General features: G+C 38.1%; 2 protein-coding genes across 22 annotated transcripts in view; one reads left to right on the top strand and one right to left on the bottom strand.

Moving 5' to 3' along the window:
- The window catches only part of trc (Serine/threonine-protein kinase tricornered), a 148663-nt gene extending 137549 nt beyond the window's left edge, over positions 1-11114 (top strand). For all 21 annotated transcript variants that reach the window (XM_067086949.1, XM_067086948.1, XM_067086946.1 and 18 more), the window contains one exon: positions 7806-11114. In XM_067086949.1, coding sequence (XP_066943050.1) covers positions 7806-7930 — 125 coding nt within the window. In that variant the 3' untranslated portion in view covers positions 7931-11114. The remainder of the gene's footprint in view (positions 1-7805) is intronic.
- Positions 11115-14879: 3765 nt separating this feature from the next.
- On the bottom strand, positions 14880-63134 carry LOC136828744 (multiple inositol polyphosphate phosphatase 1-like). The gene is made up of 12 exons (XM_067086950.1): positions 62820-63134; positions 61812-62007; positions 60668-60802; positions 59803-59981; positions 59346-59468; positions 58293-58437; positions 57997-58097; positions 50986-51095; positions 48584-48653; positions 33727-33869; positions 15449-15615; positions 14880-15199 (listed from the first exon to the last, which is right to left on the bottom strand). The coding sequence occupies exons 2-12, from the start codon at positions 62005-62007 to the stop codon at positions 15117-15119; spliced, it is 1452 nt and encodes a 483-aa protein (XP_066943051.1). The 5' UTR covers positions 62820-63134; the 3' UTR covers positions 14880-15116.
- Positions 63135-72089: the final 8955 nt, after the last annotated feature.

The following is a 72089-nucleotide window of genomic DNA, read 5'->3' as shown; positions in this document are numbered from 1 at the left end:
ACTATAGAATCGGTACTGAAATAATCCAATTTGTAAATTTTCTGGAGTTTCAAAAGTCATGGGAAAACCCATGAAATTTACAATGATCTAACTTACTACTTGAATAAGTCATATTCTTGCTTTCCAAGGCAATGGTTCTCCTTTTTTTTTTATCAAATCATGTAGCTTGTGTGTTCATATTTTGTGTATGCATGTAAATATCTCTTCAGATGAATTTTATCCAAGTACAGGTTGACCATCACTAATCCGGCAATCAGTAGTCCGGAACAATCAGTAATCCGGCACAAATTTCGGCTAGAGTAATTTTTAATGTTTCCGCACTAATTTTCAAATTTCCCGGGTCGCTGCGCTAACTCGCTCGCCGGCCGCTTCGATTTGGTGGCGCTGTGTGCTGCATCGACAAATGGGGGGTGTTTGTAAATGCAGGCATGCTTTTGCTGTTCCATTTTTTACATTTATTGTGTTTTGCCCTACGCTATTGTGTATCGTATAGGCTACATATACGGTAGCCTAGCCTACATTATACTGAACTCAATTAAAATATTAACCCTTTAACGCCGAAGCCCTATTTACAAAAACGTCTCCCGTATGCCGGCGGCGTTCGGTGAGTTAGCGCCGAAGCAGAAAAAAAAGTTTTTTAAAAAAAATCACAGCACGCTTAGTTTTTAAGATTAAGAGTTCATTTTTGGCTCATTTTTTTGTCATTGCCTGAAGTTTAGTATGCAACCATCAGAAATGAAAAAAAATATCATTATATATAAATATTGGAATATATGACAGCGAAAAAAAAAACTCGTATATAATTGTATACAAATCGTGCTGTAAGCAAAATGGTTAAAGCTAATGAGTTAATTTTTTTTAGTTGTATTGTACACTAAATTGCGATGATTTTGGTATATAACAAATTTTAAAACGATCAAAGCAACACAGAGAAAATATTATCACAAAATGATGCATGAATTAACGAATAGCAATGGACGTAAAAAATTTTTTTTTCAAAAATTCACCATAAATCGAAATATTGTGCTAGAGACTTCCCATTTGTTGAAAAATGAAGCTAATTGATTGAATATTACTAGACTGTAAGTGTTTTAGCTTACAATTGCAGTTTTCGACCATTTTGGTCGAGTTAAAGTTGACCGAAAGTCGAATTTTTTCTATTTATCGTGATTTATATGGAAATATTTCAAAACTGATAAAAGCTACAACCATGAGTTATTTTTTGTTGTATTGTACATGAAATTGCGCACATTTTCATATATAAAACTTTATGTAACGACTAATATAAAGCGGTGCAAATATTACGACAACGAGACGAAAGAATTTCTGAGATGTTCGGCAGAGTTACCGCACAGACGTAAGGAAAATGTTTTTTTTTAAATTCACCATAAATCGAATATTGTGCTAGAGACTTCCAATTTATTGCAAAATGAAGTTAAACGACTGAATATTACTAGAATGTAAGAGTTTTAGCTTACAATTGCGTTTTTTTACCATTTCGGTCGAGTTAAAGTTGACCGAAGGTTGAAATTTTGGCAGTTATCGTGATTTATGTGAAATTATTTCAAAACTGATAAAAGCTACAACCATGAGCTATTTTCTGTTGTATTCTACATGAAATTGCGCACATTTTCATATATAAAAGTTTATGTAACGACTAATGTAAAACGATGCAAACATTACGACAACATGACGAAAGAATTTTTGAGATGTTCAGCCGAGTTACAGCGCGCAGACGTAAGGAAAAAAAATTTTTTTTTTTTTTTTTCAGAAATTCACCATAAATCGAAATATTGTGCTAGAGACTTCCAGTTTGTTGCAAAATGAAGGTACATGATTGAATATTACTAGAATGTAAGAGTTTTAGCTTATTATTGCGTTTTTTGACCATTTCGGTCGAGTTAAAGTTGACCGAAGCTTGAAATTTTGGCAGTTATCGTGATTTATATGAAAATATTTCAAAACTGATAAAAGCTACAACCATGAGTTATTTTCTGTTGTATTCTACATGAAATTGCGCACATTTCCATATATAAAACTTTATGTAACGACTAATATAAAACAGTGCAAACATTACGACAACGGGACGAAAGAATTTCTGGCGCGGACGTAAGGAAAAAGTTTTTTTTAAAAATTCACCATAAATCGAAATATTGTGCTAGAGACTTCCAATTTGTTGCAAAATGAAGGTAAATGATTGAATATTACTAGATCGTAAGAGTTTTAGCTTAAAATTGCGTTTTTTGACCATTTCGGTCGAGTCAAAGTTGACCGAAGGTTGAAAATTTGGCAGTTATCGTGGTTTATATGAAAATATTTCCAAACTGATAAAAGCTACAACCATGGGTTGTATTTTGCTGTATTGTACATGAAATTGCACACATGTTCATATATAAGACTTTATGTAACGGCTAATATAGAACAGTGCAAAAATTACGACAAAATGACGAAAGAATTTATGAAATTTTCGGCTGAGTTACCACCCGTGCGTAAGAAAAAAGTTTTTTTCAAAAATTCACCATAAATCGAAATATTGTGCTAGAGACTTCCAATTTGTTGCAAAATGAAGGTACATGATTGAATATTACTAGAATGTAAGAGTTTTAGCTTACAATTGCATTTTTGACCATTTCGTCGAGTCAAAGTTGACGAAGGTTGAAATTTTTGTAGTCGGCGTGATGCGTCCACTCGGCACCCAACAAACAATTTTAGTCGACGCATGATACGTCCAATAGGCGTTTAAGGGTTAACAGTATTATACAAACATCAACATAACAAATGTGCATCTTTTTCATGGATCTTTTAAAAAGTTATGCTTTACTACATTGTATCCAATTGCGTATATTCTCATATTGCTTTTGTATTATAAATTGCGATCAATGTTTTGTTTTCGGAATCGATAACGTGGTGTTTATTTCGCCGCATTTAACTCAGTTCAGTGCACTTTTCTTGCTTCCAGTAAGCGTAAATGAATACAGATACCTTATTTATTTGGGACAAGGATATTTTTCGTTATACGAAGTGTTGTTAAGTCTAAATATAACTTAAATACGTCTCGTTGTGAAATTAATTTAGCTATTTTTTTCGTTAATATATGACGTTCGCAGGAATCGCAGCTGGCCGTTTTGGGGGCATGTTTGTTTTGTGTAAAAAAATCAAGATTCCGTTCGCTATTTTCTCTTGATTTCATCATAATACGGGCTGTACGTATTTATCTTTTATCGGCATGAAAACAGCAGTAATTTGTATCCTTTCATGCCCAGTAGTTTTGATTAAAATACACTCTCCAATTTTATTTACGGTCGAGTTTCATCCATGTTGCCGATGCACGATAGCTACAACTTGCAGCTTAAAGTTTCTCAGCTTCAGCTACAACTTGCAGCTTAAAGTTACTGAAGCAGTATATTTCCTTGCCGATCTTTTCTCCAAAGCGAATAAGGGTATAGTGTAAAAAATATATCAGTACTATTGTACAGCACTTAACGTCATTTGTAACATAACGACAGTAATTTGTTTGACCATACGATGGTTGAAATACAAGCAAAACAGTTGTTATCCGATACGATTAGTAGCAAAACAAGTTTCCCGTTCGGTTGTTTATGGCTGTACGCATTTACGCAAGAGTATAACGTTATTAACAATACTTTTATCATTCTCTTTTACTTTTTTAAGTAGCAGATGGAATAAAGAGATGGAGGAAAGGAAGTTGGTCTATTGTAAGTTGGTCTCTCTCGCTGCCTGCGCGAAATCTAAAAATGTTTCCAAAAAATATTTTCGTATCGATATTAATTGCTAATCCCATCGTAAACTCGAAATATCGTAACTCGAGCACTACCTGTATTTGATAATTGTCTTTTCTTTATTAACCAACTTGTACTGATTTATGGGATATTTTAATTCTAAGATGAGGTGCTTAGCTACTGGGTTACGTGTATTCTAGCCTAATAAATGGCTAATCCGGCACCCTCCAGGTCCCAATGACGCCGGATTAGTGATGGTCAACCTGTATATATATATATATATATACATATATATACATATATATATATATATATATATATATATATATATATATATATATATATATATATATATATATATATATATATATAGATATATATAGAATTCAGCCCACAGATGTATGATTTTTCTTCATGATTTAGAATATTTTGGCATTAAACCATCTGGCCTTAGTTGGAATATTTTGGCATTAAACCATCTGACCTAAGGCTCAATATACCAAACTTCGTGAACGGGACTAATCTTTTTAAATTTATTTCAAATTGCTTTGTTTGTTGTGTAACCCTTTCATATCTGTATAGTTATCACATCAATGAGGGCACATGAGCCCCGATGTGTCTGGGAGCGCTCGACAGTGCGAAAAAATAATTATTTCGAAAATTCAGCAAAAATAGAAATTTTATGCCAACAACGTTCATTTTGCTGTCCTTTTTTTCTAAATGTTTATATTTTATGGTGGAATAGTCAGAATAAGAGTCCCAGCCCTCTAAATACAAAAAAATGTGATTTATTTCACGAAAAAAAAAAAAATCTTTACTTATTTTTATATTTTCGTTCTTAACCCAAAAACTATGAATGTCAGGCGAATGAATTATTTTTTATGAGAAAGCCAACAAAATTCTCTAAATATCGACATAAAAAAGAATGGAAAACAAATAAGTCCAGCTGGTGAAAAAATTGATAGAAAAAAGGGCAAGAAACAGAGCGCTCTGCCCGGCGTATGGTGAGAATTATCGCTAGAAAAAAGTTTTTTTTGAAGAGCCCTATCTTGGTTATTTTTCATAGAAATTACTTTGTAAATATACGAAAATGTAGAGGAAAAGTTGAAGAATAATGTGAGAGTCAAGAAAAATGGCTTTGGTAACGGCAACAGTTTCATTTTGACGTTATAAATTGATTGAAACGAAAAAAAATGTTACCGTTGTCAACATTATCGTTCGTAGCTCAAAAGCTATAACAGTTAGGCGAATGAATAATTTTTTATGAGAAAGCCAATAAAATTCCCTAAATATTGACATATAAAACAATGGAAAACGAATAAGTCCAGTTGGTGAAAAAATTGATAGAAAAGAGGGTGAGAAACAGCGCTCTGCCCGGCCTATGGTGAGAATTATCGCTAGAAAAATATTTTTTTTGAAGAGCCCTATCTCGGTTATTTTTCATAGAAATTACTTTGTAAATATACGAAAAAATAGAGGAAAAGTTGAAGAATAAAGGGAAAATCAAGAAAAATGGCTTTGGTAACGGCACCAGTTTCATTTTGACGTTATAAATTGATCGAAACGAAAAAAAAAGTTCCCGTTGTCAACATAATTGTTTGTAGCTCAAAAACTATAACAGATAGGCGAATGAATTATTTTTTATGAGAGAGCCAAGAAAATTCTCTAAATAACGACATATAAAACAATGAAAAACGAATAAGTCCAGCTGGTGAAAAATTGATAGAAAAGTGGGTAAGAAACAGAGCGCGCCGCCAGGCATACGGTGAGAATTATCGCTAGACATTTTTTTTGAAGAGCCCTACCTCGGATTTTTTCATAGAAATTACTTTGTAAATATACAAAAATGTAGAGGAAAGGTTGAGGAATAAAGTGAGAGTCAAGAAAAATGGCTTTGGTAACAGCAACAGTTTCATTTTGACGTTATAAGCTGTTCAAACGAAAAAAATGTTACCGTTGTCAACATTATCATTCGTAGCTCAAAAGCTATAACAGTTAGGTGAATGAATTATTTTTATGAGAAAGCCAACAAAATTCTCTAAATAACGATATATATGATAATGAAAAATGAGATTCAGAGCCCTGCCTAAAATCCAGACGTCTCTTACGTGATGCACTAACGAATTTCCGCTAGTTTTACCGTAAAAACTTTGCGAAAGCATGTTGGAAACTGTTCTCGATTGGCGCCGCTGTATGTAAACAGTGACACGTGTTTACCCAACCTCAGACGCATGGTCTCTGACAGAAGTGTGGCCTGCCAGGCCTGCGTGGGTGCGATCAGCTGATGTCATTGTGAGAATTTTACTACGCCATGGATTTGCGCATGCACAGTAGAGGAACTAAAAATTTATAGAAAATAGAGGATACCAAACAGAGTGTTTCCAATAATGTAATCCTACATTTTATAAAAAAATTGTAAGATACGAGAGAGAAACGTGGGTAGGATCAGCTGATTTCATTGTGAGAAATTTACTATGCCAGGAATTGCGCATGCGCAGTATAGGCACTGCTTGCCTGGCGATCGATGCCTGAGTTACGGTCCAAGGTATGCTTTAGCCTATGGAAACCACCAACTGTCCGAAAATTAAAAAAATTTACCCCTACCACACGTACGAAAAATGTCGGTAAATTTTACGTAAAATTACGTCAGTCAGAAAAGAAGGGGGGTAGGGGGTTGTTGCGTAATATGACGTCAATTGGGCAGGAAAGGGTTAAGGCTTAATATCCACTCCCATCCCAGGGATTTTCTTCAGGGTTCTGTTTTTTATGTATTAACCTAATCAGGTCGCTTGGCTATCAACCTGCTCTGTTATTGTATGTCAGTAATTTAGCCCTTTGCGGATCCCATAATTTTTTTTTACTACGGGAATACAAACCTCACTTTCATTTATGGAGTCCTCCTCCTGTGCATACATACAAACAGATCCAATAATTTAGGCAAATTCAGTGCCACCTAAACACTTGCTACTATCTTCTGTCCCTTTCAGTTTTTTTTTTTCTTTTTTCATGAAAATGCATTTAAATCTTTTATTTATGAACACTGTTCAGGCTTAAAATTACTAAAGTTTAATTATAAACTGGGTGTTGTTTACATGTAAACTTTTGGTTTCATCCTGCCAGCATTGCACGCTCTATCCACAGATTCCAGTCCTCATCTCTTTTTCTCAGTCAATTTTTATTTCCACAGGGTGGAATCTGTGTCACTTTTTGTAAGTGCTATTTCAGCCACTCTTGCTTAAGCCCAACTAAATCAAGACACTACTTTAGGAAGCTTTATAACAGCCATTAAGGCTCCTCTTATAATGACTAAAAGTCATTGACCCTTGGATTGCATCTTTTGATGTTTAACTTTATATTTTCAGTCAAGCTGTGGACCCTTAATATCATGATTAGCTATGGACTTTTTTTTTACCATTGTGCTCGATCTGTTGTCAGGCCAAGTCAACTGCTTTAAGTGCATACTTCACCTCATTGCTGGTAGGGTAGGGAGTGGGAATTAAATATATCTGCTCACTACCAGTGGGGTGGGGAGTGGGTAAAACAATCGATGGGGATACAGTAGGCCTATGATTCCAAATTAAATGCAGTAGCATATCTGGTTCTACTCTCTTGAGTCACTCTGCAGATGAGTAGATAAAGTGCTCGCCTGGCCAATCACAGGTCAACAGTTCAAATCCCCAAAGAGGTGCTTTGTTTTATTTATTTCCAAGTGAGATTACCTGTTTGTAGTGTAATAATAAAAACAAGTCAGTGAGACAGGGATTTTTGTGTTCATATAAGTAAGGTAGTGCAGTATGTGGTTAATTGGTTTGCATGAAAAAAACCTGTTGTAGTATTACAACAGTGCTATTGTACTTTATTTTTATTATATACTACATAAAGTTTGAGGTTAGTTTCCTTGTATACTGTATCGACTACTCACAAGATCATGCTGCCCACTTCAAAGTTGAATTGCTGTTTTGGGGTCACCAGATCTTAGTTTTGTTTATGTTGAAAATTAGTTAACATAAGTATTTACCCATATATAAATTTAATATCACTCATTGTTGGTGTCTTCTTTTGCAGCTGCATCCCCTCCTGTCAAAGAAGGAGAGGCTGGGTACAAAGACTGGGTCTTTATAAATTACACTTACAAGCGGTTTGAAGGGCTTACCCAGAGGGGCCTTGTACGACCTAGTAAGCAGAAGTAGACCTTGCCAGACTATAATGATAATCTGTATTTCAGAAAGTGACATGTAAGATAAAAAAAGATATTAAAAAGGTTTGTGACTGGGAACTTGAAAATCCTAGAGCCTGTGATATAATGGTGAAGTGTTATCCATAGTTTCCACAGAACTTTTTACAATGGCTCGTAGGATTTGCTAAGTGTGACGACAAAAGGTTTTTGTGGTAAATATTTTAGACCTGATAAGATGTGCTGGATACTTCACTGCAGGAGTGTTGTCCAAGAAATCAACAGTACACAGATCATAATTTATCTTAAATAATCCATCAAGAGCACTAGTGTAGTGTGAAGCAGCCTGTAATCAATCTTTCTTTGTTCATAGGATTTTCTTAACAGAGCTTGAGTAGTCCTGTACGCCAAGCTAAAGCAGAAGTATTACTTTTCTCCCTCCTTTTAAACTGTCTCACATTTAAAGAAGGCTGCAGCAATATTTCGCACTATGTGGGAAGTAGCGAGGTCTTGTATATTTTATTAATATAATTAGTTTTTCCAGATGGGACCCAGTGAAAATAATTTTTTTCATGATTAGACTTGTTTCTAATTGAAACATTGAGTTATGGATCTTATTATTATGGTTTTATTGTGATTTTAAGCCTTACAGCTGAAGACAGACTGTGATAGAATATTGGCAAAACAGTGGTAGGTCTTTTCAAGTATATGCATAAAAACTTACTGAAAACAATTTTTGTTTTTTACTTTTATTTTATCTTGGACAATACAATTTCTGTATAGTTTGGTTTAGCACTGGTTTTGTGCTTGAATTACACACACACACACACACACATTTTTGAAATTTGGAAGACAGATTACATATTTACATGTGTGAATGGGCAAAATGATGGAGAATCAATCCTCTGAACTTTGTGATGTTGCCTTCAGGTGTAGCATTCTTAGCCTTGTCATATTGTCATGCATTATTTTGCCATTCCTTTTCATTTGAAGGCTTTTTATCATATCATCTCATATTTGGTATTTATTTTTCCATACTGAATCATTGTTATTCAAATGATATAGGAGTGGCATTCATAAATTAAGTACAATAAAATACTGCTGTACAGTACTTGGCAATTCATCTTGATGTGCTAGATGCTGTAATACTGCCTCTGCTGTTTGAAAGGTTGTGAACAGTTTTCTTAACTATACTTTCCTCAGATGTTTAGTAAAAAACATTTGTTTACTTGGTAATAATTGTCCATATCAACATAGCATCAGTTAGTTTTGCAGACTAAATCATTTAATTTTCTTTAGTTAACTTATGACAAAAGTAATAACATGCATAATATAAATTCCCAGGTCCATAAAATGTGAAAATGCAATTCACAGCGTCTTTCATGAGTTGAAGTATTGAAAATCTTTCCAAATGTTAGTTTTTCCACCACCATTGGTCATTTTCCATAGACAGTTTGAAGCACACATCAGTTAAGTACAAGTGGGTTGTCAAGCTTGTTTATATTCTTGCTGTGTTTAGTTAGTTTGAGTTGGGTAACCTGTACTTAGGCTATGACCTGTATTATGCACTCTGCAAATGTGTAATTCACTAGCATTGTAATAAATAATGTGATTTTCTATAAGTTACACCTTCTCATGCTGTACCTAAGCGTGCTATGTTAACATGATTTTATGAGCACTACAATAATAGTATCCAAGATACACAACTTTTAGTTTCACTATTAACTTCATTAGTTAGGATCATGATATATCTATTTATTTTAATGGACTGTAAATATTTTTCCTGTTATGGATTATCTGTCGTAGAATGATAAATGTGTTACATGTTATTAAATAAATTTGTAATTCAGTGTAAATGTTTTTAGGAGTTTGCAGTTTAAGTAAGGTTTTGCTTTTATGTTTATGTACTATTCTTGTGTATATATATATACAATTATGCTGTATAGGCATATACACTTACTAATTTACTAAACCTGTTCTGAGGAATATTTTCTCAGATTTTGATCCTTTTTAGATTGGTTTTTTAGTTTCCAGAAAATGTTTGTTCTGTAATTAAAAGATTTTATGTAGGCAGCATTATGAACCTAAAAAAATAAAAGAAAATTAACAGAGATTCTTTCTCCTGAACTGAAGTACAGACAAAACTGTACAGTGTAGGTGTGTGTTCTTTCTGCATTAGTATGTGGTTTTGAAATCCTTCATATGCATAATAGTCTCAGTATTCAAGTGTAACACTTGTGCAAAATATAGCTTATTGCTGTGTTTTGTCTGAGGTACAGTATCAGGAATTTAAAAATTGTTCCATAGCAGAGTGAAAGTAGTTTACAATAGTTCTTTAGAATACTTAGATTTTTTCAATTGTATTAAGGGTAATAACCACATACTTGGTGATCACTAAACCAGTGTGCTAGCCTTTAGATGCATACAAGTTTGAGGTGTATTTATATTAAACTTCAGTAGAAAATTTACTTCTTTTAGTCTTATCTAAATTACACTTACACTGTTTTGCTGCAGGTTCTAATGTCTTAAATATACATTCCTCATCACTTGTAAGTAAAGGTCCTAAAGATATATGCCATATTGTATTGGCACTGTAAAGTAAAATTTCTCTGGTTTTTAAATCTCTTAACTGTATAGCTCTCCTGAGAGTGTGAAAGTACCGTCCGTGGGACATGTATTAAATAAAGGGGTGAAACAGTTACTTTGTTAGAGGAGTTAAATACCCCTCGCATGATCAAAGCATTATAACCTGTTTCCTTATGGTTTATTACTGATCACGGACAGGTTTCCAAGTTTTGTTTCTAAAGTATGTTCAGTCACTTTGTTTTGTATTTAGATAGATGGAATAAAATGGACTAGATGTTTTCTATTTCTCTAGATCTTAATTTGTGATTGAACTCCTGAGTTGTGAGTGGTATAATTATCAGGAAAAATTTCTAAATTTTTTCCTTGCACAACTAAGTTGTAGAGGCATTTATAATGCTCTATAAAATAATTCTGGAATAGTATGTAAGAAAAATTGTGTATTAAAAGTGCCCATTGCGACTGTTGAACCCCGTAGGATCAAAAGGGCTCCTTTTCACTGTTTTAAGAACAGTATGGAAGGGTTCTTAACTGTGGGTTTCCAAGGGAGATCTCGTGTAAATATAAACAGCAGTAGCTCCTTTAACTAGTCACCAATAAAGAATAATATAACATGAGCTTTGTTTTTATTCCTTTATATTTCATTCTTACTACCCAAACCCCAGGGTCTTCAAAAAGCAGCTTTCTAGCCTCCCAATTACTTCCATTTTTCCAGTCTTTTGTTAGACATACAAGCACTGACTTGAACATAAGTATTTCATGGAAGGGAAGAGGCATGAATAATGTCATGGAAGGGAAACATTAAATATTTGCCCTGGTTGTGAAGGAAATTCTGACCAGCAATTAATATCCCCTCATACCCCTGTTCCGGGAGTCACTATGTCTTTAATGTAAAATAAAATTATCTCTATAGAGTTAACAGGCATCTAAGAAACAAAGGCAGTAATTGTTTTTTTTTTTTCCTAAAGCTACTTTGTCGTCCTTAATTGTTGTACTGCAATTATGATTATGTCAATGACACAAAATGTTTGTTAGTTTATGATCTTTAATTGTGTGGTATGCTGTTAACTAAATGTGTTGAAAATCATACTACTGTACTGTAATAAATACTAAATATTTTCACTGTATGAAAATTTTTTACAAATGGTAGGAACAAAAACATGAAGCGTATAAGAACTGTTCGATCTAGGAAGACGGTTGGGTTAGTCCTTCAATCTCGACACACAGAAACTGTTACATTTCGGGTGTCTTTATGGACCGTGGCCATGACAGCCATTGACCATACCAAATCGGAAACATCAATTCTCATTTGGTCAGAGAAGTTTAGCAATGATTGGGTCTGGTCAGCACTTGATATGTGACCTCCTGGGAACATCTAGGAGACATTTTTCGCATCCATGGTTAGAAACAGGCTACTCGGTACAGGTAGTGTCCTACTTACAGTGGGGTTAGGTTCCAAAAACCTGCGTCATTTATTGGAGAAAACATATCCCGAATTTAGCCTAGCCTACAGTATACGTACTCTATACATAAACAGTATAGTAATTATTAATATCAGCTAATTCTGGAGGTTCATGAAGACTGACTTATGATAATTCTATTCAAAGAGAAATTGAATAACACAAACAAGAATTAGTTCAGGTGTTTCGAGGAAAGGGCTGTCACGAGATGTAGAGGATCAAGGTTCAGATGTGGGGGGAAGGGGTGGTGCAAAGCGATGGCACTGGACTTTTCTTAAAAGTAGTAATCCATTGTAGCTTGCATAGGGCCTTTTTTTCGTTCATAAATGACTCGGTTACATGCAAGAGAGTCTTGAAGTGCTCTCTCAACTTTAGAAAACTGTTCCATGTTCCCACCCATTTCACTTAAAAGTTTCAGTCCATGTTCAAATGAGGCAAATACCTCTGCCAAAGCTTTTGTTTACTCGTAAACTTTTGCTCTGGCGGCTCTTCAATTTCTTCTTCCTCTTCTGCTCTTTTTCTCTCTTCTACAAGTGCAATTAAATCTTCTGCCATTACCTGTAAATCTTGCACATCTATAAGTTCTTGGATACCTTCCTCATCAATTTCTAAATCTAAACATCTCCCAAGTGTCAAGATTTTTTAATAATTTCCACAACTTCTTCATCCTTATCAAAACCTTTAAATGAGTTCACATACACTTCTAGCTGATTTTTCCCAAATCTCATTCATACACTCTTTCTTTACCTCCTTCCATGCACTTCCAATGTTCATAGTGGAGTTCAGAACAATGAATTCCTTCCAGAAAGTTCTGAGATCTTTCTCCTCATTATCTGTAGCATGAACAGCCTGAGTATATGTGTTCTGAAGAAATCAGGCCTTGAACATAGCCACAGTGCCCTGATCCATAGGTTGTGTGAGAGAAGTTGTGTTTGGTGGCAGAAACACAACTTTTACATTCTCATTAATATCTTTGATGTGCTAAGGGTGGCCAAGAGCTTTTGAAGGGGATGTTTTCCCTGCAATAATCTTTCACTTCAGGAATAAAGCAATGCACAAACCAGTCTTCAAACAGCATTGCAGTCATCCATATTTTGTTATTTTGACAGTGATGCACAGGAAGCATATGCTTGCCAATTCTTTTTAATGCCCTTAGATTTTCTGAGCGATTATTCGTGAATGGCTCAAGTTTACACCCAGCCAAATTTCCCCCAAGCAGAAGTCAGTTGACCTTTGTATGACATTAAAGATTTGCTCCGGCAAGTACCCTTCACCAACAATGATCTTACCCAAAGCATCCGTAAATTTAGCAGCTCCTTCAGCATCAGTGCTTGCTGCTTCACCACTAATTTTCACACTATGAAAATTATGGTGGTTTTTGAAACAACGAAACCATCCAGTTGCTCAGATTGCAGAGGTCACAGCTAGCCTGCAGAGTCTTGGACCACAAGAACAGCCTGATCTCCAAGTCTGCCTTATGCCAGTCTTCAGACTGAAAGGCATAGATCTTTATGCTCTGGTTGAGCCTGTATGTCTTGCCCTTCCCAGGGACTTTGACCTCTGAGGTGGGATATGACTTTTGTCCTCAATAGCATAACTCAGGTGCAGTACAAGCCCTTGGGGGAAGCTTCAGACTGAGATCTCACTCTCACAGACTGACTTCATGCTAACCGTAGCCCCAGTAAAGCATACTGGTGAGCTGTATAGCATTTGGAGGGTTAGAAATCTCATTCTCATTCATTCCTTAGTTTCTTGAGAAAACTTTGAAGCTGTCAGTTCCTGGTGTGAGTTTTTCTTTCTTGGTTCCCTCTCTCTCTAGGACTTCACTGGTGGTAATCCAGAAGAGATAATTTAATGCCCATTGCAAGCTGTGAGGATGACCCAACCTCTTAGGCCAGAGTGTTAAATCCTCTATGTTAGTACTAGCAGACACAAGTAGGAAGTGTCTAGGAGCACCCTATCTTCCTGGCTTTGTCCTGCAGCCCTCGAGGTTGGGCATGAAGCCATCGTCTACATTTTGGAGTAACTTATCAATAAGCATAGGTAATGAGGGCAGGTGTATGGAGACACCAAACAACCTTCACCTCATTCAACTGATGGACTATAACCCACAGTCCCTGGATGCCTTCTTGGGTCCTGTGGTGGCTGTTCAACAGCTTGTATGGTTACCCAATCTCCTCTTGGACAGAAAAGCACCGAGCATAATGCTGGGGCTAAATAATTGAGTGGCTGGCTCCCCTCTTCCTCTTTTGTTTTCTTCCTCTCTTTGCAAGGCAGTTTTAGACAAATACATGCTGCACTGGGCATAGATTCTAGAGGGCTCAACATTCTAGCATTCTATCTTAGAGGTTAGGCTCATGAGGTGTGACTTTCTCCATTCTCCTTTTTAAAAAGATGTGGAAGGCAGCAGTAGAGCTATAATCTAAACAAATCAATTAATCCTGACCAGATTTTTTTTGTCTTCCAATTTATGGCACCCTTGTAAGGGTCACACTTAGTTCTCCAAGGTTTTCCTATATGAGCCAGAATCCTGACATGCGTCACTCTGGCTCAGGCCACTATCACTCTGGCATCCCTATGACAGACCATTACGAGGTAACGGGAGTCATCACTTCCCTGTTCACTTACTGACTGGGAATGTGACTTTTTGGGTGGAAATTCAACATGCTACTCAGCTGAAAGAGTACCTCCCACCTAAGAAGTGGGTCTCCTACATAAATGGCAATGGTTTGTATTTCTATAGGAACATATAAATTTTTAAAAGTAATCTTTATATTTCCTAGGTATACAAACCAGTCTCCTACCAGAATCCAACCTCAACAACTCCACTCAACCACCTTATTACCAAGTTTCATGACTGATTCTAGCTTGCACTGAGGAATACTACATACAAAGCTCCTGCATACCTTGGAAAAATACAAATTAACATTTTTTTTTTATTTTTCAGTCAAACCACCAGGTTTTCAATGCTGTTATCTGTAATAGGCAAAAATATGAATACATAATTTAAAATTACCTTCATGGAGCCCCAACACAAAATTATGTGGGGCATTCAAATCTATTTCAAAGACATTTCCTTTAAAATCATACAAGCATCATACTGTGTTTATATTGCTGTACTTCTTGTGCTAATGAAATCCAATTATTGTTCACCTGTCATTAATGCCAGATAGAGATGAAATCTTCCCACAGTTCTCTGAGCCTTTTCACTATTAGTTGCCAATTGTAAAACTTCTCACCAGCTGTAAAAAATTACCATGTAGTCATTCACATGCGATTTTGTACTACTTATATTGTATTTCATTATATTTTTTAGCAATTTTGAATAATGCTGGAACAGATATACCAACAAGCAAATCTCACATAAGACTGCCCAACTTATGAGAATCCTAAGTACAATTCTGATTGTACTTAACTGAGCTAAAGAGTCTTGAATAATTTCACTACAAGCACCATTTTAAATATGAGAAAAGTAATATAGTAATACTTACATTCTCGAGGAGAATCCTTTTTGCCATTTTCACAAATTCCATCAAAGTCACAAGCTTCATATTGACCATAGAAATTATAAAAGTCTTGCCAAGAACATCCTTGTTCACTTAAACACCCTGGTAATTGAACTGCCTTCTCACTTGCTAGAGTGCTCACCCACCAACCTCTGTTTAAAAATAAATTGTCTCTAATGATATGTGGTTCAATAATATTTACAGACTATTACTCATTTATTTGTAAAGGAAATTATATATATATATATATATATTATATATATATATATATATATATATATATATATATATATATATATATATATATATATATATATATATATATATATATATAATCACCCATAAAAATGCCAAAATGTGGAAAATAAAGGCTTCATATATATATATATATATATATATATATATATATATATATATATATATATATATATATATATGACCCCATAAAAATGCCAAAATGTGGAAAATAAAGGCTTCATTTTCCACATTTTGGCATTTTTATGGGCTCTTATATTTGATGGAATTCTGTTTTAACAGAAAATATTAAATTTCACAGTCATATAATATATATACAGTATATATATATATATATATATATATATATATATATATATATATATATATATATATATATATATATATATATATATATATATATTATATATATATATATATATATATATATATATATATATATATATATATATATATATATATATATATATATATATATATATATATATATATATATATATATTATATATATATATATATATGAATGTCTTTTCCTGTAATACTACAGTGTAATATGAATATAAGATGGCCCATAAAACACTATTTAAACGCTGAAATAGTGTTTTATGGGCCTTCTTATATTCATATATATATATATATATATATATATATATATATATATATATATATATATAATTATATATATATATATATATATATATATATATATATATATATATATATATATATATATATATATATATAATTATATACAGTATACTATCTATATATATATAATATACATATATACAGTAAACCCCGTATTGAGTTCTCACGATTCGCGGACTCACCTATTCGCAGATTTCCCTAAGGAACATATATATACATTATTCGCGGAAAATTCGCCCATTCGTGGTATTTTTCACTGAGAAATATTCACTAATTACTGTATTTTCATATAATTTTCATGACTAAATGCACTTTTTGTGATAAAACTATTAAAATACTCATGTATAAGCATTTTTAGAGGTTTTTTTTGTGTTTGAACTATCTAAATAGGCAGTTCTAAGTGTTTTTTGAGGGGTTTTAAGTATTCGGGGATTTCCGCTATTCGTTCACGCCAAACAAATTCCACTTCTTTTTGCCCCTAACGTAAACCTAACGAAATACCTTGATACTTTTGAAAATAATTTGAAAACCCTCTTCCACCATATAACTTGTCATGACAGGCTCTAGCCAGTAAAATTATGTAAATATTAAGAGTACATTTTTAGGGAAAAATAACTTAGTGTAATTTTGCATAACATTTATCATATGAAAAAGGTAGAGTAACTTAAATCACACAACGAATACATTCCATTACAAATACACTCTCAGAGAGAGGGGGAGAGATTTTTTTTCATCATAACAAGGGGAATACTAAAATTATTAAATGAGTATTGGAAAATAAACCCACTAATTCATAAAGCCAAGTACAATAATTTTTTTATTTTTTTTTTTATTTTTACCCAAACTTTGATCTTTTACGATCCCCATTCAATTCTTCCTTTAACTCATTCACACACAGTGTACAAATTTATATACGTGCCCATGTCCATTGAAATGTCTCCCATCTCTATTTTCACATTACGTACTTCAGCCCGTGGAGTGAACTCTCATGCATCTCACAGAGCGAACGTACCGCCATTTACTAACAGTCATCAACTGTCATGCACGACTGGGTATCCATTATCCAAGACTTGCACATACCACAAGCACCAAGTTGCATACTGAGTGCAACCCCATAACCTTCCTTTCCTCATGTCAGGGAGCAACAACTAGTTCTTAGGACCAGCCACCCATGAGTGCAAGCCCAAGGGTTTCCCTCCACAGTGTCACTAATCTGAGGCACTGCCAACCAATTAAGTTACTGAAGCACTTACCTTTTACTTTCCCTTTTACTCCTTACTTACATTCTGCCTCAGGCAGAGTGCCATTTTTTTCAGTGCAGTTTGGTTGCACTGCCTTTTAGTGTTGTTCCCAGGAGAACACCGGCACCCTTGTGCCACCAACATAGTGCCCATCCATAAGCCACCGCACCTGTACCTGAGATACAGAGTGCCAACCAGTGTATCCGCCCATAAGGAATATTATACCTTCAGGATCACTCCCATATTCACCAGCGTATCTGCCCATAAGGATCATACTTCCTTCAAGATCGCTCCATCAGTGTGACCCTTGCACGGCACACTCAACCACAGTGCCACCTTATTGAAAAGGTGCCACACCACTGAAGTGCCACCAAACTACAGAACACTTCCCACTGTCACAAACCATTTCCCCTAGTCGTCCTCACAGACAATAACCATGTCTCTAAAACACCGCCAAGCCCTCATGAACATGGGCAAGGATGCAGGTTATACTGGACAGGAACTCACCCAGTGGGTGAAAGATCAGCTGGTAGAACAGAGGAAGTATGCAGACGAACAGAGGCAGCTGGAGGATGAAAGAGAGGAACGGAGAAGACAGCATGAACTAGCTCTCAGAGACAAGGAGCTTGAGCTGGAGAAGGCAAGAAAAGAAAGTGCTGAAGCTATAGCAGTCCAACAAGCCTCCAACCCCACACCTGCTGCACCAAATGCTCCACTCTCAAGCATTAATTCCCTAGTCCCAAGTGGACTGAGGAAGAGCTGGAAGCATGGTTAGAAGAGATAGAGGCGCTCTTTGACAATTACAACACCACCGAGACAGAGAGGGCCTTTGTGCTTACTAAGCATGTGGAAGGAAAAGCCAAGGCAACCCTCTGCTCACTGGAGTAGAGTCAAAGAGAAGACATGATTGAAGTACATAGGGTTATCGCAAAAGCCTAAGAGATAACCCCAGAGAAATGGAGACGACGGTTCCGAGGTCTTGCCAAGGAAGTTGGCTGGTCCAGGACAGAATGGGCCTGTCACAAGACCCAGTCTGGTACTCGCTGGTTCGACTCCCTGTCATGCACTACCTTCAAGGACTTATTCAATCGGACCATGCTGGAGGATCTTTTCCAATGTGTGCCTGGGCCCCTTGCTGTATATCTCAGTGATAAGCAGCCCACCACACTTGTGGAAGCCTGCCGTATGGCTGATTCCTGGGAAACGTTCGACCAGTCTCACAGCACATCTCACCGCTGCATAGTGCCACCTAGGTACCTCTCAGGCTCGACTCGCCCGAAGAACGGCCTGCCTAGCAAGCCTACTTGCACAAACTGTAAAAAGTTTGGCCACGCTGAAGCTGATTGCTGCTACAAGTTGGGGAACAATAGGCAGCCTACTACCAACCACCAGAACTCCTCTCCCTCTATGTCCGCTCAAACTTCTCTACCGACCATCACCATAGAAGATCAGCCCATCCCAAGGGACCCTGCCGAGACTGTGGAACTCCAGGACACTATACTGCTGGATATCCTGGCTGCCCGAAGCATATGTCCTCTACTAAGCACATCAACCTGATTAGTGCCACATCCTCCATGGCTGTGCTACCAACTATGTCTCATCCTGAGCGGGTCTGGACTCAGTCCGTCTCAGTGGCACCCCTGGATGGCTCTAGCTTACCAGTGAACCTGCCAGCTATGGTAGACACTGCCTCAGATATTAGCCTGATTGATTGGGCCCAAGTGCCAGCCAGTGCCCCTGTTGATGAGAAGACCAGGTGGACGATGACTTGGATAGAGGAGCAAACCAAAACCATTCCCAGAGTTGAACTTCAGGTAACCACACTTGGGGCACACAACCTTCCCGTCTTGGCGTGGTGAATAAAATCAGGCACGGAGTGGAGTTCCTGTTGGGATGAGACATCCTCTGGGAATGTTCTCCCCCAATGCCACTCTGCTGCCTAGTTACCTCCACCAGGGAGGCCACTCCAAAACCACCTGACTGGGACACCGACACTGTGAAAGGCATGCCACCATCAGCCCAACCTTCCATTCACCAAGGTATTCAACAGAAAGGACATTCTCCAATCAACTCCAGGTCCAGTCTTCAATCCTCACAAAAGGATGGCCACCAAAAGTCTCCTCCGTCACCACGAAGGGAAATCACCAGGTACCGTTGCAAGACCTGCAACAAAACAGAGCACTCCGCAAATTGGGCAAGGTGCCCTAGCAAGCAAACTGCAATGGATACCACATTCAGAAACATTCCAAGAGGCTCTGCCCTTCACCCAAGACAGGAATCTGTCTCCCACTACCTCAGGTACATCGAGGGGTTTTGCACGCCAGGGTCCCTTGTCAGCCATGCCTGACTCCAATTCTCTGCCAGTGCCACTTGAGAGCCCTGAGCAGTGCCATGCTCCATCTATCTCGGACGTAGCACCTCTACTAACCTTAATCCCTGTGCCTGGCCCCGAGTTAGTGCCAGCGCCGGATCCAAATCATGTTAAGGCTCCTCCTACGGGAGATCCTCCAAACCTCACCGACTTGGTCATCGCCAATTGTGAGCCTCCAACCCCTGACGTTTCTTCTTCCCAATCACTTTCATCTGCCGAGGATGATCCTCTGGCAGACCTTAATTTTACACCTTCTCTGGACGACCAGGAACTGTCTGGCCGGGATGCAGACACTGGTTCTACCCTTACGAGGTTGTCGCAGCAGCCTTAGTAGGAAGCCAGTCCGTAGCTACTAGGGCTACCCCTGATCCTGCTCCTGACGGCACTTCTGGCCTTTCCCCAGAGTCGGTACCCTCATCACCTCCTAGGAATGGCGTAGCCAGACCTTGGAGGCACCCGAAGAAGGGGCGGAAGAGATCCAATTAACCCATAAGAGCCACAAGCTCTCCTTGGCACTCGTGTCCCATTGGCACAGTGCCCCTTTCCATCTCAGAGTGATCCTGGCACCTACCCAGAGAAGGTAGCCTGAGTGATCTCTGCCCAAGTAGACTAACATCTAACACCCTAGACATCTTGTAATACTAACCCCAAACTATCCAATACTCAAGCTGGTACACCCCTGGCCACTTACCAAAATTACTGTAACCCTTCAGGTTGCTCATGTCCAAATTTATTGCGTGTTATTCTGTAAAGCATTGCGTACCCCATAATTAATTGCATTTAGTTAGGTCAGTGTCATTTAATTTAGTGCCAGAACCATAGGATAGTAGGCTGTGTCAAAAGACACATTTACCATGTACCCATTGCCTAAGAGTAGAGTTCCCCTGTCGTCAGAGACAGCCAGTATAAGTCTGTAGATACCGTTGCATAGGTTAAGCTCTGCTGTAGTAAGTTAGTAAAACTAGTACCCCTCTTAGCAGTTAGGTAGGTCCTTTTAGCTATTGCAGTGCAAAAGCACAATTCATTTAGTGAAGGTAACTGACTAGTTGGGATGAATAACTTACTTAGCCAAGGCCTTCGTGCCCGAAAGGGCGTGAATGCCTTTTTAAAGGGGGGGGGGGGAGCTATTAAGTGTTTCCACTTGTCCCTTTCACTCAGTTAGATAGAAATTCAAATTTATGGGTAGCTGGAGGAGACGCCATGAAGGGGTTGAACTTATGTAGGCCTAAACCCCCCAAATCGCCTGATTTTGGGGTAAACAATACTGCTCCTTAGAAACCCCCATCGGATGTTTTGGGGGTCAGGTAGCCGTTAGAAAATAAGGACGAATCCAGGTTGTGGGTAGACTATGATCTTAACACTTAAGTCCTTAACTATAGACCTATTTTCCCCATGACCTTTTGCTGGCTGTGTGACTGCTTTCAGATAGCCAACATCCTGTTTTCCAAGCCCAACCACAAAGCAGCACCCAAGTCCTGAACGCCACCGCACTATGTACCCCGCCACGACTGTGTTGAGTGGCGCTCTTTCATCTTCCTTATACTGGCAAAGATTGCAAGAGTCTGGAGGTCTAGTTCCTTCCATGCTACGAACTCTACGCATAAGGAATAAGAAATCCTACTACTCTACTTCCCAAGCGGTCGGTCCCAACCTTGTGAATCAATTCCACTTATAAGTTACTGCCATTCTGCTACATGCAAGAATTTCCTGATACGCAGTCCCGGAACACTAACCAGTCCCCCTCCCCATTGTGCACAAGCGCCTGAAATTGAAATCATTCAATCATTAGTCACCTTTTCATATTCAGAGATTTGCTACTCAATGTCTAATATTACCCAAAGGCTCTTACCAGGCAAAGCAATCTTTCCTCCTCTTCCGTGCCTAAAATATCCAGACTCTCAATTGTGAAGGAACAAGGCCAAGGATGTGAAGGGTTCTCATTCTTCGCCAAAATGCTTAGTAGGAAGGAACAGACTGCGTCTCCGTTCAAAAAGCCGATCCTTCTGTCAATCGCTTGAATTTCACTTAGTCTCTTCGCAGTGGCCAGCACTACAAGGAAAATAGCCTTCTTAGTTAAATCCCTTAGAGAGGAAGAGCGCATGGATTAGAAGTGGTCACTTGATAACCACTTAAGTACCACATTTAGATTCCAAGTGAAATTCTCCTCCTTTCTAGATCTGGTGGTGCTGAAAGACTTAATTAGGTCTGAAATATCCTGATTAGCAGAAATGTTGAGGCCTCTGTGACAGAAAACAGAGATGAGCATTGCTCTGTAGCATTTTATTGTGGAAGAAGACCTTCCTAGAGAAGTCCGCAAGAAAAAGAAGAAAATCTGCTATTTGCGGGATAGATGTTTGACAAGACGAAACTCCGTTTCTTCTTCACCAGGTCCTAAAAAACTTCCACTTTGACTGGTAGAGCTTGCTGCTGATAGCAAAAAACCTTTCACTCAAACAAGTCTATTGACAGTCTAAAGCCCGTCAGCAGTTGTCTGAGAAGACTTGGAATAGCAGGGAGGAGCCTTGGAAAGTCTACGAGGAGATCCAGAACGTCTGGCAACCATTCCTTCTGTGGCCAAAAGGGGGCTGCCAGAGTCATTCTTGCATTGTTGTGAGAGCAGAATTTCTTGAGAACTTCCCTCATCATTCTGAAGGTTGGAAAAGTGTAAAGGTCCAGATTCGACCAATGTTGCCCATGCGAGAGGGTCCGTAACAGGGGAGCAGAACAGAGGTAGACGGTGATTTCAAGACGTTGCCAATAAGCCCAGGGTCGGTTGTCCTCATAATCTCCAAAGGTTGGAGCGCACCCGTTTGTCTAACGTCCATTCCGTCGCAAGGACCTGATTCTGGCAGCTTAGTTCGTCCACCAGGACATTGCATATGCCTTGGATAAACCTTGTGACTAGATGGTTTTGGTTCTGGTCTTCCCAGCACAACAGATCTCTTGCTATCTCACACAGGGGAATGAGTGCATTCCCCCTTGATGTCTTATGTAGGCGTTGGAGAAGTAGTCTAGGTCGGGGTTCACTGGGAGAAGAGATTTCCGTCAGTCTTTCTTCTGACTTCTACCAATGCAAGTCCTCCTTTATTTCTGCTGTGACAGGAAAGGAGTGGAGATCTTGATGTACCTTCCGATCCCAGCAGGTTCTTGGGTAAAACTGTAGTGGCCTCATGTGCAGACTCCCCAGCCTGGCCTCATGTGCAGACTCCCCAGTCTTACAAACTGCTCCAATGAAGCTAGTGTGCCTAAAAGACTCATCCACAGAGTTGCTGTGCACGAATGAAGGGGGAAAAAAGAGTACACCTCCCTTAAACATTCCTCCACTCTCTTGGGGTACGGCAAAGACTGAAAACTCCAAGAGTCTATCAGAATCCCCAAATAGAGAATTCTCTGAATGGGAATTAGTTGAGATTTCTGTAGGTTCAATAAAACTCCTAAATCTTGAGTCACGCAAATCGGCTTCTGTAAGTCCTCCATGCATTGATCCTTTGTTGGAGAGTTAAGTAGCCACTCGTCTAAATAAAGTATGATCTTTACCCCTGCTAGATTATTAGTATTAAAAAGTTTAACCAGACCACTGAGCTGACTATCAGCTTTCATAGGGTTGGCCTGAAGGATTTGGTTGAAATGACAGGTCTAGGCTAGAAGCCTAGCACTGGGACAAAACATGTCACTTAAATGAAAATTAAAATGAAATTAAAAGCTGCAAAAAGGCATACGCTTTCATACTGAAACACACACACAATAAATACATTTATACTTGTGTTTCCATATATATTCACTAAAAATGTATGTTAAAATTCAGAATAGAGTAAAATCTTAAAATTTACTTGCTTTAAAATTCATTACACTGATTGAGTGAATTTTTATATTTTATCAATTAACTCACAGCTTCTCCCGAACATTAAAATGGGTATTACTGAAAATGTTGAAGATTCCGACAAAATTTCTTTTACTGAACTATTTCCAAAATTTGATAATCGTTGCATGTAATATTTTGGACATTCACACAGTACATGCTTAACTGTTATCAACACTTTGCAATCTGGGTATTTGGGAGGAGGGCCACATGGACTGTTCATTAAGTGTCTATGTGTCAAACGAGTATGGCCTATTCGAAGACGCGTCAGAATTACTTGTGAGTGTCTCTCTCTCTGATATGACGACCTCCATTTTCCATAACTGGATTTTATCTTTTAATTTATTATTATCAGGTTCTTCATTCCATATATTTTGCCATTTACTTGCAATGATTGTTTTTATATGTCTTATATAGTCACTAATAAGGATGTCTACGTTTGCTCGTCATGTGGACTGCTTCTTTAGCTGCTTTAGCAGCCTCTTCATTTCCCCTAATCCCCACATGGGCAGGGATCCAACATATTTCAATATTTTTTCACTTATTATACAATTTATGGAGTGAAAACTTAATTTGTTGTACAATATTATTTTTTTATTACTGCTTTGAATGGCTTCTATAGCACTTCTGGAGTCGCTATAAATCACAAAATTATTAAATGACGCTTCTCTAATTTTTATGGCTGATGCTACTGCATATAATTCAGCTGTAAATACCGAAGCATTATCTGGTAGAGAGAACTGATACATTTTGTTTTGGGATACTGCAGCATATCCCACTCTGTATTGTGACTTAGACCCATCGGTGTATATTGCATAATGTGGACCTTTTCAAATTATATGTTCTACTGTATGTTGTCTATGGTATTCTAGAGTATATGAATGACTTTTTGATAAATATTTCAAGTGTGTACAATTTCTCATTTTATTCATTGTCCAAGGAGGAGGTAATTTTAATATTAAAGGTAATTGTATATTTATATTTAGTGACTCAAACAATTTTCTAGCTCTAATTGGGAAAGGAGGTAGATGGTTGTTTATAAACACATCTCTTAATCCAAATAATTTTTTGGTTGGAGAATCATTTGTCTGAGTTCTCATAGCACTCTTCATTGTTACTAGCTCTCTATGGAGAGAGAGAGGTAGTTCACCACATTCAACTTGTAAAGAAGACGTTGGTGACGATCGAAAAGTTCCTGAACTTATTCTAAGACCTTCATTATGAACTGGGTCTAACGTTCTCAGAGTTGCATCTTACGGCGAGCCGTGTATTTTGCCTCCATTATCAATGATAGACAGCACTGTTGCTTTATACAGTAAGGTAAGTGTATATCTATCGGCTCCCCAAGTAGTGTTCGATGGTCTTTTAATTAGGTTTAATGTTCTTTTACATTTTGATTTCATGTATGTTATGTGGGCTTTCCAGTTTAAGTGTGCATCAAATACTAATCGCAAAAATTTTGCTGTTTGGCCAATTGGCATGGAATGATTTCTGATTTTTTAATCTATTTCTTCACCTTTTTTCCACTCTTTATTTTTATAAAACATTACTGCCTGAGTTTTTTGTACAGAAAATTTAAAGCCTACAGATGAGGCCCATTCATCTATTTTTATTATAGCTTTATTAATGATTCGCTCTGCATGTCTGATGCGAGATGCTGAATAATATATGGCAAAATCATCCATATACAAGTTACTTTTAATTTCGATTGGTAGATTATTACTGATATAATTTATTGCTAAAGTAAACAGTGTGCCACTAAGGACGCTTCCTTGTGGAACACCATTTTCAAGTAGAAATGCACTTGACAATACATCATCAATTCTCACTTGAAAAGTGCAATTTGTCAGAAAGTTTAGGATAAACCTAGGTAAATGTCCACGGATGCTGTTTTTATTTAACGTTTTTAGTATTGCATATTTCCAAGTAGTATCACATGCCTTTTCAATGTCAAAAAAGACGGCTATAGTAATTTGTTTTCGTTCAAATTCTCTTCGTATGTGGTCTTCCAAGTTAGACAGAGAATCCAGTGTAGATCTGTTACACTGTGACCTAAATTGAGTAGGAGTAAAAATTTATTTTCTCGAATGTGCCATGTTAGTCGAGCATTTATCATATTCTCTAGTAATTTGCATAAACAACTTGTTAAAGAAACTGGTCTGTAATTGTTTACATAACTGGGATCTTTTCCAGGTTTGGGGATAGGAATAATTATAGCTTTACACCATTCATCAGGAAATAAATTTTGAAGCCATAAGTGGATATAAAACTCTAATACATATGACTTTGCCAAAGGTGCTAAATGGCAGATCATTTTACAACAAATACTGTCACCTCCAGGGGCAGATTTATTACTGTTCAACAGAGCAATTACTCAAACTTTTCCATATTAAATTTTCTATTATATATCTTCTACTGTTTCAAAATTTATTGTTATTAATTCTATACTATTTTTCTTTGTGCGGAAATGCTCATCTAAATTTTTGTCACTACTTACTTTGCTAAATTTTCCCCTATTACATTACTAATTTCTTTTGGATCTGCCTAGGTGGTTTAACATGGGTGCCATTTATTTTTCTGAATTTTTCCCATATTTTTTATATGGGAGTATTATTAGAGAGATCTGATACATATTTCCCCCATGAAATTATTCTTCCTTGAATTACTTCTCTTTTAAATTTTGCAGATATTTTGTTATATAGAGGTTTTAATGCATCAATTTCTAATAATAATATACAGGCAGTCCCCGGTTTATGACGATTCCGGCTTACAACGTTCCGAGGTTATGACGCTTTTCAAATATATTCATCAGAAACTATTTCCCAGTTTACGATGCATGTTCCAGGGTTACGACGTGTTGTACGCTGATCCAACGGAAGAAATATGGCTCCACAACGGCAGAATAATAAAAATTCGGAGGTTTTTTTGATGAAAAACTCAATAAAAATGCAGTTTACATCGTTTTCAATACACCCAAAGCATTAAAAGTAAGGTTTTCTTAGGATTTTTGACGATTTTCGAAAATTTTTCGGTTTACAACGATTTTCGGTTTACGACGTGGTGTAAAAACAGAACCCCCATCGTAAACCGGGAACTGCCTGTTTTATTTTACTGAATTTTCTATTCAAATTATCTAATCGTCTTCCAATTTATTTTTATTAATTCTGTTAGTTTTTCAGACCACCATGGCACTTTGTGTTTTGCTGGATGAACTTCTGATTTTGGTGTTGCTTTATCAGCAGCATTTTTAATGAAATCAACACGAAATTTATTAGTTTAATTATGGTCTTTTAAATATTCAAATGATGGGATATTTCTAGTGTGGAATTCATACTGCTCCCAATCTGCTTTATAATGTTATATTGAGGGACATGCTTGGTGGGATTATTTTGTAATAAGGAAATTAATACTGGGAAATGATCACTTGTGTGCAAGTTATCAACTGTATTCCAATCCAATCTGTCTACTGTTTGCTGTACACAGAGTCAAGTCGATTGAGAAAAACGTTCCATGTGCTTTAGAAACGTGCTGATTTCATTATCATTCATACAGCACATGTCGTATCAATACATGAATTCTTCTATTTTACTTCTATTTGAGTCTGTACAATTACAGTCCCACATTGGGTTGTGGGCATTAAAATCACCTCCTATTAATGTAGGGTTAAGTAATTCTTTAAGTTTGTCAGTCATAATTTTTATTAGGTTGGTTGTATAAATTATAAATTACATAATTATCGTTTTTTATTCGTATTCTAATAGTCGATATTTGCAAATCAGTAAAGTTTACAGGTACTTTGTCACAACATACTTTGTTATGTACATATATAGCAGTACCTAAATTTCCTTCTTCCTCTCGTGATGCTGATGATAAGGTATATTTACCTACTGCTGATAATGTTTTGTTGACATGTTGTAAACATAATATCATTGGTTCATATTCTTTTAATAACCGTTGTACTTCTTCTAGGTGTAATCTGGTCTGTAGACCATTTACGTTCCAATGTATAATACAGCTATTGAAAATATTTTGTTATAGTGGTCAACTTTTACTCTCTCTTTTGTATTATCAATTTGAATTTTTTCTAATAATTTACTCACGACATTCATTTGTTTTTCTTTATAATATACTAAGTGTTCAATGCACATGCAACATTTTTCATGGGTACTCAAATCTGTGGTTTCTTTTTTCCTATATTTCATAAAATTTCCTATGTTTGTTTGTTAAACCATCTATTGTTATGCTTTTGTTGTTATTGCATAATTCAATGAAACAATCATTACATCCACATGTATTATCATGTACATTTCTTTTTTCATTTGCTCTTGTACCAATTACTGGAGAAGGAGTAATCTCTTCTTTGACATAATCATTGTTATCTATGTTATGATTGTCTTTCACTTCTTCAGAGTTTTTGACATTTGCCTTCATAGGTTTTACTATTATTTTAGGAGATAAAGGTATATTCTTAGCTTGTTTTTGTTTTTGTTCCTTTTTCACCTCCTTTATCTTTGGTTTGACTGATGTTTCTCTAATAGTTGGTTTCTTCGTTTTGGGTGGTGTTCTCTCCAAAGGCCTTTTTTTATCTTTAATTTCCAATCCATCATGACCCTCCTCTGTTACTTCAATAGTAGCATCCTCCTGTGTTCCTATTTGCATTAATATTTCAAATGAATTGGATAAAATATTATCCATCTCATTTGTACCTGTTTCTTTATTCTTTACCATTTTAGTTTGTATTTCTAAATTATTAATTTCTTCTTGAGATTTACTTTTCTCTGCCCTGTTACTTCTTTCTGTTTGCATTTTTGTTTCATTCATTGCTCTAGTTATTGAAGAATATGTATGTTTCTTAGACGGATCTTGAATTCCTCTTACTTTTAATTCCAACTTAGCCTCTTTTATAGACATCCCGTTCGTTCTTGTAGTATCTTCAATTCCATATTGCATATATAATACGTGCATTCCTTGGATCTTGCATGATGATTCTGCCCACAGTTTACACACACAGGTTCGCTGCACTTCCACTGTGTGGTGTGTTCAGTAGATCCACAATAAGTGCATACCAGTTCATTATGACAATTTTTCCCTGTGTGCCCATCCTCTTCCTTTAACGTCCTTTTTTCCCATTTGTATGGGGTAAGCACGATGCCTTCTTTTGAAGGACTTTGATTTGGCTTTGGGGTAGACCACAGTCTCGATTGGCTGCCCTGCCTGTCATCGCTTAGACCCCGGTAGCGTATGTACATGTATTGTACCAGTCACCAGCGCCCTTTCTCCCAGCAGCGAGAAGTTGTTGCCCATACTTACTGTAATTCTGACATTGCAGCGGCTCTGGGACATAGGGTCTTAACTTTCTATTTTGGCCTAAAATTTTTATCTTTTGAGGTAGATCTTCACCCTCAAATTTTATTTTTGCTATTCTTAATATTTGTTTATTGCTGTTTTTACTTGGTACAGCATATACCCCACAATCTTGGACCTTTGGGTATCTTTTTTAGAGAGAGTCTAATAGCATTTTCTTATCGACTGGTTCATTGTTGTTTTCAGGAAGTACAATGGTACCCTGAATGCTGTTCATACTATCGTGCTTTTTACTCTTATGTTAATACTGTACTGTCTATATTTCTCAAAGACAAATGTCTTCTGACTGACTTTTTGTTGTGGCTTCTATAAGCCAAGTTTTTTCCTTTATTTGTCTGAACTACATATCTGTTGTTGGATGTCTATTTAATAAATAATTTTCTAGTTTTAAAGCTGAAATATTTTGGTCAGCTTCCATAGTTAGAAACCTTGACCAACTTCCACTCCCAAAGAGGGGGGTCAAAGTGAGTCAAGGTTGGGTCATGTCAGTATTTACTCTTTTTGGGAGTTTTATAAGGAATTAACATTTTAATACCACCATGATTTTGATTATTTGGATTGTCAAGAGCATTGTTCATTTCCATGCTAGATGATTTGCTCTGTACTGGAGCAGCGGTCGTCAACTGTGCCAGAACAAATACCATCAAAGGGCCCAGGGGTACTCGAATCCTTAGATTGACTAATCATCAAGAGTTGAGAAAAAAAAACCTGAAAACCTTAAAAAGATATCATCAGCCTTTCATGGAGTTTATTCTTCCACCAATGGCACAAGTGAGAACCAACTCCCAAATGTCCACCCCCTACCCTACCCCACAGGGGATGGCACAACATGATTAGAGTGGCCCAAGTGTAAGCCAAAACCTGCTTGCTAGGACTGAGACCCCTGCTAGATGTGGCCAACCTGCTAGGGGAGCGAGCCGTCTCAAAAACAATTGTTGGGCAGTCAAGACGCCGAAACAGAGAGCTGTGAATTGATAAACTTGGTTCCTGAAGACAAACCTGAAGTATTTCCTTGAATCCTTGTGAATAAGGATATGAAAATATGCGTCTTGCATGTCTAGGGAGATCATCCAATCCCCCTGACAGATGGAAGCAAGAACCAATTGTATTGTTTCCATTTTGAATTTTGTCTTCTCAATGAAAGCATTCAAAGCACTCACGTCTAGCACCGGGCTCCATCCCCAGGAAGACTTGGGCACTACGAAGAATCGACTGTAACACCCCCATCGACATGAAGTTCCTGACTAACTCTAAGGCCTTCTTGTTGATGAGAGAGGAAACCTCCTCTGAAAGGGCCAAAAACCTTCTCTGAGAGGGCCAAATAACTCTCCAACCTTCGGAGTAGGCTGTCAATGCAGCAGGAGTGGTGGTCAACGGAGGCCTCTCCCTGAAGGGGATAGAATAACCCTCCTTGAGTACTTTGACTACCCACTGGTCCGCCCCTCCTGAACTTCATCTCTCCCAGAAGAGGAGCCTCGCACCCACTGGGGCATGGAGGACTGAGGTCTCACTTGGGGGTTGAAGATTTAGTTGATGAGGCTCGGGGTGTGAACCTAACTGATCTTCTGGGCCAGATTGAGATCTCTGTCTGCCCCCGCCAAAAGGGTCTAGAAAGCAGAGGAGAGGAAGCCCTGGTGGGTACTGCAGACCAATCTCTGTCGCTTCGTTGACTGTTTCAGGAGATCCTGTGTGGACTTCTTATGAAGGCTAGAAACAGTCTCACTAACAGTTGTCTGTGGGAAAAGATGATGTCTCTCTAGCAGGGAAAATAAAAGTGCTGACTTTTGGGACGAAGTAACACCTTTAGACGTAAAGGAAACCCAAACTTCCATTTTCTTGAGCACGCCCATTGCTTAAAGCAGAGCAATTTCCTGTGAACTGTCCCTGACTGCTTTGTCTGCGCAGGAGAGAAAACCCAGAAGTTCTGACGAGTAATCAGGCGAGAGCAAGGGCTCTTGAACTTTCTTGACGAGAGCGCCTAAACACCAGTCCATGAAACTTAATATTTCAAAAGTCTTAAAAAGACTTTTCAGGAGGTGGTCCATCTCGTGTCAAAAAGAAGACCTTCACTGATTGTAGCGGATCTATGGCCTGCGTCAATGAGATCAGATAAGTTCCCCTGGGAGGAGGCAGCCCTGTTCCCTCTTCTCGGAAAGCCAGTTCTCCACTTCACTAAAGGCCTTTTTGGATGAAGACGAGAGAACCAACTTGGGTAGTCCAGCAGTGTCTGAAAGCTGACTACTCATCATGAAAAATGAAGCTGGGGACGAAGGAGTTGCAGGCAAGAAGAATTCAGTGAAATTCTGGAGTCAAAACTTCAGAAGTGATGCGTAAGGAGTTGTAGGAGAATCTTGATTGAAATCCTCTTCTTCAGACGAAACCGGAGACAAGGGGGCATCCGATGGAGGTCCCTTAGTAATGGATGGTTCGTGAAGAAGTCGCAGAATGTTATCTAACTTGCATTGAAGCGGAGCTAAAGCTGGATCCAAATTTGAAGTGGACTGACATTTCGTTGCCTAACTAGACGAAGCTGGCACTTGAAGCTTAGAAGCCGACATCAAAACACTGGTTGATTCCCCCAAAGCACTGGCGGCAGCAGGCGGAGGAGACGGTGCACTAGAATGAGTTGGAGCCCTAACATGAGCAGCAGCACTTGGGAAAATGGGCGCTACAGGGTGCTTCAGGCAGTTTGGGCACTAAAGACAGTTCAGGCGCTTCAGGAGGCTTAAGCACTACAGGAAGTTTAGCCGAATCAGGGCGATCAATTGAAGGCAGGTGTTCAGGTAACATACGGTGCTCGGCCGCTACTGGGTGCTCACTTGAATCCAGGCACTTAAACGAAGAACTTCGTTGTACATTAAAGCGGGGCACTTGGAATCAGAAAGAAGACGCTTCTTAGATGAAGAGGAGTGACTCAAAGCTCGTTCCTGGCGTCCAAGAGAGAAGAAACGTTCAGGGCTGTCCCACTTACTGCAAGAGGGTCAAGGACTAAGAGGAGGCCCCCTCAACCTTTTGCTGGGAAGTCGAGGAGCTAGATCCTTGGAAGAAGAATGCCCCTTCAAGGGACGAGACTCGTTGGGAAAGCACCACTGATGCCTACAGTACGGTGAAGAATCTCCCGAACTAGAAGAGAGCTGATGCACGTCCGAGAGGCCTTTCCAGCGGCTGTCTCTTGACGCAACCTGGGATGCAACAGGTTAGTCCAAGGGGGCAACTGCTCGTGGGCAGACCCCACTGACCTCCCTTGGGCTAAAGGTATGCCTCCTCCCTGGTTCAGGGGAGCATGGCAGTGACCGATGCCAAGGAGAATCTGCGGGACGAACAGCCACCTCCTCCACTAACACTTAACTTTTCACTTTTCTTGTCAAACTTATCCCTAAGGACATGCATCGATGCCCCTAATTGGGCCACTATACCTACCACCATATTAATTCACTGTTCGAATTTATTTTCCATGCTGGCGAAGCGATCGGGCTCATAAGTGTAAAAATCAGAAGTAGGAGTAGGTGGTCTAGGAGTATTTACTGATACAAGGGAAACAGGAATGACAGGAGGAGATACAGCAGGAATAACTACATCGTTAGATCTAGGAGTCGTCTGACTAGCTAATTTCTCGCCAGCTTCAGCGGCTGCCTTCCTCTTGTGATCTCTTTCTAATTTACTCAAATGAGAAGTCAAAGTCTTCCATTTACATTCGTCCCAATCCCTGCATTCGTCACATGTCAAATCAATGGTACAAACTTGCCCTTTGAAATTTGTGCACAAGGTATGAGAGTCACAGGTAATTTTCATCAACCAGGTATTGCAGACATTGCTGCAATACCAGAAACTGGAAGAGCTAGTGTCTGACAAACTAACTAGCTAAAAAGTCATAATCAGTAACAAACAACCGATCAAGAAAAAACAATGCTGAAAGGCTACCATACAAAGAATACTTCACTGGATGGGAAGAAAAAACAATTGTCAAAACCAAGCTGCATAGTCACACAATGTGTGAATGATACCAGCGGCAGAAACAAATTGGTCTGTTGGCCTAGTTGTTCCTCTCTCTTACCGCGAAAGTGGGAGGGGTCTTGTCACCTACATAAAAACAACAAAAGAATCGCTACCACGAATTTCAAAATTTAAGCTGCCGTTCGAGTAGAGACTCTCAGCTAAGTAATTACTAGGTAAGTTACTTATATAAAATGTCTAAATTAAGAACTAGCTAAGCTAATAATGATTAGCGTGCTACCAAATCGAATGAATACTTCTCCAAAGGTGAAAGATTCAACCATCTGGCAAATTGAAATCAGAGCTGGTCAACCAACCAATGGTCAGTCGCTGACCGGCAGAAACGAATTGAGCTCTCCAGCACTGTTATACCTATTCTTCCCCGAAAATGGGCGGAGTCTAGTTACCTACACCACAACAATAGAGCATTGCCGCAAATTTCAAATTCTGAACTGCTGCGATAGTTGGAAAACTAATAGCTATGTAGTCATTTGGTAAGTTACTTTTATAAAATTGTGGACTTCGTGCTTACCTTTCATCCTCACATCTGGAAAGTGTAAAAGCAAGATTTGTTGCAAACATGCCATTGTGTGAAGTCCGCCAAAGACGATTTGGATCAAAATTATCATGGGTTAAGGGAACACTGTCCTTATAGAGCCCAAGACGAGTCATTACCTGAAAACAGAAAAGAGATAGTACTGTAACTTGAAAAAGAGAATACTTTTAACATCAGCTATTCATAAATGGTGAAACAATTGCTTTGCCTTTCAAGTCCTTGGAGTCTTACCTTTAAGTCTTTATACCTTGAGGCATATTATATTAATAATTTTAATGAAATAAACCACCATGGTTCCAAATAGACAATCTAAAACATTGTCATAAATGAAACCCTTACAACTGGCAATTTTTTGCCTTCTTATATTCAATGATTCACTGAAAAACCACAATTTTTAAAAGTAAATTGTATTTTCCCTAACTATACAAACCTGAGGCCATTAAACTCTTGAGCAAGGTGGTTAGGCAGTAACTACTGTCAGGTAGGTGGGGAATACCTGCCTGCCCGGATGTAAACATTCAAGTTTGCCTTTCGGCCCAGGTTCAGATTGAGGGGTGGCATGAGGCAGGCATAAAAATGCAATGTAAAGGACTTCAGGTTTGTATAGTTAGGAAAAATACAATTTACTTTTAAAAATTGTGATTTGTTTCTACATGATATACAAACCATCGGTCCTTTACATTAGGAAGACTCACTGGTTGGAGGGAGGAATCTGAGTGAGTTTCTTGAACTGACTGGAGTTCTACACACCTGGGCTACTCCTGGTCGAAAGAGCGAGGAGGAGTACTGTGCCTCTGACATATTGACTGGAGTGTGGGTACTGCAAGATCAAATGTCAGATACAGAACCTTTTCGCATGAGTGAGGAAACATAGCTCATACGAAATAGGCTGGGAAGAATCTAAGTGTCAGAGGCAGTAAGGAAAACCCGAGATAGGGTTTTCCTTATTGCCAGTTTCTCCTCCCTCCCCCTGCTAGAGGAAGGAGTGGAATTGCTTCTATGATTCTAGAAGAAAAACAGAACAGGTGCTCGATGTGCAATCTTACTGCATCAGACGCCAGATACAGCAAGTATCAGTTCGAGTCATATTCTCAACCTGCACGAGGAGAAGTAGGAGGACGAGGAAGGAGGAGGAGGAGAGGCCAGTCACTCTCGGTATTCTTCTCACCTCCAGAACCAACACCTTAGGCAAGATGCTACTAGTCCTCTGGAAGGAGCTGGGTTTAGAAAACACTTGTTGAACAGCCACCACAGGAACAAGGAAAAAAGGTTCCAAGGGCCTGCAGGCAAGACCACAGGAAGAAGACAAGAGTGTGGTCTATGGGCCACATCTTGCTTCCAGACCGACAGAAACTTCCGGAATGTGAAGGATGGACCAAGCTATTGACTTCGTGAACTCTCGGGTGGAAAGTAACGGTGTCGTTGTCGCCAGCTGCTGAGTACCTCTTTCGATTGCTTAACGAAGCCAGGGGAAAGATGTGTCCTTAGACACTTCTTCCTTAAGAGAGATACTACTAGCGGAAACGTCGACGACATCCAGGTTAGGAATGACAAGCCTTTTCAGAAAGTACCACAGCTCCCTAATAGGACAAGGTAATGATTGATCTGGATCATCAATACAAAGTCCAAGGAGGAGGGGAACAAGAAGGACTTGAACTCGACAATAGATGCTCAGGGATTCGGAGTCCACTTATGACATTCGAGAATTAGTTGAGGTATTGTTCCCTTCACCTGTTCTTCCATCTTCTACGCCAAGGCCAGAGCGAGATGAGAGATGGTCCTAAGAGGGCACATCTCTGTCCAATGACTCTCGTAAGGGCGTGTTCAGAGCACGGGACAGGAGCCCTAAATGAGAGTCACATGCCACCCAGGGACAGCAAGACCGAAGAAGCTGCTCATCCGTAGCTAAATCTCGACTGAGGGGAAAAAGGCTACTTCAGATAAAAGACTAGGTCGCAAGGGCCTACGTTCTTCACAGCTGAAAGAGAGAGAAGCAACCCTCGGCGGAGAACCCGAAGGTCAGGAAGAGCCAACAAGAGACCCACTGCCTCCTTGAAAGGAGGCAGACCCTAGACATCCAAGGACATCAAGGGGGAAGCAGCAGCCTTCCTCTCCTTCGGCCGATGGAGGTCTATCTGGTTCCTGGGACCCCCTTGAACCTCGGGAGAGGAAGGGAAGAGGCAGCAGAAGACATAATCAGCTACTTCCACGGTGACTTCCTTCACCTTCGCTCCGACATCTTCTACAGGATGGTGTACACGAAACACCATAACCTCCAGGGCAGCTAGGCAGGATCACAACGGAAGTGGCCCAGGACACGACCACCAGGAGAAGCAGCAGGCACGATCAGGACAGCCGATGCAGGAGCATGGAAGCGGTTCGGAAGGCAGGAGCTACAGCAACTGCCAGGAACGTCACTAGCAGCAACAGGAACAATCAGGACGGCTGCAGCTGGAGACCAGGAAGAGCCGCCCAGAGACTGTCGCCTAGTCAACAGGAGCATAACACAGGAAACAGCAGGAGCACACAGACCACAGATATGCCAGAGGCAGTGCCACAGCATAACATGAAGGCCAGCAATGACAGCAATTGATCCACATTGGCGGGAACAGAGTCGGAATGATCCCGATGTGGAACTATGCCATTCCAACCAGGTACTGTGGTCGATCCCGAAGCAACACTATGAATGTCGGGACTCTTTCATGCAAAGATATCCCAACTGAGATACTCAGCCAACTACTGCTGTGCCTACGATGCTCACTGTCAACCTGAAAGAAAAAGCAAAGATGATTAGTAGAGGGAGACTCCTCTTGCTCTGAGAGGAACTTCCCTGAGCAGTTAGAGGAGGCCCCTGAGGAGAGGTGGCCCCACCGTGCTGCCCTTCCCCCACATCTTTGCCAGACGAGTGAGCGAAGAGGGTGAAGGAGAGATCTCTCTCCCAGAGAAGAGATAAGGAAGAACCTACAGGGAGAGAGAAGGAAGGAAAGGAGGCCACCAAGGGCGCCGTGGAAGCGAAACTTACCGAAGCCGTCCGCAACTGTCAATAGCGCAGGCAGCGAAAACAACACTCTGCACAAGTAGAAAGGAAGCAGTCATGCCCTTGTACATGGAGGGCGGGAGCCCAAGAAGGAAAACGAACTTGCTACATCCTGATCAACGTAGCGGAGCGAAGATATTATGTCCCACTCTAATATCTCCGAACGTACAGGGAACGCCTTCAGTGTCTAAATAAAGGGCTACTGGAAGAGAAGCATTACCACTCTGTTACACTCCTCTAAATATGCCCTTGGCCGTCAAACCCACGACACACGCTGGGGAACAACAGCTTATGCAAGGCTATCACAAATCGTGGGTTTGTATATTAATAGATATCAAACACATAATATATACACAAAAATACAGAAAGATCCCACTGGGATAATAGAGCTTCAGAACAGTCAGGCAAAGAGATCCAAAATCACGTCTGCAATGTACGATGGCTGAAAGCAAAACTGGAATGTTTATATCTGGGCAGGTGGGTATTCGCCATCTACCTGATGTAGTTACTTTCACTTTGTTCGGTTTTATGTACAGCCCTCCACAGGGATAATTCCCTCTCTGGCAGGCCCTTGTACGTTTTCAAAATAAGGTGCTTCTTATATTTTATAATTGTCTTTCAGTGTTTTCTCGTCAGTACTGTAGCTCCTGCAGAATAGAAGTCTTTAGTTCCTTTTTAAATTTGCACTCTTCTTGTATGCTCTTCACTTCAGGCAGTATTCTGGTGTATAGTCTTGGTGTTCAGTGTACAAATGCTCTCTCGCCTGACTTACAATTTGTTCTAGGTTCAAATAGCTTATATGCTTCACTTGCATGTCTGATTACAATATTCATTTCGGGTCTAACGAAGCTTAAGCAGTTTCTCAGATATGTTGGTTCATCATATTTTATTGCTTTAAAGACTAAGTAGTGCTGAATTATTTGGTTAACTGAAACATCGTTGCTGTTACGACTGTTTATTGACACTGTTACCAGACACAGGTACAACTGAAATAATAAATGCTACATAGCAGACACAATTTCAATACCATAGCTGTACATTAGAGATATCATACAACACCCCCTCTCAAGCTTATGGACAGCTACAAGACAAGCTTCAAAAGGAATTGTACATAACATTTCAAACAATAGAGTCTCTGCATGAGTAACTAAAGACTGACCAGTGAATATAGTACAGTGCAAAACTAACCAAATATAATAATAAGCAATAGTACAGCATATTGGGCTGCTTGTTTGGTTTGGGTAGTCTAGAAGATTTCCTTACTTCACTGTGACTGTTGTCACTTAGTGCACTGGCATTTTGGTCATTTGAATTAGGTGTAGTTTTGCTGGTTTGCAGACTGTCATTTCTTGGTTGCTCTATTTGAGAGTCTGAGTTTTCCCCAGTGTATATCACAGAACACCTATTTCTCCTTATTGTCGATCCAGTGTCCGTAACTACTTCATACGACCTAGGGCTTGCTAGTCTTTCTTTAATTTCCCCATATTTCTCTTGGTCACATATATACACTTTATCACCTTGTAGAGCGGGAAGGCTTTGTATTCAGTGGTGACTGTTGTAGTTGGCTGAATACTGCTCTCTGTATCTCTCCTCTTTTCTCCACAGTTCTTCTTTATTGATATCCCTTGGATGTAGAACGTCTGGGTGAACAGGTAGTTTCGTATTCATCTTTCTACTCATCAGGAGTTTGCTGGGCGTAAGGCCATTTCTGAGAGGAGATGAGCGATAGGCAGATAGGCCAAGATAAGGATTTGCATTCATCTTAAGAATATTTTTGGCCATCTGTACGGCTCTCTCTGCTTTCCCATTTGCTTGTGGATGAAGAGGCGATGATGTCACGTGAGCAAATCCCCAATCCTTTGCGAATTCTTGAAATTCATGACTGGCGTACTGAGGTCCATTGTCGGAAATGACTGTATCAGGAATTCCAAGTCGAAAATATCTTGGACAAAGCTCTGATAACTGCTCCTGAAGACGTGGTTTTCAATTCTTTGAATTCGAACCATCTGCTGGTGTAGTCTACTGCTATGACATATGACTTTCCTTCAAGTTCAAACAAATTGGTACCAATCCGGCTCCATGGTTGTTTCGTTGGAAAGGACATAGCCATAAGAGGTTCCCTTGGCTCTGGTCTCAACTTAAGAGCATGTATGGCACTTGTTAACCATCACTTCAATTGTTTCGAAATGAGGGGCCACCAAACTGAGTAACTTGCACGTCCTTGACACTTGGTGATACCTAGACGACCTTCATGTAGTGCGTTCAGTACTTCCAACTGAAGAGATCCTGGAATAACTATACAGGTGTTGAACATCAAAAGTCCTTGATTTACCGAAGATGCTGTTTCTTCTCCCAGTATGATTTTAATTGTGGCTGAGAAGGTATAACTGCAGGTCATCCATCACGACAATACATGATTACTTGTTTGCAAATAGCACCGGCCTCTTGAGCTACCCTAATTTCTTCAAGTCGTCGTTCCGTAGCTGGGATACACTTCAGATTTGCTTCTTGATATTCTTCTACTTCTTCAATCAACTGAAGATTTTTCGTTGTTGGGAGACTCGTCAGAGCGCGGGATAAAGCAACGGCTGTATTTTGACGTACTCCTTGGACATAGGTTGCTTCAGGCGAATATCTTGCAAGTTGGAGACGAAAACAGAGTATTCTAGGTGGAAGCTTTGATAGGTCAGTACCCGAGAGTAATGGAACTAACGGTCTGTGGTCCATCTCTAGACCGAAGGTTGTACCTAATACATAGTCTAATCCTTAAACTTCTTGCAGGCCCATGTGGCTGCTAAAGCTTCTTTTTCAATAACTGTGTATCTCTGCTCGGTCTCACTTAGTGCTCTTGAAATGCAGGCAATCGGTCATCAATTACCGGAATCACCAAGTTGTAGAAGAACAGCTCCTAATCCGTCGTGGCAGGCATAGTGCTCCTTTTGTTAAGATCATATTGTGCTAGTACATCCGTAGACATGAACTTGTTTTTTACTACCTGGAAAGCTGCTTCTTGAGGCTGGTCCCAGAACCAGTGTTGACTCTTCTTTAAGAGTTGCCTTAGCGGCTCGTTGATACTGGCTAGGTCTGGTAGGAACTTGGCTAGTTGGTTTACCATACTGTTAAACCGTTGCAATTCGGTAACATCAGTTGGTCTTGGAAATTCTTTGATGGTCTTTGTTTTCTCTGGGTCTGCCTGTATTCCGTTTCCAGAGATAATGTGTCCTAGGAATTTAATCTGCTCCTTAGAGAATTCACACTTGTCGTTTAATGTAACTCCCGCATCCTGCAATCACTGTAGAACCTTTCTGACATGTTTGTCGTGGCTATCTTGTGATGGGCCATGGATGAGAATGTCATCCATGTGACAGACAACTCCTTCCGGTCCCTCTACAATAATTGACATTGTCCTCTGGAAAATTTCAGGTGCTGAGCTAATCCCGAAAGGAATACGGTTGAAACAGTACCGTCCAAATGGGGTTATGAATGTTGTCAAGAGTCTTGACTCTTCATCAAGGGGTATCTGCCAGAATTAGCACCCAATTTTGTAAACACTTTACTTCCTCTTAGCTTGGTGAAGTTTTCGTCGATGCTGGTCATTGGGTGTATTTCCCTTTTAACCACTTTGCTCAATGGCGTAAGATCGACACAAATTCTCACATCCCCACTAGGCTTCACTGCATTACCCATTCCTGAGCACTACTCAGTTGGCTTGGTTATAAGTGTTATGACATTCTGCTGGACCATCATTTGTAGTTTCTCCTTTACTTTTGGGTGTAGCGGATGGGGAACTCTTCTGGTCGTATAAAACAAAAGGGTGTTGCGTCATCACGCAAAGCTATCTTGTACTTTGTTTTCATCATCCCTATGCCTTTGAAAAGTTTTGGAAAATCCTCTCGTAAGTTAGGCGCGTTTCCAACGTTGTAAACTTCGGGTCCAGGTGTTAACAGTCCTAATTTCTCTACTGCCTTCTTGGAGAGAAGATTAGGGGCTGTTTTGACATGACGAATACATCCTCATCAATGGTATTATTTCCTATTCTAAGTATTGCATTTGGAATCTTACCTCTGAATAAGTGAGATAATTTTACACCACCTGGTCCTACAAATTTACACGTCGAGGGTGAAAGCTTGAGTCCTCGAAGCCATGGCGTCTTCTCATCGACGATTGTAGCTTTCAATCCACTGTTGAGTTTAAACGTCGTCTTTTCATTGTTCACTCGAACATTTGCTGACCAGAAGTTTTCCTCATCCATCTTGACTTCTCCCAATGTGTAGCATCCGTCTGTAGATTCACCATAGCCCTCGTCATTGACTTCATGCACCGATCTTCTTGCTCGGCATACTGTTGCATAATGTCCAATTTTACTACAAATTCAGCATCTCACATCTTTGGCGGGACAATCCCTCTTGTAGTGCTCATCCTCTCTGCCGCACCACTAGCACTTTTGTGGACTGGTTGATGTTGGTCTACTTATCCCCAAGTTGCTTCTGTTGCACAGATTCCTGTCTTATCACTTCTGCTTTTCTTGCTGAATGTTTTCTTCCCCGTTGATTGTAGCCTAGTAATACCCTTATGCTTTACTGTATAGATAACTGAGTTAGCTTCAGACTTTCCTGTGACCACCTGTTTGTGTGCCTGAGATATTTCAGCAGCTCGAAGACTTTGCACTACTTTTTCTAAATCTGGAACCGGTCATTCACAAGTAGTCTTTCTTTTCCTGCTTTGTCCAAAGTACCTATGACTACCCTGTCTCTAATAAGAGAAGTCCTGAGGTCGCCGAACTCTCACGAATCACCCAGCTGACCTAAGTTTAGTATATACTCATCATTACTTTCACTACTTTTCTGATCAGCAGAGTTAAAGACAAAGCTTTCGTAAAGCACATTACGTTGGGGTACGAAGTGTAGACGTAATTCTTTCACTATCCTTGCTGGTTTCTTCTTGTCTTCCGAGGTCAAGGTTGGAAGGGAATTCATAACTTTCTTGCATTCATTCCCATAACTGTACATAATGTTGCAGCAACGATTTCCATCCCTTCGCTATCTTCCTCCCCTCCAGCATTTCTCATTTTAGCTCTTAGGTTAGTAGCTGTGAGGTAGTAATCCCAGTTCTCAAATTCTTTCCAGTTTTCAACATCTGCCTTGAGGGTCATGGGTTGGGGGGTGCAGGAATTTGGTAAGTAGCCATCATTACTTTATGAATGTGTATTAGGTGTGGTTTTGATTGAAAAGTCTTAGCCTAGCACTTTAAATTCACTTGCACTCTGACATAAATTCTCGGAACTTTAACTGCAGATTTTATTGGTCTGGAAATATTTGGGTTCTTTCCAGTATTGGCAATATTGCCCCAAGTTGGCATAAATATCACAGGCCCTTGCGGACTTTAGGACCAATGATATACGATAATAAGTTTGATTCAACTTTATATTCACAAATACCTGTGCCAAAATGTTCTGAGAAGTTCACAATCTCCTGTGTGGCATGCAAAGTTCGTGAAACGTTGATATGTGCACAAAATCGTCCAAAGCGATGCCACCATGCTGATTTACTTGGTTAACTGAAACATCGTTGGTGGGACGCCGGCTGCTGCTAGGACTGTTTATTAACACTGTTACCAGACACAAGTACAACTGATGTAATAAATGCTAGATAGCAGACTCCATTTCAATAACATAGCTATACATTAGAGATATCATACAAGTAGTATTTTATATTCCATTCTTGCTATTACTGGGAGCCAATGTAGCTCAATTTGTCACGGGAACGTAGTCCTTTTATTAACCTGACGGCTCCATTTTATACTCCTTGCAATTTTCTTAGTAGGTAGTTAGGAAGACTGTAGTATATAAGGTTGAGTAGTCAAGCATCGAAAGTATTTGGTTGCAAATTGCTGTTTTCAGAGTATCTTCGTTTAGGGTATTTTCTAATAAATGCATTATTTCTAATATGACAGTTAAAGGTTTTTGTAATATGCAATATATGGTTCTTCATCGACAATTTATTATTAATAAATAATCCTAAGTTCCTCACTGCTGCTACAATATTTATTGTTGATGAACCAACAGTTATTCTTTTGAAGTGTTCATAATTTCGTATTGCACTGTCAGATCCAAATAGCATACACTCAGTTTTGTCTTCATTAAGTTTCAATTTCTGCGACGACATCCATTTTTTGATATCTTTCATTACTGCATTAATTTTACTAATGGTGTCTTCTACCGTTTCAACAGGAAAATAGAACTGGGTATCATCGGCATACAGTTTATACTTAACCTTGCGCTTATTTAGAATTCTAGATAATTCAATTGTGTAAATGCCAACTAGCAGTGGACCCAGAACGCTGCTTTGGGGCACTCCTATTGCTAGGCCTTTCTTTTCTGATTTTACATTTGATATAACCACTGTAACCTTCCTATTTTCTAAGTAGCTTTTGTACCATTTATGTACGTCATTTTCGATGCCTACTGCTCTCAGGTCTTCAAGCAGTAGATTGTGGTCAACTGTGGCAAATGCTGCACTTAGGTCAAGCATAACCAGGATGCCACATTTTCCATTTGCTATAATTTCTTCCATATCATTTATAATTGCACACAATGTAGTCTCTCTTGAGTGGCTTTTCCTGTATGCTGACTGATCATCAGGTATAATGTTGAGTTGTTTCAAGTGTTTCCATGTTGGTTTGTGAACTTCCGTTTCTATAGTTTTGATAAGTACGATAGGTTCGATATTGGTGTATAGAAGCTTAGATTTTCTTTATCACCTTTTCCTTTACAGACCGGCTTTATACAAGCAAGCATTTCACTATTTGGGAAAGATGCCTGTGCTAGACTCATGATGACAATATCAAAATATAGCACCCGCAACTGATTAAAGTTTTTGGCCTCTTTTATGTCACTTATGGGAAACGGGTCATTTTCACAATAGGCGTTTTTCACTTTTCTCATAATTTTGTCAGAGTTATTCATGTTCAGTTCTTTAAACTTACTGAATTTGCTATTTCTCACTGCGATCACCGGGAGACCAGAAAGGATCTCCTTATCTAAACTGACAGATTCTTTCAATTTTTTTCTTCAAAGTAGTTCACAAAGTTGCGCTATGACCAAATTCCTGACATTTATAGCATTGATAGGGCATGTGACAGTCGTATACTTTTGCAACGGCTATATAATGTACACAATTTGTCACCTCTATCATAGATAGTTTCGTATTTGTGGTGTGCATTTGATGATAGAGTGTTTCTATTTGTCATCTTTGGCTATCATTTCCTTTATAATTTTTAAGTCATCATTTTCAGAAATGAGGTTACCTATCCATGGATTTTTCTTTACAATGTTATCGACAATGTCATCTTCAACCTTCAGGACATAGACTACTTTTATTTTTGGTTTAAGTTTACCCTTCTCATTTACTTATATATTGCTGATTTTCTGAATCTCCATTTTTGCTTTTTCTAAGTTTTTCCTGTCAGGAAATCTTACAAATGTGTCCATCTCTTGTTGTTTTAACCTGTCAACTGGCGCTGTTATTTTACTCATAATTTGTCTCTTTTCATTTGCTGCGGTGCTCTCTTCATTTGTAGATTTGATCAGAAACAGTTTTTTTTTGTCTTTGGTGATTCAGCATAAGTTTTTTCCATGTTTGTCATGGCCTTTACATCTTTATCAACATTGTCAACTTTGTTTTGGATTTCATATATGTTGATCATTACGTCACTAGTTTTCTGAGCCGAATCCTGAATCAACTTTGTTAATATTTCTGTTTTATTTCTTCAAGTTCATCTTCAATGAGTTTTTGTGTGTTCTTTGTTCAGGCCTCCTGCAATTATTACAGATGTACAATGTGTTATCACTACGAAGTATGGGTGTGTATCTGACCTCGATACCTGAGCATTCATAGTGGAACCATACATCACACATTTCACAGCAAGTTCCTTCATCATCAACTTCTCCAGAGCAATGTCCGCAGGTTGCTGACTCTCTCTCGATTTGGGTTGACTCGTCCTTCTCCAGTATTTTCTTTCGAGTTCCATCTTTACGAGCTGGTTCGATAATTATGAGATGTTCGTATGATAGTTTGATCATCCTTTACTTGATTTAATTTCTACAGTATTTATTTTCTCTTTTTCCTTCCTCTTTTTCGTATTCACTATGAACATCGCAAAAGTTAGGCACTTTTACACAGAGCATTTCACAGAAACGTCCTACCCGCACAATCACTAACTTTTTCCAACCACCTTGTTCAAGAGTTGAACGGCTGTGTCCAGCTTCGCCATAATGTAAAGGACCGATGGTTTGTATATCATGTCGGAACAATTGGAATCTTTATATCCAGGCAGGTGGGACTTCCGCCTCCCGGATGTTAGTTAACTGCCTAACCACCTTGTTCGAAGTTCAATGGCCATTTCCAACTTCGCTGAAAGTATATCGGGTCGGAACAAAGTGGAGTTTCCTTCACAGGGCCTGTGGGGCAGAGTCCCCCGCCTAAGTAACACAGCCTGCTAAGTTAGGTTAGGTTAGGTTTGGGTACGTTAGGTTAGTATAGTTCCTTTTATAATAGGTTTCCTTAGCCAATCCCTTCTTGAACATATGATTCACTAGTGACTTGCACATGCACAGAACCATTCCGTAACAACATCATGACAGTCCGGTCTTTCTCCGATTCCTCCCACCCAAAATCCCATGTTCCCAAAGGGTGCCCAACCACGTAGGATAGAGATATATGGTTATTGACCAACAATAAACAACACCACCGCCTTCATCAGCAACACTAAAAGTATAGGAAAAATCAATTTCCAAGGTAATAGTCCATGCAGAGCTGTTCTATAGTTTTACCCAAATAGTTTTTGGTACAACTATGGGGTTACCCCGCTTCGGGTATTACCTTGGAAATTGACTTTTCCTATGGTATTTTGGTTGCTTATTAACAATTTAACGTTATTTTTTGTCAGTTGACTATAATTAATCTGTAGTTAACATCAGCACTAATATGTTTTTGTGTGCTGGACATCCTTGTATGTTATTGTGCATGCGCAGTGTTATAGGGGAGCTTTTTGTAAAAAATCTAGTTTCCTTCACCAGGGAGTCCGGAAGGCAGAGCTCCCCTGCTAAGTAAGGTTAGGTTAGGGTATGTTAGGTTAGTACAGTTCCTTTTATAATAGGTTTTCCTTAGCCAATCCCTTCTTGAAACATATGGCTCCCTGATGGCTTGCGAATGTGCGGAACCATTCCATAACAACAACATGGCAGTCTGGTCTTTTTCCCAATGATTTACCCCACCCAAAACCCTGTGTTCCCAACAATAAACAACACCACCTCCTTCATCAGCAACACTAAAAGTATAGGAAAAATCAATTTCGGAGGTAATAGCCCGAGCAGAGTTACTCTGTAATTTTACCTGGTTTTTCTGGGCAAAAATTTTTTGGGGGAGTGTAAAATTTCTTGGATCTTGTTATTTTTACTCATTACTGTACCAGTATAAAGTTATCTCAGGGGCTTTTTTTATGTCATTATATATAACAATCACTCAGCTGCAAAATGAATCAAACTGAGCAGTCTACTCGAAAATTGTCAGAGCTACACATCTTTGAAATGCCACCTATCACAGACGTAATTGTTTTGTAAGGGTCATGCGCGAATGAGTTGACAAGGTAGCACCTTACCTAACACACCTAACCTAATGCACCTGGTCCTTCACCTAATGCATGATATTAGTTTTAAAACATTCCATAAAATTACCTTAACCTCACCCAGAACTATCAGTAGGACTGATAGCTTCAGACTAGTCCACATCTTCCCTATGCCTAGATGCTGAAGGCCACTGGGTGTCAGACTGAGGAAGGTTAACCAGTGGTTTACGAACAAAACTGAACTTCATGTGGTGGAAGAGAACCTTCCATAACTTAGAAAAAAGTAACCGAGAAATTAATTTGCCGTTTTTTTCTTCATCTTCATAAATTTCACTGTACCACTACAAAACCATAGCCCAAGTGCCATCTTCCCTATATCTCGTGAAGGAATTGCACTTGGTAGTACAGAATTAGATCACACAAGTTCCCAAAGGTAAACAACAGTCCATCTGAGGAGCATGAAATTCAGCGTGGAATTTAACAACGCTGCCATGATATCTGCGAAGCATGAAAAATACAACTGAACCAAAGGCATTATGACTGTAAATTGAAACCGAAACCAGTTATTTCAAGGAACACATGATTTCCAAAATCCCATGAAATTTATAACATATCAACCACAGCATTTTATCACATAGCCATAGTTCCAACAGATGCTCCCTATATGTAATCGATGGTCACTCACATTGTAACGCTATCACAAAATCCCCACCCATTTCAGAGTAACGGACCCCTTTTTTTAGTGTGATTCAGTACATCTGTTGAAATGGTTCAGGAATAATTGGCTTGGCCAAAAAGATATTAATAAAATAATGATGTTCCTCGGTTCTCCTTTGATGGAAATCATAATTAGAAAATTAAATTCATTATGCACCGTTCAGCTCTGAAAAAACTTTGAAACAAGATGGTTTACTCTTGAAACATTCATATAACTTTCATTAAAAGCGTTATCACCCACCCACCCCTCCACCTTTGAAAAACAAAATGTTCATTTAGTTTTACAAATATTCAGTGAGTATCTCATTCAAGCTTTATTACCTCTTGGAAAAATCACTTGTGTGCCTGTTTATTTAGAGGTTGCAGAATATGTCAAAATTTTTTACATTTGGTGGACAATCTTGAATGTAAAATCCCAATATAAATGTCAAAGGTTAAATAATAAACATGCTGCTCCAATAAGTAATGAAGGTCATAGTACAGAAAAAAATAGCAAAATTAATAATATGAGCTTCTACTAACGTTTTAATGAGTAATTATTGTTCCCAAGAAAATAACTATATTGTAGCCAACAAAACTTGACTAAAAAAATGAAGTTAGAAACTTGAACTACCAAATAATGGCTGTATGTAGAAGGAAATAATTAATTAATTCACTTATAGTAGAATAAACCATCTTTTTTGTGATTTATGTAATTTGACGTTAACACTATTTATGTATAAATATTTTTTAATACAATGATAAACATATTTGTATATCAGTATATACTGTATTATAACTGTAAATACATTGTTTTTGTTCAGTATTTTATATTAATCTCATAACCTGTGTTTCGAGTTTGTATATTTGGTGTACAAACATTAGTGTAGACGAGAAAAATAAGTAAATTAACTTATTACCATAACTGACAACAACAAATGGTCTATTTCAGTGACGTTTTGTGTTCATTTCTTTCGTCTGGCAGCGTAGTCAGTGCTAGCCACTCGGACCACCCTTGTCTACGTCACAGTACATCGAACAGACCTTCCCTTTCGCTGGTTTCGGTAGGGGGCACCCTAATAGTGACTAAAAACAGTTATACACAATTTTCGGAGTCGTAGTAGCATGGATTTGTCCTCGAAACGGCTCCCTTACCGACTCACTAAACAAGGAAAAGGAATACAAAATTTAGCCCAAACGCTGGGACTTATGAGGTTATTCAACGTTGAAAAGGAAATTGAGAGTAAAAAGGTTTTCAAGATGTAACAGGACGAAAACCTCGCAGTTGCACTATGAAACAATTGTTAGGGTGGAAAGTGTGATGGAAGAAAGAGAACACAAACGGAGTGAAAGGGATTGTAGCTTGGGGCCGAAGAGACTCTGCAAAGAAGCTTAAGTAATGACAACAGTGCACCGAGTGAGGTGTACTGACGGCACTATTTTCCTACGGAGGACTCAATAAATATACCACTATACCTTATTGAGAGCACCAGAATGAGTGAAGTAGAATATGCCTCTTGGACCCTGCCCAGTTACCACAAATTTCCTGAAATAAAAATTTCTTGAATTAATACAGAGGTAGTTGACTTTAATATGCGCAGGTAAATAATATTATGTTTTGATATCTAATGCGCCATGCAAAGTACAGCTTATGCAAGACGTCTCCATAATTCGTAACATAAGAAACAAGACACAAAATAAGGGCAACTTTTTAAAATAATGGTAACGTACTTTGTAATCAGAAAAATGTAGACCCAAATACGTAATCAGAAAAATGTAGACCCAAATACGTACAAAAAAAAGTGTTATTAACTTTTACATCTCACATACTGTATGTAACTTCACAAAAACGTGTAGGTTTTTCAAAATATTAAGTGTGTTGGATACAATAAGATAAAGAAAAATGCAATTCTTAATTAGATTCATTGTGAAATGGGTTGTTTCACATTGGAAGGAACAAATGAATCGCGAAAATTGGTTTCGCAGTTTATGCAAATAAATCTCGATTAAACAGTTAATGAATTAAGAGATTTGTGGATTTTATTCCTCTATGATTAAACTTTGCTTTTCAGTCTTATATTCTGGACTTTTTCTTAACGGAAACTTTTTTTCAAACTCTTCATGACTAAAATTGATTACGTTTAAGTCAGACTGCAAGGCTTCTGAGATGGGAAGATTATCTCTCTCTCTCTCTCTCTCTCTCTCTCTCTCTCTCTCTCTCTCTCTCTCTCTCTCTCTCTTCTTACCTAGCACCTAGCGCACTTTACTATAAAAATGTTGTGGAGGTAAGTTGTTCTTTCAGGGGCCAATCAGACTTTGCCTTCAAACTGCTATAATGTAATAAACTCGTCTACTAATCGAGAGTATGAATGCAGAATTGAAATATGTTGAAAACTGTAATATAGCGGAGTTGCAAACACTGCGGAAATTGACAAAATTGCCTTCGGATTTTTCGTGTGCCAACTGGAACTTTCATTCTGACTGGGTATAACGCAGTATATTCGTTTAGTAATCAGACTGTTAATATGAAACTGCAATATATTAAAATTTGCTTACAATTCAATAATGTTACAGGCAATAAAAAATTGCCAAAATAGCGAGGCTATAGCCTCCGGAGTTTCTCAGGGGCCAACTGAACTTTTCCTTCAAACTGTGCATAATGCAGTCAGTGGAACTGCTGATCACGAATATGCTTGCAAAAGTTCAGTGTATTCTTTTTGCCTTTGATTTCAAGAGGGGTGTATAATGGAAACATATTTTGTCTGGAAGAATTTCCTGGAAATAAGTCTTTCTTACATATTTCTAAGTTTTAAAAAATTAATAAATATCAATATTAAAAATGCCAGCGTCACACATTGGCGATTCAAGACCGCGAACTTCGTAATTTGCTCAGGCATGATTCGTAACCGTGTCGCCGAGTTTAACGAAGTCCGCCAAGTGACGGCGGATGTGCAAGGCTGCACAGCACCTACGCGGTCGAGTCACGACGACTGTCAAAAGTCGCCATGTCATGTCGATGGACGCAACTGTGTTGTAATGTCATCACGACTGACGAGACGGCGTCAGCATGTGATTACGACAGACGTAGGCTAACTAGCAATGTCAACATGCGCCATCCAATATGACGTACGCCATGTACATGGCAATATTTTGACCACCTTTTTTTCCTTTTTGTTATTGTTCACTAATAATGCTACTGTAAATTCTTTTTGTACATTTTCAAGGTTATTATGAAAAGGCATTTTCACGACACATGACACTGCCATTGTGTCTGTTGGCACGGGCCGTAACTAAGTTGGGTATAAATCGTCATGCCTTCACGGACGTCGCCGTCCTGTAAAAACCGTTAAATGTGGGCATGGCCCACATTTTGATAACGGCTTCAATGGTTTCCCTGCCTGGTAGTGGCTTTGTAACTTATTAGTAGAGTATTCGGATCCTATAGATAACATTAATGGTAACTGACAAACTTGAGAAGAGAAGAAGCACTTCCTCCCGGGAGATCTCGGGTAGCGTGTGTGACTGCCACCGTTGAGTGGCCTTTCATATACATAACCAAAATTCACTTGAGAAAATGTTCATATTGAGAGTTAAAATCAATTGGTGTATCTCCTTAATATTATAATGAATCTCATCTCGTTCAGAAATCATGTTTTTTCTTCATTCATAAGTTGCTGTTTTCCTAATTCTGGAGAGCAAGCATTGTTTTGGCATAAGAGGATCGTTTTTGGAATAATGCTCCTGCTTTTCACGAAGAACCCATTCCGACTCTGAAGTGAATTTGAAGTTATACACACACACAATATATATATATATATATATATAATGCAAGTATTTTTATTACAAAAAAAAAAAAAAAACGTGAAATCACACCTTACCTGAAATGTTGAACGAGGTCTTGAATTGGAGGACAAGCAGATTCATAGTTAATTGCATGTCCATATCCATCCTCATAATAGTAAAGAAGATCTTCCCAGTATTCCAGAACCTGTATACGTATAGAGCAAGTTGAATTCGGCAGCAATATGCAAATATACACACACACACACACACACACACACACATATATATATATATATATATATATATATATATATATATGTGTGTGTGTGTGTGTGTGTGTATATATTATATAAAAGGAAATTTATAATCCTCTCTTTAACTTCCTAAGTCTCTTGAGAACTTAATTATTTAAATGGAAATGAAACACAATAGGATTTTTTCTTGTCTGTTTTTCTGTCAGTACTGCCAGTTATGCTAGTTTTATATATATATATATATATATATATATATATATATATATATATATATATATATATATATATATATAAACTAGCATAACTGGCAGTACTGACAGAAACAGACAAGAAAAATCCTATTGTGTTTCATTTCCGTTTAAATAATTAAGTTCTCAAGAGACTTAGGAAGTTAAAGAGAGGATTATAAATTTCCCTTTTTATACAAATAATTTGAGCGATTGCTTTGAAACTGAGGAAAACCTGAATGTATGACTGCTCAGATTTTTTTTATGCTTCACATTTTCAAATGAAAATCCATTCATTTCGCTTTTATGAGTAAGGGAATGGCTTTTCGCTATATGCGGGCTATTAGCGAATTATTTTTGCCACCGGGAAAGAGAAAAAAAATCAGCATTTCCTGATATGTATGAAAAACATTGACCAAATCCCGTGACCGAAAATATCCCATTCAGTCCACTCTAAAATAACCAAACCGTGTGACATACTAAAGGTAAATGTTTGCATACGTTATTTTTGTGAAGTTTGAGTGAAATTTTAAGCTATATTTCTACTTGAAAAGCGTAAGCAAGCTGGTCAAAGAGGGTAAACAGCAGTGAATTTAGGCTGAGATGGGATCAAACGTCTGAGTTTCATGTAAATCTTACTCTTTCCCTTTCAACAGACCAGCTGTCAAGGCATATATGGAATGAGAAATACTGAGCAAAATTACTTTTTACCATTTAAATTTACTTTCTTATTTTCTGTATTTACTTTTGTAGCCCAGGAACATTAGGTGAAATGATGGAAAAAAATGTAGAAAGCTGATTTTTTCAGGAATAATACTCCAAAACCTACTGAATTCAAATATGAAAAGACCCCAAAAATCCCCCTTGTGCTAAATGCATGAGGACCAAAAATCCAAGATGGCCGCTGCCTGTCAATTATAATAGGTGAAATGATGGGAAAAAATGTAGAAAGCTGATTTTTTCAGGAATAATACTCCAAAACCTACTGAATTCAAATATGTAAAGACCCCAAAAATCCCCCTTGTGCTAAATGCATGAGGACCAAAAATCCAAGATGGCCGCCACCTGTCAGTTATAATAGTGAATTTTTTTGTATTTCATGCAATGAGACAATAATTTCATCTTTTCTAGAGTGAAAAATGAATAACAAGTTTAACTTTGTTCGTGTTTCCAACTTAATTTATGTTTTTAGGTCTAAGGAAAAAGGCAAGAATCATATTCTATTACTTTTGTTTGTTGCAGGGTGCAGCGACGTTCCACTCTTAGCTGACAAATGATTGACACATACTTCCATGAATTAAATACTACTTGTCCAAATTGAAATTGTCAGTAATGTTTTCTTAGATCTAATATACTATATTTTATTTTCAGATTGAGTGAAGCATAATGGCTGATCAGGAAGTTTGCATTTTTTGCATAGCACCAATTGTTACAGATCGTAGTCTCCTGACAGAGAGAGGACTTGATAGCATTTTGTCAATAAGCTCTGAACTACAAGATGGAATTGACAAAAGAATACTTAAACAAAAAATGCCCATTCCAACACATTCACAGTGTAAGAATAAATACAGGAAACCATCCAATATCAAGAAACGTAAGCAAGAGGCAGCGATAGGCAAGGAAGAAGAAAAGAAGCATGTCTGCAGATCCAAAGTTCCCTCTTTTGACATCAAAACATGTTGTATTTATTGTGCAGAATACATAGACAATGATGGACTATCTAAGTTGCCAAAACATCGTCGTAGTGAAGTACACACTGCAGAAACAACAGAACTACGGTCTTCAATCACAACAAAGGCCATGGAGCGTGGTGATGGTTGGGGAGAAGAAGTACATATTCGGGTACAGAATGTTGGTGACCTTGTTGCCGCTGAAGCTGTATATCACCACAGCTGTCAAATTAGGTTTCATGGTGGTCGTGATTTGGAGAAGCACACCAATAAGGGTCGTCCCTGCGGGTCAGTGGACAATGAAAAGCAGGAAGCCTTTATGAGACTTTGTGAACACATAGACGCTAGTGATATCCATCAATACTCTATTACAGATTTACAAGAACTTATGGCAAAATCTGCTATGGAGGAAGACGTTTACACTAAGAAGCACCTTAAAGCAAAACTTCAAGCTCATTATGGTGATAGCCTCATTGTAAGTACTGACCATGGGAAGGAGACAATATATACATTTTTGGATAAAGGCAATAGGCTTCTCAGGGAAAGCTATAAAGATACTGGATTGACAGCTTGTGAAGTAATTGACATGGCAGCTACTCTAATTGAGGATCAAATGCGGTCTATCATCTATGACAATTCTCATTTCCCTAAATTCTCAGATTTGTTCAGTAGTGACAATATGGTTTCACAACTCTTGTTGCGCCTGTTATCACGTTTAGTAAAAAGCAGCAGGAGTGTTTGCCAGGTGATCAGCTTATCCCATGCTATAACTGCTGCAGCTCGCCCGAGATCATTTGTGTCCCCCATTCTCCTTGCAATATCAGTGTATATTAACTCTAAATTTGAGTCCCGTGAGCTTGTAGATTTACTTCATAGCATGAGTTTTGCGGATGATTATCGAGAAGTACTGAGGCTTTATGATGCACTACTACCAACAGAAGAGAAGCATTATGACTGGGAGGGTTCACTGATTAACTTTGTGTTTCATAATGCTGATTGCAATATTCGCACATTGACAGGTCATGATACTTGGCATGCCCTTGGTGGCATTGCTTGTGTCCCACCTGCAGGAGACTATGTTGAACCTGCACTGGAGCGCTCACCTAGGGTCAGGACTGCTGTAGACACAGGAAAGTTAGGTGAAATACCTCTTCTGCGGTACAATAAACCAGCTGTCCCCGGGCTCAAAAAGATTAAGATTGGTCAGCTACAGCCTCCAAATCCTGAACCCCCAGGTCTCAAGCTAGCAACCATGTTAGATAGCATGTGGTTATCAAGCTATTTTGTGGCTGATCCAACACGCTGTCCTGTGTGGGGTGGCTTTAACCAAACAGTGGTTACACAAGGAAACTTTGATATAAGCAGGATTGACATACTGCCCTTCATCAACCATGATCCAAGCCAACCTGGTACACTTTACTCTGCACTTTCATTTGTACAGCAGCTATCTGTAAGATATAACCTGGGTGTGTCATCTGTCACTTTTGACCAGCCTCTGTACAGCAAAGCAACTGAGATTGTTGAGTCATACCCTGACTTAACTAATGTGTTCATTAGACTAGGTGGGTTTCATCTAATTATGTCCTACATGGGGTCAGTTGGTCACATCATGAATGGAAGTGGTTTGAGAAACCAATGGGAAACTGTATATGCAAAAAACTCTGTGAATCACATGCTTACAGGGCACGCATATGCCCGTGCTTTGCGAGCCCACATGCTCTCAGCAGCTTCTATAATGTCAGAGATGTTGGATACACCACATTGTCTGAGTGGAGTAAACATAAGCAAGATTGAATCCCTGCTGGATATGCTGTTAAAACACACATGTCAACCAGATGACCTGGCTGCAGAACACACAATATCCCAATTGTGCCAGATAATTGAAGATCTTCAAGAGAATATATCCCTAAGCAGTAGAACTGGCAAACTATGGATAGAGTACATGAAAATGATTAGAATCCTACTGTTCTTCATTCGAGCAGAGAGAACCGGAGACTGGGAGCTACACTTGTACTGTATTGTGAAGATGATTCCAATTTTCCATGCTGGAGGTCACACTGCATATGCCAAATCAGCTCGTCTCTACCTTGACCAAATGAAGGAACTTCAGAGCATCATGAGTGAGTCCCAATATAAGAAGTTCACCTCAGAGGGGTACTGGACAATAAGAAGATCAGATAGGTTCTGGTGTGGGGTATTTACAGATCAGACTATAGAACAGATCCTGATGAGAATGCTCAAGGCAAGAGGAGGTATTGCTCATGGACGGGGTATAACAGCGAGCACACAAGCTAAAATGGTCCACATCCTACCCCAAACTGCTCCAATATGCGAATCTCTGGAATCATTCACTGGAACACAATCACTTACCAGTGATCAGCATAAAGACCTTCGTGCAACTACAACTGCAAGAGATGGTGCACATTTCAACAAGTTCAAGGCTTACTTATCACAGCATGCACCATTCTCATACAGTGGGGAAAACAAGGATAAGTTAGTCTGTATTGCTACTGGCGTAGTGGCCCCAGAAACTGCCAATGCTGATCTAGCCATAAAAGTTGGGGAGGAAGCTGCGAGCAGACTAACTGGAATCAGTTATACTGATGCGAAGCTCAAGAGAAATGATAAAGTAATATCTATTGCCATAGCAAATAACAGCGCAAAAATCCGTGGCCACCAAGTGGAAATTAACCCCATGTCACTCTTCATGCGTGTCACCTGTGATACAAAATCGTTCTGAGATGAAGGACCATCTAAAACATGAATTCAGCAGGCAACCACCATCAATATTTGAGAATGGTATAATGAGTAAAAATACCAAAAGTGTATTAGCCAATGCATTGAAAGCATATGTCAATCCAACCCCCATTGGTGATCTACAAAATCCACTTTATGTAGTCGATGGCGGTCACTTATTACAGAGTGTTATATGGCCAAATGATGGTACATATAAAGACATTATTGATAACTATTCAGGTTATGTTCTCAATAATTATGGCACAGGAGCAATCATTTGCTTCGATGGGTATAGTAACTCATATTTATCAACAAAGTTAGCAGAGCAAACTCGTCGTACGGCCGGCCAAAATGTGGCCCCAGATATCCTGTTTGAACTTGGCATGGCTGTAACTAATAGCCAACATTCATTCTTAGCCAATCGACAAAACAAAGCCAGATTCATTGTCGCTCTGATGGATGAATTGACCACTTTAGGTGTAACATGCCTTCAAAGTCAGGCAGATGCTGATTTCTTATCAGTGACACAGCAGTTGAGCATGCAGTCAGCACAGATCGTCCAGTAATCTTAGTTGGAAAGGACACAGACCTGTTAGTGATGCTACTTGACCGTGCTAAACGAAATCTTTACATGCAGTATGCACGGGATGCCGTTTATAGCATATATGACATCATGGAAGCTCGGCATCCAAATACCAGGAAGCATTTGCTGACCGCACATGCAATTACAGGGTGCGATACAGTGTCAGCTCTGTTTAAAGTAGGAAAAAGAAGGCCTTAAAGGTACTGGAACAGTATGACTGGCAGGCACTTGATTCATTCAAGAATGTTGATGCTACACATGACGAGATCGCAAGCGCAGGGGAAAGCTTCTTGCTCAAACTGTATAAAGGTGATGACACATCACCAGACCTTGATAGACTTCGATTTGTCCTATATATGCAGAAAATGAAAAAATCTGCTTGTACCTTCGAACTCGAGAGCCTTCCTCCAACTTCAGCAGCTGCAAAGTTTCATGCATACCGTGCTTACTTTGCAGTGCAGGAGTGGTTAGGCAATGTTAATAATCTACAACCTACTGATTGGGGATGAAAATACGAGAACAAGCTCATTCCGATTTGCACTGATAGACCTGTGGCTCCTGACCATATTTTACGCATGGTATCTTGCGGATGTAAGACAGGCTGTGGCAAGAAATGCAAATGTCGCAAAACTGGTTTGAACTGCTCGGAAATGTGCTCCTCATGCACTGGTATAACGTGCAATAATGCTTATCCTCTAGATGACAGTGATGACAATAATAATGAATTTCATTATTAACGTATTTGTCTAGAAAAGTGAAGTTTCGAATTTTTTTTCTTTTTAGGAATTTAAATTTTTGTTATATGTTTAATGCGATTCAAATGCATGTATATGTGGTGGTAAAAATGATCTTATCTTAAATCTCACTAAGTCACTATAGCAGGAGATTCATGTTTTGGAATCAGCCTAATTTTTGACAGGTACCTCTGCAATTTAACCTGTGATCTTGCGACTTTGAGACTTGAGTTAAGACCGTCTTTTTTATATTGGTACATCCCCTGAAGGCTAGTAACCTTAAATAATGATTACTATGTCATAAATGTATGCAGTTGTAAAAGGTTTGTTAAATTTCCAATGTATGTAGTCCTGGTAATTGAAATATTTGAAAACAAGATTTGTGATCTAAAACCTCTCTCTTTATATATTCCTGACATTTTTTTTTTAAGTAAAAGGCCAAGATTATATACCTAAAATATCTTATTCAGTTCTCATTCAAGAAACACATAAATCAGGTATTAATTGCACATAAGTGAGATTCGTATGAGAGATACGCTAATATTAGTGGAAATGGCGGCCATCTTGGATTTTGGGCTCTAACACAATTAGCACAAGGAGGATTTTTGGGGTCTTTGCAGATTTGAATCCAGCATGTCTTGGAGTATCATTACTGAAAAATTCAGCTTTCTACATTTTTTTCCATCTTGCCTTATAAATTTGGCTGATGTTCCTGGACTTCTGAAATCTCCTTCAGAATGATAAAATGTTTTAGAGTAAACAATTCCGTGATGATTACCTTACCCAATGGCACCACTGGACCTCGTTCTTGGCCTTAGCTCTAAATTCTTTAACCTTAAGAGAAATGAAGAAGTCTGAACTATAAATCTCGACAAATATGTAGCTGAATTCAAACAGTTTACCTTGAGATTTTCAGGAGTGAAAGCAGCACACCATGGGGACAAAGCAGCAGGATCCCAAGCCTTGTAATATCGGCACGCATCATACATGGTTTCAGCATCACCTATAAATATCCATAAGTAGTTTTGGTTCCTGGCAAAAATAACTTTGAAGTGACGTCCTTATAATATTTTGAAGAATGCGACAAGGAATAAGAATCACTAGCCTAAGAGGGTAATTAGAGAAACAAGTACATATTCACTGAATGTTTTTGGATTTGCGTTGATCCTTCAAAGTAAAAATCAGTTTGGTTTCTTACCGAATGTAATATTGATTCCCAGACGTCTTGTGGCTTCTTGAACAACCTTTGCGATTTCGGGACCTTCTTGAAACATCTTTGCCTCAATTGTAGCCTCTGGGTTATCATCAACTTCCTTTATATATTTACTGCAGAGGTCATAAAACTAGAGGCCCCCCCAAAAAAAGAAAAGAAGAGAGCTTCAGTCAAGAAAATTTACAATTGCCCTCAACAAATTATCTTATATACCTTATACCTTCATCACTCTGTACATTGTCTTACCACTGATTCAATATCAAGCTTTTTCTAGACAGAGCATCCGTATTAAGAGTACATACAACCATACAAGGAATCAGCAAAACAGCAAATTAAGTTACAAATAAAGAGAAAGTGTTTATACAGAATAACAAATTCTACCAGAGACAAATTAATTTGTCACATCAAGGTATGTTAATCTATAATATTTTCTACTTTTACTGTATTGTTAAGATGTGCCTGCCAGATCTTAAAATTCGGGAAAAGTTGCTCTTCACTGTCATATGTAGCTACTTGCGGAGCCGATGCAGAGTAGGGAGACAGGGGTAGGCGTGAGAAATCCTAACCTCCCATAGAATGCCGTATCCTGACCTAACCTGACCTTACCTTCCTAACCTAACTTAGGGCGCCGTACCCTGACCTTTCCGGGGGGCTTGGCCCCCCCCTGTAACCCCCCAAGTATCCTGTAACCCCCCAAGTATCACTAAATATCACTGTTTCCCTACTCTGCGTACTACCCTTATTTGCATTTTACTGTTATTTTGTGAATAGAATTTGGTGTGATTTTTATGAATTTGCGTTGTCACGCCAAGCACTAGGGCACTCTGAAAAGAGTTTAGTGGTTGGGCAGCGAGATAAAGTGATCCAGAAAAACAGCGGAGGAGTTTTTAGGTAACCTTGCGTAAAATTCACTGCACTGAATTTCAAACAATGAAACCGCAGCTAACAAAATAAGAACTTGAAAGTACATGCACTGACATTATTTTATTCCTGGCCTATACTATATATAATTCCCCTTTTCAGAGAGAACCGACTGACCTTGATGACTGGATCTGGATCAAGAGGTTCCGGGATATAAATTGTATCTCCGGTCTCTCCAAAAAGTCCTCTGGCATAAGCCCTGGCACTAGCCTTTGTCCTCTGGGAGGCCGTGTGACGAAACTGAAGGAAACAGAAGCAACAGATTTATTCTTGACAATTTTGAAACATGTTTACCTATCAAGTCACTCAGGCATTTGCGTGTGGTCTCTAAACTATGCTTGCACTGCAAACGAAACTGACTGATTTGTGTAAGAGGTTAAATTTGATCTACAAAGCCCTTGTACTCAAGTTTTTATAAGCATATTTAACAAGTATATGTTTATTCGAATGGTCAGATCTAATAAGCATATATGCATTCAAGAGCCATCTGTACTTCATAAATAAATGCACTGATTTGTAACATGCACTAGATGGTTTTTTATATATTTGACGGTTTCTTAAAAGCCATACAAACCTTGAATGATTCGTTGGAAAACGAATAATCTAAGAGAGTTGGTAAGGCCAATTTATACCTTGCAGCAAGTTCTTGCAATTCCTGTTCTCCCTCTGGGGCGAGGATCGATGCCCAGGAGACGTTTAAAACACCCAGAGACCAACTCTGCAGATTAGATAAATCTTCGGGGCACAGTTCACCTGTAAAATGTAATCATACGGTACTCCCTGGGTTCTTTTCCACGTGAGGGAGGCTATGCAATTAACACAAAATTTTCGGATATTCATTGAATCCTAAGTGTATTTAGAAGCACATGCAATGGGTGATGATAGGATGCGAGAATGAGCGAGTCATAGAGCAGATGAAGTAAATAAGATAAAAGACTGCATACAAAAGATTTGGAATAGAAGAGGAGGGTCCACGGTAACCACGGGGATTATTGAGCCAACTCTCAGTTATGAAAGTGAAGTGTAGATGTAACATGCTGAGGAAAAATAAAGGAATGAAAGTGCTGAAGCTAACTGCATTTACATTATATGTGAGGTACGAAGAACTCAAAGGCTGAGGAGTGCAGAGATACTTAGGTGTGGTAAAAGTTGAAAGAATTTAAAAGATGATTCACAATGTTTGGAAGTGAATTGGTTGAGCGGAGAAAATTGAGAACGATAGGCTAGTTAAAATTAACTACAGTAAAGATGAAGTGACAGATTTTTGGAATGGAAATACCTTTATATACATGAAGAGAGAGAGAGAGTGTGTGTTTGAAAGAGAGGCAAATGGTACAATGCTTATCAGAAAGGGATTCGACGTGATGTTGATAAGCCCTCTAAGAAACTGCTAATATTGAAAATCTTGACATTTCCTCTGTTTTCCCGAAGTCACTGACCTTTCCCGGCATCACTGGCTTCGAGGATAAGCTTCTGCAGGCGTGGGAGTTCCGCTTCAAATTGTACGATGTCGCTGTCGCCAGCGTATCGAGTGCCATGACGACAAATATGCCAGGCTTGCACGGCCTCACAACCTTTGGTTATTGAAATAAGTTATGAGAAACATTACCAATAATCCACTGCTTTGTAACACTGGGAATGCGTTCTGTATTCTAGTAAAAAAAAATAACTATGATAATGATCGAATTAATAGAAAAAAGAAAAGCCTACAAGATACCAAAGGATAACACAGGGAGGTGGAAAACAATTTAGAAGAGTGGACATTAAATAATTTTAATATGATCAAAATCTTATACGACACAAGTATAGGACAAATGCATGATTGGTTGCATGGTAATCAATGCACAAACAGTATTCGTGCATTTTGTTAATAGATTATGTTGGGTCTAATGCTAGGCAGGATCAGGAAATGATACTCAGCATGGTTTCGTATCTTCATTGCAAGTAACTCACAGCGGAAGTACAGATAGCTCGTGACGTGGACAATGACGTCACTTATATGGGCGGCGCTTAGGCGCTGCTAGCAGGTTCATCAGCTAACACATCTTACAGATTACTATATAAATGCCATACTCTGTTCGTTATAAATAAAGAAACAAGTATATTCTATGCTCGTAAATAAGTGGATGTCTTACATCTACGCACATATGCAACGCATTTATATACATACATACATACATACATACATACATACATACATACATACATACATACATACATATATATATATATATATATATATATATATATATATATATATATGTATATATATATATATATATATATATATATATATATATATATATATATATATATATATATATATATATATATATTCATATGTGCTAGATGTAAGACATGCACTTACTGTATTTGAGCATAGAATATACTTGTTTCTTTATTTATAACGAACAGAGTATGGCATTTATATAGTAATCTATTATTAAAATGCAGGAATACTGTTTGTTATATGGGTGTGTGCGTTATGTGCATACATAGATGTACACACACACACATATATACACACATATCTATTGTATAATATATTTAAACAATACTGAAAAACAGACTTTCTTTCCGAACCTTCAGGAACAAGCGCCTCAGGGCTGAAGCTTCCTCTTGAGAAGATGTAAGGAGTCTTCGAGGAGAACATCACATAAGGACCAGGGTCTTCGGCCAGACAGTAAGGATCCCCGTATAAATCCAGATCAGCCGTTGATGACTGAAACTGCCAGACCAATACCCAGGCGAATATTTTCAGTAGCAAAGCCACTTCCATCTGTTTAGAAATCAGTATCGTTTTTGTAATTATCGGTGGGGACCCATATTGGAAATATATTGGTTTTCACTGATTTGTTTTTATACACAAGAATAATTCTTTATTGTTAGGTATTGCACACACACACACACATACATACATACACACACACACACACATATATCATATATATATATATATATATATATATATATATATATATATATATATATATATATATATTATATATATATATATATATATATATATATATATATATATATATATATATATATATATATATAATATAATATTGAATAAACATACTAGCAGTGAAAACAGCAGATGGATTAGTATTAATAATAACTGACAATGGTAGTAAGGCTGATCCTTAACGTGCAATGCATCTACACTGAACGTGATAACAGTAATGATAAAAATAATGATTAATGTCCTCCTAAGCCCTAACCGCATACTGAATCCCAGTGTGGAAGGGTTTCGAGGTGTAAGTGGCAAACATACCAAAAAAAATATTTCAGAAGTTTGAAAGTACATTGCGTGCGGCCGTTGACAATGTTAACGATTAACATATAATGGAATATGACAAACGTAACTTCACTACTTTAGATTATCGTTTTAGTATTAGCAGGACTACTAACAAGTGACGACCTTTTTTTACCGATATCTGGAAGAAAAACCATTTCTTCCACTTTGAATTCAGCATCCAGCGATAAACACCTTTAATATATACAGAATGAAAGTGTTTGCATTAAGTAACAGGTGCGTTACAACACACAAGGTTTAGCAAGTCCGTCACTACTACTCGCACTTACCTTTGGATTTGTCCCTGGACGAAGGGCACCTGCTGTTCACCAACGCTGCTAAGCGCAGACTAACAATAAATTCCGGCTCCTAGATAGAAGGCCTTCAGTCTGACAGATGGGGGGAACTTATCTCTTGGAACGGACAAATGTTGTATAACAGGTAGGCGTGTCAAACTGCTTCATTTTCTCGTTTTTTTTTTTTTTTTTTTTTTTGTCTGCCCAGGCGTATCCCCTGGTCATGGTTGTTTACCGTCCTTTTCATATGGTTCAGAAAAACACCAACTGTGACTCATGCGGATACCCTGTGCGGTTATATCCTGTCCCTTATATACCGTCGGGGCTACCTGCTTGTTCCGTGTTGTTGTTTGTTGTTGTTGTCGTTTATTGAATCAACAATGCACATGCTTCTGAAAGAATAGAGTTTATTTTTTCATAATTCACTGCAGTGTGAGATGGAAAACAAAGATAAACTTATAAAGACACGTCAATCTGTTGTGCATTGTGGGATAAAAATTTCTCGCATACACTCATCTTCATCCGAAGAGAATACTCGTATATAGACTTGCATGAAATTGCAGTTCTAAAATCAGGAGCGTTTCGCAGATTTTATCTCACATATCCGCTTTACAATCTCGTTACCTTTATCAGCCACCTCGTCCTTCCTCCCCTCCCCACCTCCCTCTCTCGTCTAGAGCTAACAAGAAATATTGCCTCATTTCCCCGCATCCCAAGTACATAGCGATCTATATCACCGCCCTCACATTCTAGCAAAAAAAGAAGAAAAAAAAAATTTCATCTCATGGTTTTTCTTCCCAAATACCTAGCATCCATATTGTTTCATGAATTCTAATGACCACACGCAATGAACCAATAACTTGCAATCTATCTGAATTCGACGTGTATAATTTGAACGCATGAGTTCCAATATAGTGTTATTATTCGTGGCGGTGTATTAGTTATAGCGATGACTCTTCCTCCTAACCCAATTTCGAATCCTGATGTGGAAGGAGAGGTTCCTCCTGAATTTTCCAATGTCGGATTTCAAGGTTTAAGTGGTGAACGTCTCCGAAAAATATTACAGAATTCAGAAGTTGTAATAGTTCGCTGCGTACGGCTATTATTTACGTTTGAATGGTGAATGTGCCCAACAGTTTCTATTTGTCATCGTGTTTCCGTTTCCTGATTATGTAACACCGTCATCCTCTCTCTCTCTCTCTCTCTCTCTCTCTCTCTCTCTCTCTCTCTCTCTCTCTCTCTCTGAACGAAAACCCTACGCAGTGTTGGATTGGGAAAAATTTGGAGGACAAAATCTTGAAATGTCCGAAGAAAAGTTTACGTGGGAGCAACAAGAACTCAGCATCGGAATAAAAGTGTTAAGCGCACTATAAATGACAAAGTCACTGTAGCTCCTCTCACCCATAATGTGGAGATTCAGGAGACGATAAGGCCGTCAAAACAAAACATTATCGTTAATTAGTGTTTTATCTCGGCAGACACACGAATCTATACACATACACCATACAAGTAACTCATTTCTTTATGCGCTCTCGCTCTGTACGTGTGACTATAGCCAAGTTTTATAGACAATACGCAATACAGACCTTGAGAAACACTTGTCAAGAGAAAAACATTTTTTTTATACAAAGTAGTTGATACGCATGTTCACGTGACTGCCACTCATACTGTATTAGCTCAAACTCGATCTTCCACTGAACGCCGATTTGCCCATGAAAATAAACAAATGACATCCTTACATGTTACCAGAAAGATAAATAATCTACTGATGCAAAAAACAGGATGGCATATAATCAGTTACACTTTATTATGCATAAGTATTATTGCAAATGGCTTATGGCAATCGTTGAGACATGACGTATAGAGAAACTGATGATTTTCCTGTTAATTATCTATCTATCTAATTACATATATGTGTCTATAGTTGACAAACAAATATACAAAAATTCACTTTTATATATATATATATATATATATATATATATATATATATATATATATATAGTACAATGTTAAAAGCACAGTAGATGCACATGACTTTAGTATATAAGTCAAGTGCGCATCTACTGCAAATTTTAAGCTTATATATATACATATATATATATATATATATATATATATATATATATATATATATATATATATATATATATATATATATATATATATATATATATATATATATATTACATACATTATATACACACATATAGATACTGTATATATATAGATATGTAAATATATATATCTATATTTATAAAAGTGAATGTTTGAATATTTGTTGTCCACTATAGCAATCTGAACCACTTGACAGACGCAGACTAAATTTTGCACATGGCCCCCATGTCAACCCAGAAAGGTTTATAACTCAAAATCAAACCCCTACCCCGTGACAGACATACAAACACAGACAAAACAAATGAAATGTTCGTTTTTACGTCACCTTTTTCTTCAGTTTCCTGGGGTTATTCTCATTTTTCACCTGACACGCCACCTTTTTTTCCCCCCACAACATCCATTTTTGACCGGAATTTACGTGAAATTTTCAAATAATTTATGAGAATTATCAACATAGTTATTTATTACCTTAATAAAATCAACACTGAAAACCTATATCGGTTCAAATGTGATAGAGATACCCCCTCATTAGGAAATTACTCACGACGAAATTACCACCTTTTTTTTTCAGTGTTCATTTTAAGTCAAATGTACGTTAATCATACCTTGCCAATAAAATACCAAATCTTGAGTACCCTGTGGTATTACCATCATCATATCTAACTACTTAATCCACACAAAAAATTCATAGTTACGGGCACAACTTTGGAGATCAAGAAATAATTTATCGACGAGACAAAATAAATCCATCATCCGCGCGCGCGTATTAGCAAACTAATTGCCACTGTGATAAAACTACCGTCTCATTAAAAAACTACTTGCGACGAAAATACCACATTTTTCAATGTTCATTTTGAGCCAGACTTGTCTTAAATATACCTTGCCAGTAAAATACAAATTCTTGAGTACCCTGTGGAATTACCATTTTCATATCCAACTACTTAATCCACAGAAAATAAAATCGCAGTTATGGGCACAACTTTGGAGATGAAGAAATAATTCATCGACGAGACGAAATAAATCCATCACCATCAGCACATGCGTATTAGTAGACTAAATGCATCTGAGATAAAACTACCCTCTCATTAAAAATTACTTGCGACGAAAATACGACATCTTTTCCGTGTTCATCTTAAGTCAAACGCATCTTAATTATACCTTGCCAATAAAATACAAATTCTTAAGTACCTTGAGGTATTACCATCATCATATCTAAGTACTTATCCAGTAAAAAATCACCATTTATCGACAATTTCTATATTAGACCTTTCAGACTTCGGCCTACACTTTCCCTCAGAAACGTCAAAGGAAACTGAAATGCGTTCGTTCACACGCTCAGGAAACTGAAAACAGTTGCAGCCCTTTTTACGGTGTCTAAAATTACAATTGTGATAATAATTTAATATTTATATAGCCAACGGACAATGTATGATATCTGAAGTAGCTGCTGGCTAAGACTGACGTCAACGTGAAAGAAATTTCCTTTTTTTTATTCGTTCAAATGCGAATTTCCTCATTAATTCGTTCGTTTCTTCGTTTTTACCTTCGAAATTCGCTATAACGACGGCTTCGTGACGTATTCCTTATAAAGTCAGTTTAAATGAGGTCTGAAATTAATTTCCGTGTAGTTAGGAAATACCACCACCACGCACACCAACTTCACTGCTCTTTCTCTCTCTCAAGGCATCACTCAAACAATCTGAAGCGGAATTCATCTATGAGGTTTTTAACTATTGCAAGTAAATTCATGCTTGTAATCTCTCTCTCTCTCTCTTTCTCATATATAAATTCCCTTTATGAATGGGGTTAAACATCAAGTCATACTAGAAAAAACCCGAGAATGTTTGCCACTGCAAGTCAATCATTTCTCTCTCTCTCTCTCTCTCTCTCTCTCTCTCTCTCTCTCTCTCTCTCCATTTTAATCAGATAAGTGCCAGGATATATGTATACATGTATATATCATATTTATTTAAAGTAATAAATTCAAGACAGAATTATTAATCAACGGAAAGAAAAGTATTTTCAATGATAGTACACACTTTACACGACAACACAATTCAAAGGGGATGAAGGGAAATTTTTCTGAGTTCTTCAAAGTTCTTCCGGGCAGCAACGGGTTGGTCAGCTGGTATACATATACAGTATACATATATAGATAGAGATGGAGATAAAAATTTAGATATATAGATATAAATAGCTATCTAATATACACATACATATTATATATTGGACGTATATAATTCGATGGAAAGAGCAAAAAAAAAAAAAAAGATTACTTTGAAATACAGTACTACTGTAAGTACTATCACAGACAGTGATCAAGTTTGTTTATCCACTAACGATGAGCTATATATATGCAGTATATATATATATATATATATATATATATATATAAATTATACATATATATATATATATATATATATATATATATATATATATATATATATATATATATATATATATATATATATGAATATAAGGAAAATACCCTTATTTTGTCTTAGTCAAGAATTATATCTCTGATGTTTGGTGCACGTTTTGTTGACATAATGAGCGCATGATTTACGCGTGAATGCAGACATATTCCCACAGAATTCACAAACGAGGGCAGCTTTATTCTCAAGATTCAGACCCAGTTTTGCCAAGCGGATGATTGTTGTGGGAGCTACCAGATGTGTTGAACAACAACAGACATTTTATTTTATCATCTTATTCTGAGGGTATGATAACTGCTTGAGATCATTTCTAAGACCTTCTACTGCCTGCATCTAACTTTTGCTGTTTGATGGGAATGAAAAGCAAACGTGGAAACTTGCATTACGGTGTGCATAGAAATTATTGTTCGATTTTGTGAATTGTTATTTGTATTTGGAAAATTCGTTGTCATTCAAACTTTTTTCCTTAGTGTTTTTTTTTTTTTTTTTTTTGGAGGGGAGGGTGACCCCGCTTCTTTATTTGAACTTGAGAAACATGACACTGAGGCAGAGTTCAAAAATAGTTGCTATCAACAAGTAAATAAAACTAAATTAAAGAACAATAGCCATCAACAGGTAAATGAAACAATGTTCAGGAATAATTGCTATGAACAGGCAAATGAGACAATGTTCAAGAATAGATGCTACACCAAAAGGAAAATGAGACATAGTCAATGAATATTTGCTGTCAATAGGTAAATAAGACTAAATTAAAGAATAATTGCTACCAACAGGCAAATGAGACTTATACTCAGGAATAGTTGCTACCAACAGGCTAATAAGACAAAAGCAATGAACATTTGCTATCAAGAGGTAAATAAGACTAAATTAAAGAATAATTGTTACCAAGAGGTAAATGAGACAATGCTCAGAATAGTTGCTCCACCAACAGGCAAATGAGACAATGTCAATGAATGTTTGCCACAAACAGGTAAAAGACTAAATTAAAGAATAATTGCCATCAATGAATATTTGCTATCAACAGGTAAATAAGACTAAATTAAAGAACAATTGCCATCAACGGGTAAATGAGACAATGTTCAGGAATAGCTGATACCAACAAGCAAATACGACAAAGTCAATGAATGTTTACTATCAACAGGTGAATAAGATTAAATTAAAGAATAATTGCCACAAACGGGTAAATGACCAATGTTCCGGAATAGCTGCTACCAACAGGCAAATGAGACAATATCAATGAATGTTTGCTACAAACAGGTAAATAAGACTAAATTAAATAATAATTGTTATTAAGAGGTAAATGAGGCAATGTTCAGGAATAGTTGCCACCAACAGGCAAATGAGACAATGTCAATAAATATTTGCTATCAACGGGTAAATAAGTTAACTGAAGAATAACTGCTATTAACAGGTAAATGAGATAAAATTCAAGAATAACTGATATCAAAAGGTAAACGAGACTAAATTAAAGAATAATTGCCAAACTTCAGAAATAATTACAATCAGCAGGTGAATGGGATAGAGTTCCAGAATAACTGCTATCACTCAGTAAATGCAGTGCGATATCCTCTTCAATACTAACGGATATTCCCTTTTACACACACACACACACACACACACGTGCACGAAAGCTGTTTTTAGAAATCCTTTTCCAAGTGTTTTTATCTTGTGTCCTCCCTCTGTCTTTTCCTCTGCCTCATAAGTCTTCTCGAATGCATTCTCTCCGTCTTGTCTTAGGCTCTCCTCTCCTTCGCGTCCCTAACACTTCCATTTCCCTGTTCTCTTCTGTTGCATGTGGCACATCATCTCCCCTCCTCTTCAAGTGTTTGTTATAAAACAGTTCTGAGATTTTTGAAAGTTGTGGGGAAAAAGGTGATCGGTGTATATGGACCTAGAGAAGGCTTATAACAGAATTAATAGCACAGCATCTGAAAAAGGATTAATAACGTAAGGAGTAAAAGCTTGTGAATAATTTGGATTATAAGATGAGAGTGAATCTCATTAAAATATGTAGATAAAAGAATAACTGGTTTGGCAAAAGTGGATTTTAGACAAGAGCGAGTTAAAAGAAGAACAGATAGTGGAAGAAGGCGTTTGAAAATAAGTTTCCATAACCATGTTTACAAGAACAGATAAAAAACAGGGATAGCTAGTACTTCGGGAGAGGTTACAACCCTCTACAGGTAACCGGCTCCATTATTAAGTAAATAGAGGCTTAACACAACGTGCCCATATCACTTTAAGCCCTTTTACCTTCTCTCTCTATCTCTCTCTCTTTCTCTCTCTCTCTCTCTCTCTCTCTCTCTCTCTCTCTCTCTCTCTACTGAAAGCATATGGCTAAATGTACGGTGGTTTTCGTCATAAATAATTATCAACGATGTCACCACAGTTAGCCAGTGGCTCAGTTTATTTCAACTTATTTGGTTCCATGACTCTTCAGTGAGATGGTGAAGGTGGTTCCCACTTTCAGATTAGTAATGAAAAGGAAGAGAATTTGTTGCTTTCTAATTCTGACTTGTTTTGTGAATATGCTCTAAAGGTTGTTATCCTGCAAATATGGGAAAATCTTAACCTTATCCAGCAACGGCAAATTGCTTGTTTAAGAATTTTGGGCTTAATAGTGTCTCAGTCCACGGGATCGCTTAAATGCCCACGCGGTAACCAAAGAGGATGCAAGAATGTTGTGACATGGCAATAACACAAGGGTAACAAAAAACAACAAAAAAAACTGTGAACATTTCTAAAGATTTTCTTCATCATCCATCCCAACAAAGCGGCAAAAACGAGAACCATCTGAATCTCACAGTTAGAATCGACACGGGTCTAGCTAATAAAGAAATTCTATGCATTCTAAAATGAGTTCATGTGACAATAAATTAGTGGGGTTAAGCTAAGAAAAATAAGCGAACGAATCCAAAGAGGATACCAGAGACCAATTCACCATAGTTCATGAAGTTATCTCACCCACACGAACCTAAACAATACTAAGAAGAAAATATGACAGACTGACAGTCCTTACAGCAGCAACCAATTTGACATCTTAATCAAAGATGCCACAATGAACAAACAACCATTTCTTAAATTAAATCAAATTATAATTTTATGCGATGGGAAACTGTTAACGTAAGTAATGTTAAACATGCAGTAGCATAAATGATCAATGTGACAAAAGGTATATTACTGTACTTAATATGCTTATGAGAACAAAATATCCATGTGAACTGCAACTTTTTCACTAAAAAAAAGACTACGCACGAATACAGTGAACTAATGGACCTGCCGTGATTTTTTTAAAACAAAAACTGCGATTTGACATTAAATATGACATTTCAAGCAGCGAGATTATTACAGAGTGTTGTAAAGTACAAAAGGAAAAATAATAAGCATCATGAAAATGTCAAAATATGTCTCAAACCAAAATCATCATAAGACGGACGATAAGGAGAATGAATCACACTTTAGCTAGCCGTCTATGGAAATATATCGCCAATGTAAACTTTCTTTTCAATAATTAGCTAGGTTATTTCTGTTGTTTGCTTCCCTTTGTACAATATTTATTAGTCTTGTTTTTCAAGTGATGAATTTCTAAAACTTTAATTTCCCCACCTCCCATATATATATATATATATATATATATATATATATATATATATATATATATATATATATATATATATATATATATATATATATATATATATATATATATGATACAGGTGGGATGTAATCACGGTAACTGACTTTGACAACTAGGAAGTAAGAAAATAAACGAGAAGGAAATGGACAGAATATGGACGAGAACTGGAAGAGATGGAAGGAGCATGTTGAAGGGTATATAAAGGAGTAGGAACAGGGAATAAAAGAGTGAATACTGAGGTAAGGAAACCGGAGGGTGACAACTGATGTGCTCCTCCTGTTTCTGTTCCTAGCAAATTTGTTCTCCGGAAGGTTGCCACAGATTACAGAAAAGAGAGAGAGAGAGAGAGAGAGAGAGAGAGAGAGAGAGAGAGAGAGAGAGAGAGAGAGAGAGAGAGAGAGATGGGAAGGACTTTATTGAAGTCTTGAGAAATATTTCACAAATTTTACCATGGTTACCACAAAATATACTGAAAAATGTTAAAATATCATACGGAACTCGCTGGTAATGTTTTGTGGATGTTTTCGGAGTAACCGGAATTTTGCACGGCGTCCACTGGTCTGTAAAAGACTTACATCCGTGGAAATAAGTCCGTAGTCATTTCCGCAGGTAACCCAAAGCCATTCTCTACCATAGGTGTATCCAAGCTGGGGCAATTCGGGCCATTACTACTCTTTCCCCTCATCCCCATCAACTGACAATAAATATATATATATTTTTATTTTATTTTTATGAATTAGTTAATTTGCCCTCATCGAATTGAAGGTTCATTTTTAGCTTATCAAATAATATCACGGTCTCCTACTTCATTCGGAATTACTCGTAGGAACACACTTTGCAATTTAAAATTATTTATTAAATGATCGAGGTTAGCAGGAGATAAATGACCTATTTGCTCGGAAATGTATACTACAGAGATCTCTTGATCATTAGTCAATGTGTACAACATCTGTTTCTCTCTGTACATATTTATTTCTTTTAGCACGCCCACAGTCCACTGTTTACATACAGAGAAATGCACGTAATCAAGTAAATATAAAGCAAAGTAGTATTCAAATTCTCGACCTCCTC

The sequence above is a fragment of the Macrobrachium rosenbergii genome, chromosome 43 (assembly GCF_040412425.1).
Source record: "Macrobrachium rosenbergii isolate ZJJX-2024 chromosome 43, ASM4041242v1, whole genome shotgun sequence".
Classification (NCBI taxonomy): Eukaryota; Metazoa; Arthropoda; class Malacostraca; order Decapoda; family Palaemonidae; genus Macrobrachium; species Macrobrachium rosenbergii.
Note: the sequence above shows the minus strand (reverse complement) of the source record. Positions and strands in the feature narration are given on the sequence as shown.

What these genes read in the sequence shown, in the direction of transcription:
- LOC136828744 (XM_067086950.1), bottom strand. Translation starts at nt 62,007, where the DNA reads ATGGAAGTGGCTTTGCTACTGAAAATATTCGCCTGGGTATTGGTCTGG. An exon ending in AGCCAGTGATGCCGGGAAAG is followed by an intron (nt 59,982 to 60,667) that starts GTCAGTGACTTC and finishes TACATTTTACAG; the next exon opens with GTGAACTGTGCCCCGAAGAT. An exon ending in TCCAGATGTGAGGATGAAAG is followed by an intron (nt 15,616 to 33,726) that starts GTAAGCACGAAG and finishes ATTTTTAAACAG; the next exon opens with AGGTTGGTGGGTGAGCACTC.